The sequence below is a fragment of the Cornus florida genome, unplaced genomic scaffold, assembly GCF_030987335.1.
Source record: "Cornus florida cultivar Cherokee Brave unplaced genomic scaffold, ASM3098733v1 CherokeeBrave_3.0.0_Hap2_Chr02, whole genome shotgun sequence".
In the NCBI taxonomy this organism is placed as follows: domain Eukaryota; kingdom Viridiplantae; phylum Streptophyta; class Magnoliopsida; order Cornales; family Cornaceae; genus Cornus; species Cornus florida.
In genome coordinates this window covers 111382056-111454144 of record NW_026775572.1, presented here as the reverse complement: position 1 = coordinate 111454144, position 72089 = coordinate 111382056, and the positions used below count along the sequence as shown (strand labels likewise).

Here is a 72089-nt window from a genome sequence, read left to right as displayed (position 1 = left end):
AAATGGAGTCTCCTTGGCAAGAAGGTTACACAAGGGTCTAGCAATTTTGCTAAAGTCTTTGATGAATCGGCGATAAAAACCGGCATGTCCTAGAAAGGAGCGGATTTCTCTCACCGTAGTAGGTGGAGACAATTCAGAAATTAGCTCAACTTTCGCTCTATCTACTTCTATTCCTCTTTTAGAGATGACATGTCCAAGCACGATTCCTTCTTGAACCATGAAATGGCTCTTTTCCCAACTTAACACAAGATTAGTCTCACGACATCTTTGAAGCACTTTTTTGAGATTTTGGAGACACGAATCAAATGAGGACCCAAAAACCGAGAAGTCATCCATGAAGACTTCTAAATACTTCTCCACCATGTCCGAAAAAATTGACATCATACACCTTTGGAAAGTGGCAGGAGCATTGCACAATCCGAAAGGCATCCGTCGATAAGCAAATGTACCGAAAGGACATGTGAATGTGGTCTTTTCTTGATCCAATGGATCTAAGGCCACTTGATTGTACCCCGAGTAACCATCTAGGAAGCAATAGTATCGTTGCCCAGCCAATCTTTCCAAGATTTGGTCGATGAAAGGCAATGGAAAATGGTCCTTCCTAGTGGAAGAATTCAGCTTTCGGTAATCTATACAAACACGCCATGAAGTGGCGGTGCGTTTCGAAATAAGATCACCCTTAGCATTTTCAACAACTGTGATTCCCAACTTTTTAGGAACCACTTGAGTTGGACTAACCCATTTGGAATCAGAGATAGGATAAATGATTCCTGCATCTAGAAGTTTCACAACCTCCTTCATGACAACTTCCTTTATATTTGGGTTCAATCTCCTTTGAGCATCCCTAAATGGCTTTTCATCCTCTTCCATGTGTATGCGATGCATACAAATAGAAGGGTCAATGCCTTTTAGGTCAGCCACACTCCATCCAATGGCTTCTTTGTTAGCTTTAAGCACTTCCAAAAGATCATTCTCTTGGTCATTTTCAAGATTGGAAGCAATGATGACCGGAAGAGTCTCTTTTGGGCCTAATAAGGCGTATTTCAGATTTGATGGAAGAGGCTTAAGCTCAAGAATAGGAGGAGAGATGAGAGATGGAACTGGTGGAGTACTAGAGAGTGAAGGAAGAGGTTCCTTCTTGCTTTTCCAAGGTGGGTAATCCAAAGTGGCCACAGAGTCCATCAAAGCATTCACCTCACTTATGGATCCTTCTGTGGCAAAACCACAACTTTCAAACATTTCACAAAGGCACGCCTCAAGAGGGTCCTTAGATAGAATAGAGAGAAGAGTCTCCTCTATGGTTTCATCCAAGACATCCACTAGGAAACACTCGTCTTCATCTGTGGGATGTTGACTCGCATTGAATACATTAAGCTTAACCATCATGTTGCCAAATGAGATATCCATAATGCCAGATCTACAATTAATGGTGGCATTGGCAGTGGCAAGGAATGGCCTTCCTAGGATGACTGGAATGTGATTGGTGAGATTAGGGACTGGCTCAGTATCTAGTACCACAAAATCAACCGGGAAATAAAATTTATCAACCTTAATTAGAATGTCCTCAACAATTCCCCTTGGTTTTTTAATTGATCTATCGGCTAGTTGGATGACTACCGATGTTGGCTTCAAGTCCCCTAATCCTAATTGCAAGTAAACAGAGTATGGAATGAGATTGATACTTGCACCTAAATCAAGGAGAGCTCTACGAACCTCTTGGTTTCCAATAACACAAGAAATAGTCGGAGCACCCGGATCCTTGAACTTAGGAGGAGTGTTAGAAAGAATGATGGAACTCACTTATTCTGTTAAAAGCACTTTCTTAAGGTCCCTTCCCTTGCTCTTCCTCTTTTGTGTGCACAAGTCCTTTAAGAACTTTGCATATGGTGGAATTTGCCTACTTGCATCTAGAAGAGGAAGATTGATTTTTACTTGTTTAAACACTTCCATCATATCATGAATTTTCCCTTCTTGTCTCCCAAATGATGAAGTCTCTCTCAAAGCTTGAGGAAATGGAGCTTTTGGCTCATAAGGCTTCTCTAATTGGGGAGATTGTGATGAAGATGATGGAATGTCCTTTTTGGAACCACTAGCATCTAAGGAAATTGGAATAGAATTTGGAATGGGATGGATGCAACCACTTGGTTGTGCTAATTCATTATCCTCCTTAGGTACCTCTACCTTATTATCCACTTTCCTACCACTCCTCAAGGTAGTAATTGCTTGAACTTGCTCATTTCCAGAAAATTCTGATGAAGGACTTGCTTGCACCATAAATTGCCCTTTAGGATTGGTCTCAGTTTGACTAGGCAACTTACCTTTCTCTCTCACATTTAAAGAATTAGCTAATTGCCCAATTTGAGCTTCAAGCTTTGCAATTGATTGAGAGTGAGAATGAAACAGTTGATTATCTTTTTGAAGATTACCTAAAGCTTGCAAGACTTTGTCCTCAAAAGCTGAACTTTTAGGAGGCGCTTGATTTGGATTAGAGTGAGATTGAGAATTTGATACTTGAGGATGAGAGTAGGACTGAGGATTTGATGCTTGAGGTTGAGAGTATTGATTCACATTCTGAGGATAGAATGAAGGACGGTAACCTTGAGAATTCTGATTTTGATTTTGGAGATGTGGGGGAACATACTTTGCTTGGTAACCTTGATTTTGAGGAGGGTTTGCACCGTCTCCTTGATTTCTCCATGCAAAGTTTGGATGATTTTTCCACCCCGGATTGTATGTATTGGAATAAGGGTTGTTCCCTTGATGAATGAAAGCTGCATTTGCTTGTTCTCGAGACTCACTTGGTATAATTTGTCCAAGAGGGCAATTTGAAGTATGGTGAGTGTAACTAGAACAAGTCATGCACATTTCATTGGAATGGTGAGGATATGATTGAGTTGCCGGACCTTGATTCAAAAGGAATGTATCAAACCTTTGAGTAAGATTTTTGACCTCAGCGGCAATTTCCATGGAAGAGTCTATTTGATTTATAGCTTTCTTTCCTCCCATATGTGCTAAGTGACTACCCCTAGAAGATGAAGATCTATGCATTGAGTTTTCACTCATTTTTTCGAAAAGAAGCCAAATTTCATCTTCATTTCTTTCTATGTAGCTTCCGCCACAAGAAGCATCAACAATGCCCTTATTGGCATCGGATAAACTTGAAAAGAAACATTGAACTAATTGCCACTTAGGAATGTCATGATGTGGACACTTCCGTAGCAAGTCATTCAAACGTTCCCATGCTTCATGAAGGGGTTCTCCTTCTTGTTGTTTAAATTCACGAATGGAAGTTCTTATGGCATCAGTTCGACTTGCGGGGTAATACTTTTTTAAGAACTCTTGTTGCAATTGTGCCCAAGAGGTGATTGTATTCGGCCGCAAGTTATTGAACCAATATTTAGCTTTATCCCAAAGAGTGAAAGGGAAAAGCTTCATTTTTAGGACTTCTTCCGGAACATCCGTGATTTTCACGGTGGAGCAGACTTCCAAAAACTCATCTAAATGTTTATAAGGCTCTTCATTGCTCAACCCATAGAAGAGGGGGCACATGTTAATGGTGGAAGCCTTAATCTCATAATGATGAGCACGGAAATTTGGCAATTGAATGCAAGTGGGTGCATTATATTGATTTGGAGTGTAACGATCCCTAAGGACCATTGGAGGATTGAGAGGATTGAGAGGAGGATATGGCATTTGACCTTGTTGAGGGTATGCCATTTGAACATATTGTTGTTGTTGCTCACCAATTGGGGGAACAACATTTGGCCTTGGCATCCCTAGATTAGGTTGTTGCACTGCATGATTAACTGGTTGTGGCATTCCCAAGGGTGGATGCACACCTTGAGGATCCACAATATGAACTTGTGGTGGGTGGTGCACACCATTATGATCCACATGACCGAGATCTATAATGGGATCTTCAATTGGATCTTCCATTAAAGGTGATGGAAGATCAAAATTTAAAAGATTAAGATGACTATCCCTAATACTACTTCTTAAACGCCGAAGAAAAATTTCGAGATTTTGATTTACAGGAGCAAGAGGACGATTAAGTGATCTACGACCATGCATGCACTAGAACAAGTCAACACACCAACATTTCAAAATTTCAACCTCCACATACGATGTTCCCAAACTCCTCAATAATATCAATGCACTTAAAACAAATAAATGCCTCCACACGGGCCGATGCCTTCTACAAGAAGGTATGCTTGGACTTAAAAATAAAACAATTCAATTTAAGCCTCCACTTGGGCAGTCCAAAGCATGCAAATTGGTATACAATTAAAGTACTAAAATTAAAGAGAACTTACAGATGGTCCTTAAGCAACTTCAAATTTTTTTTTAATTGCTTCTAAGTCCAGCGTTTGCTCCACTTTGCTTCAAGTACCTAATTGACAAATCAAATAAAAAAAAAATTAAAAATTAAAATGACTTAAAAGTAGACAATCAACAAAGAACTAATGTTTAATTCAATTCTTCAAAACCGTTAGATCCCCGGCAACGGCGCCAAAACTATGGTACGACTGAGCGTGTGCACAAAATAATGCACAACACTTTAGGTTTAGAAATAATGTCAAGTGGGCACCATATTTTAAAATTTATAAAACCACTAAACACTTATACTATGGAGTATGAAGTGAGCAGGGATCGTCCCAAGAGATCTAAACAATTATAGGTTTTCCAGAATTGAATTCTACTTTAGTGCTTATGTGATTGCCAAAAGGGTTTTGTTTGTGATTAAAACTAATTTTAAACTAAATGATTGCAATAAAGAAATATAGTTTAAGAGATTGGAAAGAGACTTAGGGTGTAGGATTCACCACTAAGCACATTCCCTAACTTACTCACTTTCAACTAATTGGGGAAATAATACTATGTAATCTATATGTGGCTAACAAGTGCAATGAAAAGTGTAAACCATCAATTTCAAGCATGAATCAACTACCTAATGACAATTAAACTAAGTGTAGTGCAATTCACCCATTCAAAGTATGATTTATCAATCCAAGTTACAAATTTAACACACATTAATCTAGAAGATAATGCAATTGTGACAAAAATTATGGAATTCAAACATAAGTATGGATGGTCTACTTACATAATAATTGAATTGCAATTAAATTAATTAAACTTAAATTAAACTAATTAAACATGAATTTAAAACTAATTAGACAACAAATTAACCTAAACATGTAGTACCATCTATCAAATGGAAGCATTTTTCATCAATTTGAAACACAATTACAACTAAGCAATACCATGCATAGCCATCACAAGAATCAATTAACAAAGAATTCATGTGTAAAATTTGTTTATCAATCAACCACACATAAGACAATATGAGATTAATACAGATAATCAATTGGAAGAATTTAATTCATAATATTCAAGACTATACACTAATTACATAAATTAATCCCCAAAAAGTATGAAAAGAGAGAGAGAATAGGTTACATGCTTAGGGTTTATCCAACCCTAAGTAGAAGAATCAGCCACTCATGGTTGATAGAGTCGAAGACAGGACAATCCCCATCATCTGCTTCATCTTCTCTGAACTTTTCTTCCAAACCCTAGCCTGTTCTTGCTTTTTCCCTTTCTTCGCGTGTTTTTCCAGAGAGAAAATACGATACTACGATACAGGAAAAAAATAAAATAAAACAAAAACTTCCTTCCTTTTTTCTCTAATAATCTTTACTTAAATAAAAACTAAAACTAACCCTAATCTAATGGCTCACTGGGCCTTAAGTAACAATCTCATTAAAGCCCAACAGTTCCCAAAATGAGCCCAAAAATTAAATAAAAACTGTAATGTTGCTAAGTCCTGGGGAATCGATCCCCCACCCTGGGGATCGATCCCCCCAGAGTTGACAAATTCCTTTAAGCCTTATTCAGCTCCATTTTTGTCCCGGGCTATTTGGTTTGCTTCTCCATCTTTGGGAACATCATCAAAGGCCCGAAATTGACCGCTTTGTGCCATTGTCTGAAAATCTTTGCTTAACTCCAAAAAGGCTTAATTGGACCGTTCTTAGCTCATTTTAACTTTATTGCCCTGAAATACACATAAACATAAATTAGGACTAAAACATAAAATTAAGATAGATGCAAAGACTAAAATACCTTAGCTTAGGTGCTGAAATGTGCAACATTTAAGCACTTATCATATGTATTGATGTGTGGTATTAGAAATTCTAATTATACTAAATTGTTATATTTAGTTGTTTTCGTACTTTAGATTTCAAGTTGATAACTCTGAGAATCTATGTTTTGTTGCTTTGTATAGCATGCTTCCATGTTGGTTAAATTGCATAGATATTGGGATTCGTGTTTTGTTATTCAAATGTAGCTTAGGAATGATCCTATAGATTCATTTGGAACATAGACGGTATGCGGCATGACCCACCTTTGTCGTTTTTGTATATTAGATTTCAAGTTGATGACTTTGAAAATCTATATCATGTTACTTTGTATAACATGCTTCTATGTTATTTGAATTGCATGGATGATGTGATTTGTACTAGAAATGATCTAGGGTAGCTTAGGATACTCCCTGAGTCTCATATTAACATAGACGTTAGGTGGCATGAGCCCCTTTGACATGTTTCACCTTAAGGTGATAAAATTGTAAAATGTTAGGTCGATGCATGCTCATTTCCTACGAGTAGCTTTATGTTACTCATCCCAAAGTTACTGGGGCATATTTCAGGTACAGTAATCAAGGTTGATATTCTCATTATGCTCGGATGATTTGTGGACTTGAAGGTTTCATTCTTGTAAAAGTTGGCTTGAAATGCCATCTGTAGCCTTATTTGTCAAATGTGTATATTTGATTCTAAACTTGTAATGTGTGCCTAAGCACATTTTTTTATTCTCATTTTATGTATATGATATAAGGCCAAGGGCCAGATTTTATTTGAAGTCCATGTTTATTCATAATGGTTGTATTTTGCCTTTAATGAGAATATGTGAAAAAATATGCGTTTCAGTATGTTATTTTGCACCGGAGTGTGCTTTATGTATGAAATTCATTATCTAGCATGCATTTAATATGTATAAGGTGTGGCCAAGGGCCAATTACCATTTTGTTTTCATTTTTGCATTGTAGTTTCATACTTTGCATTTTGAGCTAAAATAGTAAAATCCGAGCCTTTAAGGGTTCATTTCCAAATTGGGTGATGCAAAGTGTGCACGAGCACATTCATTAGGACTTACTTAATATGCATGAAGTGTAACCAAGGGCCAAACGGTAATTTGAAATCATTTGATAATTTTGGTTTTTATTTTTCCCATTTCATTTGCATTTTTGCCTTTTTGGCCGTTGGAGGGTTTAATTTTGCATCGGTGGTATTTTTAAGCCATGGACTATTATAGCACGTCCTAATAGGTAAGTTAAGTTTGCGTGCATGGTCGTTTTCGGGCAAACCTTCTTCTTTGGTGAAATGAGCCTCCTATGGACTCATTTTGAAACTTTGTTGCATAATCTGATTTTAGGGCATTCTGGGGTTTTCCTTCGGGAAATAATTCCGGTTTTCACATGGTCACTTAGAAAATGTGATTTTAGGGGGGGGTTTCTTCTTTGTGGTTTTCCAGAAAATGACGTCTTGGTACTAGAAATCCCTCATGAAGTTTCAACTTCCAGTTTTCATTTTAGCTTAGCTCTCTTGACCAGATTTCTTGGGAGGGTGTTTTGGCTATTTTGCAGCGAGTTTTTTTTCATTTTCTCACGTGATTCTAGGTAGAAATTTTAATTTTGGGAAGGGTTTCTTTTTCGTGTTTTTCCAAAAAAATTCATCTTCTAGCCCATTTCTGCTTTCAAATCCTGTAGCAGCTTTTTGCCTCTTGTCCAGTTCTGATCTAGAGGCATTTTGGGGATTTTACAGTGAATTTTTTTGTTTCCGTCCGCTATGTCAGGTAGAAAACTCGATTTTAGATGGGATTTCTTCTTCGTGTTTTTTCAGAAAAACTCGTTTCGACCTCCGTTTCAAGCCTCAGTTCTGGAACTCACATTTTTTTTTCTTCTTATTGGCATGTGCACGCCATTGGGCGCCGGTGGGCTTGTGCATGGGTGCCGTGTGCACCATGTCCTTCGTCGGGTCGCCGCGACGTCACAACTTAAAACCCTTGTTTCTCCCTCGTCCGGACCCCAAATCGAGTGAACTTTTTTTTGAACTTGACTAATTTTTCGCTGTCTTTCCAACGGTGTGCTCAGTTGCACCTGTATCTTCTTGGATAATTACCAGTTTACCCTTTTTGCTTTAAGTGCTCGTTTTTCTTCGTCATGTAGTTTCTCCTTCGTCCGGACTCCGTATCATGCGATTCTTGAATCCATCTTGATTAGTTTTTCGTTTTCCTTCCGGTGGTGTGCTCGGTGGCACCCGACTCCATAATTTCCAGAAATGACTATTTTGCCCCTGGGGGCTTATTTGTCATATTTTTGATCTTTTACTTCCGCATTAGTTCTCATTGAGTTCCACGACCTCATGGAAGATCACTTTGACTTCTTAGAGTCTTGTTTCTTGCTTCCGCATTCGAATCAATCTTCGGCTCATCACAGGACGCACTGGCTTGAAAAACCAAGGCCGTCAAAGGTGGTATCAGAGCTCCTAGTTTTGAATACCTTAGACGACGGGTTTTGGGTGCATATCATGTTTTTGTTGCTATGTTATACGTGTACATATGCTATTTTGTTAACATTTTTCAGTATTATAACATGTTTACGTGCTTCTTGATAACATGCTTGGTTTGATAACCTGTCTGCATGCTTAATTGACAAATTATTTTGAAGCTTACTTAATTCAGTTTAGCATGTTGTATATGCTTATTTGCTTTAGCATGACTATATGTTGCATACATTGCCTTGCTTCTTGTTTCGTGCATTCATAGCGTGAGTTGCATTCGATCATAATAACTCGTGTTATTATTGATTTTGTTTCCTTTTGGGGCATCGTGTTAGGGTTCTGGTAGAATCCTGTAGAGTTTCCACCAAACTCATTGGCATCTTGGTTTGGGGGATGGTTCTTTTCCTCGTAATGAGAGATTGGACTTATCTAGGCTCGGTTGTACGTTTTCTGTGTGGTGTCTTTAGAGAGGCATTCCATTCATTCTTTTGATTTTACGAACTTGCCATTTGTATGATCACTTTTACATGTTTATGAGCCCCATTGTTTTCAGTCATGTATTAGAAACATGTTTAGGATATGTCACTATGTGGTAGTTTGTGTGAGGATGTATATGATACGTTTGCTTATACTGTATTTGTTTACCATGTTTGTGCCATTGGTGGTGTATAGCACGTTGCTATTTATTTAACCTCTATATAATAGGTGGTTTATTTGGTTTACCTTATGTGTACTGTGCGTAGTACTACAATATTATTTGATTTATGTCATTTAAATTTTGCGAGCATATACTATGTGAGTATTTGGTTTATACTGTTTCATCTTTCCTGCACTTATGTTGGGGTTTTGTGACCTTGGATGTCGGGATTGTCATGAGTGAGCTACGTAGTAGACTCGTGTTTTGAGGTTTTGGTTGTCTAGTATAGGGATTTTGACCGAGCGTTTTGTCTTCTGTATGTAGCCTTACAGTAGGTCTACTTCAGATCTGTGCTTAAGATTTTCGTTTTGTGGTTCCAAATCCATTGGCTTGAGGGCACAGACTCGTCAGGCTGTGGATTCAGGACTAGTGTTGTTGTTGTGGTATTTTCAAATGTGGGGGTCTTTAGTTACGCCAGCGTTAGGGATTTAAGGCTTTAAGTGTAACGGTGCCAGTGACATTGTTGTTAGAGTTTTGGGATTAGCTACCCCAACTCTCGCAGATGCCTGGTTCTCGTAGTGCTTTTAGTAATGATCATTTTCGACATTGATGTCATTTGTATCGAAAAGTTTCCTTCTGAGTTGATCTGTTGAGGGCATGTTATGAACTAGTACCTTATAATGTCATGCTACCTTACTAACGAGTAAGTGTGGGCGGGTTCTCGTTTTTGTTCGTACTGCCATATCATTCTTAGCCATCTGTCATGATTTGACTTGCCGTTGTCTTGGGGATTCTTTCGGTGATTGACTTTGAGTTGATGTGCCGATTCGTTCAGGAAGTGTCACCCAGTTCTGGGTTTTTGCATTCTTTCGGGTGACCTTTAGGCTTTTGGAGTTGTCCTTTAGCACCTTATGGTTTATCCTTTGGTTTGATCTTGCTTTGATCTTGTTCGGTTCTCTTTTGTCTGTTCCTAATTTCGGGGACAAAATCCCTTTAAGGAGGGTAGGTTGTAATAACCCGATCATTTTCCTTCCTTTCCTTTTTCTCAGATTTTCACGGATATTTTTTTTTCCGTTGTTCTTTTTCATTCTGAGTTCAGTTTTTCATCACTTAGTGTCGTCTCGAGTGCTCTGGAATGATTTCTGAGACTCTTTTCCTTGAAATGACAACTTCCTTTAAGGACCGAGTCATTTTCACATTTTTCGTTTTTTGACACTATTCACTTTTCATCCTTTTCCCTATTTCGTCTTTTTCCCTATTTTGTCTTTTCCCCATTTGTCATTTTTTCGCACAACCTCACTTTTCGTGCTCGGAGTTAGTTTTTGACTTCACGTGTCTTCATTCTAAGTGGTTTCCACGAAATACGTATCTTTACTTTTGTAGAAAAGCTCTCTAGTTGCTCCTGGTGTCCATAGGGCATGGATGCATAGTTTTTCGGAATCTTTTTCTTTTATTGGGGTGTTTTTCGTAAATATCTTTTGAAGATATTTTATTTTAGGGGTTTTTAAGAAAATATTTTTGAAAGAGATTTTCATTCTGGGTCATTAGTGCAGTTTTCACTTTTTGGAGGGGCTATTGTGCAATTAATGAAAGTTATTGTAAAAATACCTCGTTTTAAGCTTGGGTCCTCATACAGGACTCATTTTCACTTTTCATCGAGTCGTGTACTCTTAGAATTCCCTTCTGGTCATTTTTTTTTCCAGTTTCAGAGTTTTTGGCCCTAGTTACTGCCAAACTTGTTCGGGCCATATCTTTCTGGTCGGAACTTGGTTTTTGACGCCGTTTCTTTTGTTATTCATATTTTCTCATTTTGAATCTTTTTTGTTCACAGATTTTTGCCGTTTGAGTGTGTCTACTCAAATTCCACTTTTTCGAACCTAGCGGGACCCTTTCGGGGCACTTTTTGAGATTTTTTATAAATAAGGGGACTTAAAGTCAAAAAGTGATCTTCTCCCCTCTTCATGCACGACTTGGATCTTCCATGGCAGCCCAAGGGGGGCTGCCACCCTTCGCCTCTCATTTAAACCTCATTCCTTTTGTTATAAAGTCATAGTGCCTTCGCGTTTTGTGTTTGTCTTGACTACGCGCTTCTTTCACCCTTATTAGAACCTTTTTTTGGCCGATTTTTGAGTTCGGGTTTGAGGTCAAGTTAGGATTTTGGTAAGTCCTCTTTGGAGTTTAATGTTCACGGCGTTGTCCCCGACAAAACCCCAAAGTATTGTCAGATTCGGAGCTGTTTCATTTTGGTGGCATTTAAGATTTTCATCTCAAATTGAGGTAGGGGATGTTTTAGGATTATATATGTATTGTATTGAGTGTTTCCCATGATTATACAACTTGTATGCATGCTTTGGTTTAAGTATTTAGAATTTAATTTAATTATTTTCTATGGTTATGATTTAATTCTTACGATGATGTATAGCTTAGAATTGAATTGTGCATGCTAGAAAGCTTGGCTTTGGTATGTTTGTTAACATATATTAAATTGGAAGTATTTGATAAAGAATTGCACTTTTTATTTAATAATTATCTTTTGGGAAAGTTTAATTATCATGAACGTACCTTGCATGGAATTAACTTGTGATTGGCTATTAAATTAAGTCTTGGCATGTTCTTTAATATACTTTAATTTGAGAGCATTTGGATGAGTATGAAAATCTAGAGATTTTAATTAAAATGATTAATTAAAATCTATTTTAAAGGTCCATAGGTTTAATTAAGTTTTTGACTTGATATTGAGATGACTAGGACATGTGTACTAACATGCATAAATTTGGGACCATTTAATGTTGTTTTAGAATCTAGGAATTTAATTATCATGATTAATTAAATTCCATCATATTGTTTCAAGGACCTAATCAAGTTTTGATGTGATATATGTATTGACTATGCTATGTTGTTAACATGTGTTAATTTGGGATCATTTAGTTGATGTTTGAAACTTAGAGAAATTAATTAGGTTATGTGATTAATTTCCGTTTCTATTGCATTATTGATTTAAATCATGTGGTTGACATTGGTAGTATGTTTATAACATTATTTTGGACTTCTATTAGATTCTTCAATTTATGTTTTCAATATTGGATTATATTGTTATAGCGTGTTACGTATCGCACACTGAAGATTCGACATGTGATGTTATTATAGCGCGTAACAAATCGCACTATGAAGATTTGACATTGTCACCCTATAGTAGTTGTGGATTTAGGGCATGTATTGTGTGGTTTCAACCTACTTGTGCATGAAGGTAGTTTCGTGTACTGTTTAATACGTATATAAGTTGTTAACTTATTTATTTTGGAACCACTTGGGACATTGTGTGATGGCTAGGGTTTGGCTCTAGTACTGGGACAAGAGTCCTGTAAGTCAAAAGTACGCACGTTGGGTAGACTGCCCAGGGTTTAGTAGCCCAAAAGAAGTCCTGTGTCGGTCTGATCTGTCTAATATCCAAGTATATCCATTTTTGCTGATTTCACACTTTTAGATTCTAGTTGATAACTTAGAGCATTTATGTTTTGATGTGTGGTATTAGAAATTCTAATTATACTAAATTGCTATATTTAGTTGATTTCACACTTTTAGATTTTAAGTTGATAATTTTGAGAATCTATGTATTGATGTGTGGTATTAGAAATTCTAATTATACTAAATTGTTATATTTAGTTGTTTTCGTACTTTAGATTTCAAGTTGATAACTCTGAGAATCTATGTCTTGTTGCTTTGTATAACATGCTTCCATGTTGATTAAATTGCATAGATATTGGGATTCGTGTTTTGTTGTTCAAATATAGCTTAGGAATGATCCTATAAATTCATTTAGAATATAGACGTTAGGCGGCATGACCCACCTTTGTCGTTTTTGTATATTAGATTTCAAGTTGATGACTTTGAAAATCTATATCATGTTGCTTTGTATAACATGCTTCTATGTTATTTGAATTGCATGGATGATGTGATTTGTACTAGAAATGATCTAGGGTAGGTTAGAATGCTCCCTGAGTCTCATCTTGACATAGACGTTAGGTGGCAGGAGTCCCTTTGACATGTTTCACCTTAAGGTGATAAAATTGTAAAATGCTAGATCGATGCATGCTCATTTCCTACGAGTAGCTTTATGTTACTCACCCCAAAGTTACCGGGGCATATTTCAAGTACAGGAATCAAGGTTGATATTCTCATTATGCTCGGATGATTTGTGGACTTGAAGGTTTCAATTTTGTAAAGGTTGGCTTGAAATGCCATCTGTAGCCTTATTTGTCACATGTGTATATTTGATTCTAAACATGTAATGTGTGCCTAAGCACACTTTTTTATTCTCATTTTATGTATATGATATAAGGCCAAGGGCCAGATTTCATTTGAAGTCCAAGTTTATTCATAATGGTTGTATTTTGCCTTTAAAGAGAATATGTGAAAAAGCATGCGTTTTAGTATGTTATTTTGCGCCGGAGTGTGATTTATGTATGAAATTCATTATCTAGTATTCATTTAATATGTATAAGGTGTGGCCAAGGGCCAATCACCATTTTGTTTTCATTTTTCATTGTAGTTTCATACTTTGCATTTTGAGCTAAAATTGTAAAATCCAAGCCTTTAAGGGTTTATTTCCAAATCAGGTGATGCAAAGTGTGCACGAGTACATTCATTAGGACTTACTTAATACGCATGAAGTGTGACCAAGGGTCAAACGGTAATTTGAAATTATTTGATAATTTTGGTTTTCATTTTTCCCATTTCATTTGTAATTTTGCTTTTTTGGCCGTTGGGGGGTTAAATTTTGCATCGGTGGTATTTTTAAACCATGGACTATTGTAACACTTCCTAATAGGTAAGTTACGTTTGCGTGTATTGTCGTTTCCGGGCAAACCTTCTTCTTTGGTGAAATGAGCCTCCTATAGACTCATTTTTAAACTTTGTTGCATAATCTGATTTGAGGGAATTTTGGGGTTTTCCTTCTGGAAATAAATTCCGGTCTTCACGTAGTCACTTAGAAAAAGTGATTTTAGGGGGGGGTTTCTTCTTCGTGTTTTTCTAGAAAATGACGTCTTAGTACTAGAAATCCCTCGTGAAGTTTCAGCTTCCTGTTTTCATTTTAGCAGTTTTTTAGCTCTCTTGACCAGATTTCTTGGGAGGGCATTTTGGCCATTTTTCAGCGAGCTTTTTTTTCATTTTCTTTCGCTTGGTTGGGTAGAAAATTTGATTTCGGGAGGGGTTTCTTTTTTGTGTTTTTCCAGAAAAATTCATCTTCTAGCCCGTTTCTGCTCTCAGATCCTGTAGCAGCTTTTTGGGTCTTGTCTAGTTCTGATCTAGGGGTATTTTGGGCATTTCATAGTGAATTTTTTCTGTTTCCATCCATGATGTCGGGTAGAAAACTCAATTTTAGGTGGGGTTTCTTCTTCGTGTTTTTCCAGAAAAACTCGTTTCGACCTCCATTTCAAGCCTCAGTTCTGGAACTCACATTTTTTTTTTTCTTGCTGTCAGCATGTGCACGCCATTGGGCGCCGGCATGGGCGCTGGTGGGCTTGTGCATGGGCACCGTGTGCGCCATGGCCTTCGTCGGGCCGCCGCGACGTCATAACTTGAAACCCTCGTTTCTCCCTCGTTCGGACTCCAAATTAAGTGAACTTTTTTTTTAAACTTGTCTAATTTTTCGCTGTCTTTCAAACGGTATGCTCAGTTGCACCCGAATCTTCCTGGATAATTACCAGTTTACCCTTTTTGCTTTAAGTGCTCATTTTTCTTCATCATGCTGTTTCTCCTTCGTCCGGACTCCGAATCATGCAATTTTTGAGTCCATCTTGATTAGTTTTTCGTTGTCCTTCTAGCGGTGTGTTCAGTGGCACCTGAGTCCACAATTTCCAAAAATGACTATTTTACCCCTGGGGGCTTATTTGTCATATTTTTGATCTTTTGCTTCCGCATTAGTTCTCATTGAGTTCCACGACCTCATGGAAGGTCACTGTAACTTCTTAGAGTCTTATTTCTTGCTTCCGCATTCAGATCCGTTGTTGGGTCAATCTTTGGCTCATCACAAGACGCACTGGCTTGAAAAACCAGGGCCGTCACATATGTCATGACACATTTCCAGCTGCCAAATACTCTTTGTTAAGAGCTGATGAAGTATTTTCGATCATTTTGGTGGAGGAAAAAGAAAGATGGAAGGCTTATTCATTGGACGAAATGGGACTTACTATGTTTTAGTAAGAATGAGGGAGGGTTGGGGTTTTGTGATATGGAAGCATATAACCCTGCCCTTCTTTCAAAACATGCTTGGAATTTTCAAGTGCTAAATAAAGGTTTGGCTTTCTCATTGTTCAAGGCTAAATATTTTAAAGATTGTTCCTTCTTGGATGCCGCTTTGGGGAGCAACCCATCATGGGCGTGGCATAGTATTTGGTCAACTAAACAAATCCTAAATAAAGGTTTATGGTGGGTTGTGGGTAATGGAAAATCTATAAATATTTGGGATGATCTTTGGGTGCCGAAGAGGGATTCTACCCTGCCTTGTCCTAGTGAGAATCCTCCAGTTCAATTGGTGGCAGACCTTATTGATGAAGCAACTTCTTCTTGGAATGACACTATCCTTCATCAATTTTTCTCCCCAGAGGTGGTGGCAGCTATAAAATGTATTCCTCTTACCTTGTGTGATAGAGAGGATGTTTCATGCTGGGCTTTTTCCGAATTCGGTGTTTTTTTTAGTGAAATCTGCATATCATGTTGCTTTTAATCTTTTATTTCACTCTTCAAACTCTAATGTATCAACTCTAATAGTGAATTCACATACTGGTTGTTGGAGTCGTCTTTGGATATGTCAAATTCCTGCCAAAATAAAACACTGTCTATGGCAATGTTGCCAAGGTGTTTTGCCTACTCGTGTGACGCTTGCGCAATCGGTTGACCTTTATTTCAACCCAAGGTGATCCCTTATGGCGCCCAGGCTTTATAACACGTAATAAGGGGATCACTGCTTCCTGCACATCACCCTCCTCTTCCATTGCTGTGGAGGTTCCCACTTCCTCCTCCATTGGTGCGGGGATTTCTCCTTCCTCTTCCATGGGATCGTGTTTTGTAAAAGATTGCCAAGGTGAGTTTTCTTGTCTTGTGGAGGTTTCGAATTCCTCCTCCACTGGTATGTGGGATTCATCTTCCTCCTCCATCGAATGGTGTTGTGCAAACAATTGTGAAGGTGGGTTAGGTTGTCGTGTGGATGAACTGGGTTCTGTAGATCTCGACCCCCTGCCTTGGCCTACATTGTGCCGTTGCTTCCATTTCTTAACAACTGTAATAATTTCATATGCCAACTCCTAACAATTTTAAACAAGTTTAATAAATATATATATCAGTTAATATATAAATGTAACCGTAGAGTTCCAAGTAATTATGAATATGCAAATATAACCGTATATTTAGTACCAATTATAAAAAGCCATAATTGACGTGATTACCTTATCGGCATCTTCAGATGTATCAGTTGTAAACTTTACCTCACCGAAGCCGAAACCATTATATTTACGCTTCTCTAAATTCAACCTCTCGCCTATTAATTTGTTGGTCCATCCACGTAGGCATGACATCTCAGGCTTCGGTTTTGGTCCATTGACATCCACACGGTGTAGGTAGAAAATCTACAACATATAAGCCATTATGATAATGACATTATAGCTATTTAAAATAAAATGATAGACACATTACAAATATTATATCTTAGAACATACCATGAGAAAAAACAAGCATCCATGTATGTATGTGCAACCTTCTCTTCCTCCCTTTCCTTTATAGGACGCAATTCCTTTTTTCAACCAATCTAAAACAAACTTCCCCCAATTGTACGATTTAATAGCATCCACATTGTCAACCGTTGCCAATAACCTTTTGCTTGTCTCATTTTTTGATATGGGTGCTAGAAGTGATCTGCAAGCAAAAAGGACAAAAGCCCTCTTGAAGTCATCCCCAACAGGAAGAACTTCTAATTGATGCGCTAAGTTTGGCACTTCTATTGCACCGTCCTTTAAAAAAATGCCATTTTCTAACCAATGCACATTTTGTACAATATAATTTGGCACATCTTCTCCTCTTCCCGAGGGTAGGCCAAGTACCTCTTCAACGTCACTTGGCATAACATGGATCCGAGCGCCAGATTCAAGGGTGAGATGGGATGTTCTAGGGTCAAAGTGTTCTACCAACCATAAGCACAGGTTGCGCTTCAAAATGGTACACTCGATGTCTAAAAGGGACCCAAACCCAATCTCTTGTACGACAACCTTTTTGTCTTCACTTAAATTGCAAACCATTTCCTTGAATTTATTTGGAGAACACCTGGTATTCAACATCTACAAATAAATTACCAACACAGGCACATTAGATACAAAAAGGAAGGATAGAGCACATATATGGACATAATTCAAGTAAATAGAGCAAGGTTACATTGCCTTTTATATTGCTAGTGATGAAACAAGCTCAAATATCACGAGCGTTGGGTGACTCCTTCTGGTGAATTCAACATTAAGAAAAAAGGAGTCAAACAGAGAGTCTTCAAAATCAATTAAGTTAATCCATCACATAACAGTCAAACTTAAATTTACCAATTTGCACTTCTACACATTACATGTTGAAAAGATTCAACCTCAAATCTGCTAGCTTACAAAGGCACTTGGGAGTACTCATATATTCCTAATTCATTAATTCAATACACAGTCTTCGGAATTAATCCAACTAAGCACGTTAATGATAGGTAAAACACACTATAAGAAGCATATATAAAGCATCACTTAACCCAATCGAACAGATAAAAGGAAAAAAAAAAAACACTTATAGTTTTTATTTTTATTTCTTTTATTGAAATTGTTCTAAAGTTCTTTTCCTTGGATGTTAATGGTCGTAGGGTTTACCTAATAAGGGAAGGAGAAAGGATCCAATGTCCTCATACCATTTGTTATGGGAATGAAGGTTCTACCTCGTATTTTGAATTAGAGAATAACTCTAGGGGGTTTCGATTACCATTGGAAATGCTCAGCTCAGAGGATAAGTAATGGATCTTTTTGTTGATGATCTTATGTTAATCGCAGCTGGGATGTTGAATCTGTTAAAATACTGACAGAAGCAATAGCTCAATTTAGTTTTAACTTCTATTTTTAGTTTGATTCCAAATAATGCAAAGAGGTGTCATATTCTGATCTGGTATAGAGACTGTTACTCAAAACCTAATTCTCAAAAAGCTTAATTTCTCTATTAGGACCCTCCCAATTAGATATTTGGGAGTTTCATTATTGTCTAATAGACTGAATAAGCTGCACTGTGATCCTTTAATTGAGGAGTTTTGGACTACCAACTACTCATTTTGTGCTGGAAGGTTACAACTTATAAAGTCTATGCCATTCTCAGTGCAAGTTTATTTGGCTTCCACCTTTGAATCTAGGACATTCAAAATTCAAACACACAATCAATTACCAATTAAGCGCCCAAATTGGCCCACAAATATTAATAACATCAGTTTCTCGAGTCAAATAAATAAGTTAAGAATTATCCTTTTTCTAATAAAGTTTTACGACAACACCATGATAATGATGATTTTTATTTTTGGGAAGCACTGGAAGTGTTTTTGTTGCTTCTACAACTAAATAACTACACAAATCTTCCAACCTTCAAACAAAAAAACACACACACAAAAGAAAATAAAAAAATAAAAAATTGAAAATTTTGTTGTTTATATATTAATAAATTTTGTTACTTTATATTGTACTTTGTTTCATATACAACTGGGTGCCTGTCTTAATTGACAGATTTATGCTTCATGCGGTTAACATCCAATTTATTATTAGCATGAAAAAAAACTAGAATAAAAAATATATATATATTTAAATAATTGAAGATATGACTTACCAGTATGAAGTGATGAAAGCACTCTAAAATATGATAAGACCGTAGGGTGCTGTAATTGTAAAAATTATAATCCACAATAAGGGCCTTCAGCTTGTTCAAGTCTAAAGTTCAACCCAAATTTACCAATTAGTCTTTCAAATCCTGCAAAGGGAGATCCTGTTTCAGTCATTATCTTCACAAATATTTATAACTAAAATTCATAAAATAAAAAAAAAAGTATATAAAAAAGATCATAAAATATTTCACCAAATAAGATTTAGTTTGCAAAACAAGAATTATAGGTACAAATCCCAGAACAAGATAACCATAAACACGATAAGCTAGAATGAACACGAACAGTCGTCTTAAGACATATACACCAACTTATTAACTATTAATAGAAAACCGAACATGACACAAATATTCAAATTTATATGTCCAGTCTTCATTTAAGCTGAGTCTTATGCAGTAGTTATGCTACAAAATAAGAACTACATGCTTTAGCTTTTATGTTACTGTAATTATAAATTAAGGAAGACTATTCTAAGTGTAAAGAAATAAGAAAGTGTGCATCAAAAACAAAGAAATAAAGAAAGAATTAAAGAAAGAAAATAGAGTTAGCATGCTTAGGAATGCAAGGCTCTCTTCAAACTGGCAACTGTATGCTAAACTAAAAACTACTTCAACCCTTGTTTTCTTTGGATATACTCTTGTTGAAACTCAGAATTTGTAATTTGGTGGTTTGACAAATCTCACACATACATGTTACTTTCACAAAAATAAGTGTACACGAGTCCAGTTAACTGATGGGAGATATTCTGATGACGTTTTCTTGAATCTCCGTTTAAGTTTCAAGCTTAAATAATTTATCCTATCATGAATTTATAAATAAGGTCACATCAAATCCAACTTCTAAATATTAATTTTTTTGTCTTTCTTAAAGTGCAATAAGAAAATTGAAGACCCAATCAGGGTCATCTCTCCTTTTTGCATTTCGATCAGCAAAAGGAGAAAAGGTTCTGGAAGTGGAAGGGACAATCACCAACCAGCTGGTTCTTCAACACGTGGGAATTTCTACATGGCCTGGTATATTTTTGTGATAGTTCAACTCTTTAGTATTCAAAATGCTACTTTATATATATATATATATATATATATATATATATATAATTTGATGAAAAAAAGGGGTCAGGTGACATGGTGAAAGCTTAAACTGGCCACTATAAGGAGACATTTTTAAGTATGAGATCATCCATTTCGTAGGCTGTAAAGAAGCTGAGTCAAGCCAACTTTATAGAGCTTATACTCAGCTTGGCTGGTTAGAAGCAGTGTCTGAGCTTAGTTTGAGCTTGGTTAATTTTTGAACAGTTGTGATCAGACTTGACTCACTCAAATAAACCAATTACTCAGCTCGGTTCGCATAAATCAATTGAGTTCTTAAGAAGTTCTGGAGGATGGGAAATTTCGAGCCTTGTTATCATAATTGTTGGTCAAAATAAAATACACGCGTCATGCTTTGCAACTTCTCACCGTTGGAGCAAAAGATAGAGAAAGTGTGTCTGTGTGACTGTAGATTCTTAGTTTTAATTGTTGATTAAATTTGGACCATTGACTTCTTTTTCTGTAAACAAATGAATATCAAATCTAAAAGATAGGTGAAACACTGAAAAACTTAAATTAACAGGATAATCTGCCAAGGAATGCTCTACGATGTCTCTAAATGCTAGTTCAAAGTTTTAAATTATGTATCCACATAAGGTATGAAGGAAAAAACAATCATGAGCTTTGCCACATCAACAATATTTAAACATATATACAATAATAACAACGAAATAGTAAAAAAGGTTCAATAATTGCTGTACTACTTTCACAAGTGATTGAAATTTGCAATAAATTGTATATTATGCATAAAAGGCTTCCTAATAGCTGTTGGAAAATCTGAAAATTTGGATACAAGTCCATTCAACCAATCTTTTCCTAAGTCCTTATACTTTATCCTATGTTTGGTTGCCAAGAAATTGGGAAAACAAGAAGAAATTAGGAGACATGGAATCTTGTAACAATTCTACTCCTTTATAGAAACAAAAACCTTGAAGTTTTTCTTCTTTCCTTATTTTCTCTGCTACCAAATAATGGACAGGTCAAAATTGTTGTGTTCTAGCCTAATTTAAGCTACATCTTAACTTAAAAAGTCCAAGCAATGACTTAAACTTTTATAAAAGATTGGAATGATCAATACCAAAGTCCATGCCTTCTAGCAAACAAATTTAATGACATAGCTAGCCCTTTGTCCTACATTGTTAATTCTCAACAACACAAAGAAACATCATCCACATATGCTACAAAATGAAATTTTGCATATATACCATTATTAGTAAGACAAATCCAACAAAATGAGATTAATTAATGAACAATAATCTACTTATTCTAAATTATTTTTTTAGTCAACTTGTTCATTCTATAGAGAAAAGAGTATCACCCAATGGCCTAATTAATAGAGTGGCCAACTTCCTGTGTTCGAGTCCTTTCTCCTTCTAGTTTGCCAAGGAAAAAAAAATAGAGAGAAAATACCATTTTCATGGCTCCGAATAACATGCACTTTACTGTTACGTTATTAGAAATAATTGTACTTTAGCTTGATGGAATGTCTGGAATAAAATTTTAGCAACTTGAGGTATAAAATCTACAAAAGAAGTACATTATTCGCTTGGAATTCAACATTTTACTAGAAAGAAATCTTTAGTATGCATATGTTTCTAGTAAGGGGGGAAAATTGTGACATTTGAGTAATCAAATAGGCATAATAGGGAATCTAATCCCTAATAATTGAGAAGTAAAGTCAATAGATCAAAGATGCAAAACTAAGACAAAGATGAAATAATTAACACATTTATTGTATAAGATAACTGCAATTGTTGGTAGAATATATCAACTACTTATTCCTATATAAGAGATTATACCTAGTTGATACTTCCAAAATCATTATCTTCACCTTCTGACCAAAATTAAAGCACGTATGTAAAAAGCATGCTATTAACCACCATTAAACTTAACTAGAAAACTTAAAACTAATACTTTTTGAGTAATTATCTAAAAAACAAAAGTGACTAAACAAGATTCTTGAAATTGTACCAAATAATTGAAGAAATATAATGTTAGTATCATTATTGGAGGTAGTGCATACTATGTCCCAGGAGGTAGTTAGTAGCCAATACATATATACTCCATATCTTGTAGTCCTTATTTTGTAGCCGTAGTTCCTTATTTTGTAGCAGATTAAGGTACTACTTCTTTCCGATATTCCCTATGGCAACCACTTAGTTATCGCGTATGTGTCTAACTTCTGGCTATAAAATAGCACTTTTAACTACACAGTCAGACATAACATAGGTACGTAGTCTCTTCTATACATACCAATATTGAAGAGCTTCTTCCTTACATAACTACTAGTATATTAGGAACTACTTGACTGCCTTACCCATTATACATGGATTTATGCTCTATGGTAGATTGAGTTTATAAATTTGTATATAACCTCTCATCACATGGTACTAATCATAGTTGTGTAGTCCTTGGAGAGAGTTCAGGCTTATGGGTTTTTGGTGAAGTAGCTCTGATTGTCTTTTTGGGTTAATATAATTTATAGTGATTTCGATTATATTCTTAAGAGGATTATATAAACTAACCTTCTAAAGTTCACAAGAACAGGAATGACATCAGTTTAAAAAATCTTAATAACAACTTCCACTTTATCTTCACTAGCTGAGAACTTATCCTGTCATTATCTACAAAAAATTGAAGTCAGTGAAGGTTTCCTATCTCAAAACAACAGAAATTTGAGATTTACCACAACTTTATGAAATTCTGCAAGATTAGTTGCAAGTGTTTCCCAATGAGAACTCATTACCATCACAGTTCTTTTTCCCTTAACTTTTAGATTTGACTTATTTACTTCCTTGCATAATATATAACCAATAATTGTATTGCCATCATACCTACCATGAACAGACCTACCATGAACAGAGGAGTTATCAATAGTAATCATAGTCATATTTACAATGAGACTACAAAGAAATTACCAGTATTACTGGTATGCAGTTATTTTGAAAAATCCTCTAATATATATATATATATATATATATATATATATATATATATATATATATTTATAAGTAAAAAAAATCCTCTAATCTTATCTTTGGAGAAACAAGAAAGTTTAGTTTCACTTTTTATTGCAAATTAGTATGCACCCAATTAGAGCAGTAGCACAACCAAAACCAAAAAGGATAAAACTGAATCATTCTCCTATAAATAAAAAAAAATAAATAAAAGAAAATAAAAAAAACCAGCAACTTCATAACACAGAAAGACACAGCTTACAGCATATGAGTCCTCAAATCTAGTGAATATGTAAACAACACATGAATTGAAATCATGTCACCAGAAAGTAACAACAACTTAATTGATTGAAATTATCACCACATAGTAACATTTACAGAGAGACTCTACAACTTTCTAGGGGAAGGCAGAGATGAAAGAGGAAATTGGAAAATAGTACCCGGGTTAGAGAGGGTTAGGGCTTATCCCTATGCTTGAAGAAATAACTTCTGCGATTGAAGAAAAAATTAGAAAATTGATGAGAGTTTAGAGAAGGAAGAAAGCAGAATAATAAAGATCAATAAAAGTTTAGAAAAGGAAGAAAGGAGAACAAGGCCTGTACCTGGGCGATTTTCCTCTGAAGGTGAAACTTGCGAAAGACAAAGCTTCAAACAATCATCTTTTGTGATTTAGGCAAAGTTATGTCAGTGCTTAGAAAGGGTTAGGGTTTCATTGATGGATTCAATAGAGTGAGGGCTAGGTCTCATTTGAGAATGGGAAAGAGAGGGGTCTGCACAAATAGAAATATGAAAGAGCATTAGGGCTCTAATTAGGTCAAAGTAAAATATGGAGAAAGGGTATTTTAGGGAATACAAAAAATAGGGAGAAGGGCATTTTAGTCAGCAGAAACTTTAAACAGTAAAAATTCATGTGCCACCTTAGTAATTTAGTCAAACACATTTTTTTGAAACTATGGTGCTTTGACTCAATGGATCTGTAAATATGGGCCACTAAATATTACATAAAATTACTGCATAAAATTAGTAAAGGTTCATACATTTCATAAAAATACTGCCTAAAATGAAACTCAACTACTGAGTTTTTTTAAGTTTTTTTGAGCAATAACGGGGAGGTGGAATTACAAAGTCATCATCCCCTGACCACAAGCTGACTCCAGATTTGTAATTTGCCCCTTCCTTTTTGCAATTTCAAAACCCTACAACATATATTTGCATAAAAAAAAAACTAGGGTGAGGATCATTAAACCGAAGTGGGTTATATGAATGTCAAATCGAAGATGGGGGTTCTCTGAAAATCGAAGAAAGAGGCATAATCCCTAAAATTTTGAAAAAATAAAAAAATTGTTGTACCTGAAGAGTAAGAGTCGATGTTGGAACGATTGGGTCAATTAGCCTGTGCTGCTGGAAGAGGGTGGAAGAGCCTCAATATTCTTGTTGAGTTTGCTGAAATCCATGTGCCACCTCAGCTTTTGGGTCAAACTCATTTTAGGCAAACTATGGGACTTTGACTCAGCCTCTTAGTAAATATGGTGCCCTAACCCCATTTATATGTAATAATCTATATCATATTTTACTTTGGAGATTCCAAAGACTTTTGTTTTCCCTTCCTAAAAAGCCTGTCAATTTAGTTTTCGAAACATATGTTTTTTTTTTTTTAGTTTAGGATTTTGATTGCTTTTGATGAATTTGCATCAAGTATTCTTATACTTGATGTTTCCCTTTTTATCTTTTTTGGTATATCAAGAAATGGATATATATTATTTCTTGTTTCTGTTTGTTGCTTCTATAATGGAAATTTACTCTTTTGGTTTGGTTCTTAAGAGACGTTTGGACTCATAAACAAAAAAAATCTACTAAAGTGTATCTGGTCTTAAACTAAGGAGATGACATTTGTGTAAATGACTTGAGTAGTTATATGGAACTCACTTTTCCAGTTGGTAAAATTGACAAGAACATTATTCAGAATTATAAAAATAAATTTCCTATACTTTTTTGACATCCATAACAAAGAATATCTCTTGGTTGATTTATTCAAGTGTTTATTACGATTTATGTTTTACAATTGAAGTAGTAAATCATACTTGTACTGCTCGTAGATGTTCATTGGGAATGGAGCAAAACTTGTTCGTGATGCTTTTCAGCTTGCGAAGGAGAAATCTCCTTGTATTATTTTTATAGATGAAATTGATGCTATAGGCACAAAGCGGTTTGCCAGGTATGCCATATCTCTATTTTATGTGTAATTTTCTAATCTGCCTTGGCAATTTTTTGAATCTTGGTGTAATGGATTTTGGATTGAATACTTAAGAAGTTATGTCATAATGTGACTAATTGATTGTAAATTCTTTCTTTCAATGTAGTGAAATCAGTGGGGATAAACCAACTTGGTTCTGTGGTGGATTATATGGATAACAATTTGTATTTTTAACAAACAAAAATTTATAACAATTTTGTGATGTTTAAATGTTAAGTATTGAATTATATTCTATGAATTTCTCAAACAATCAGATCAATTAGGAGAGAGATTCTCTTGGCAACATTTGAAGTCTATCAAAAGGATGTTAGTGGTGTCTTTTATGAATTTTAACAAGTTCATGTCTTCCAATACTTTCTGTGAACTTGATGAGTTTTAATGAGCTTCATAGAAAATACATTGTTTCAAAATGGCTATTTAGGTTTCCTTTCATATAATAAAACCTAATACTATTTGAACATGTTGAAAGAAGGGTTTTAACTATCGTAACGTTGATTATTAGAAAATATATATTTTGTAGGAATTTTTAAATTTTGGGTCAGATTTAGCTTATGACCTCGAGCCTTTTATCTCTTATATTAGACAGCTTGCATCACACTTTTCTCATATTTAATTGGGTTGCCACTTCAAGTACTTAAGTCATTTATAATTAGTATATTGTTCAGAAATTTGCTACCAATTAAAGTTGGATTACACTTATGAATTTTGAAGAAAATATATGAGAGAATGATGGTGTAAATCTTAAGAAATAGGAAGTTGAGAAGGATGGCTTGGAACTATAATAGCAATACTTACTCGTTTTTTTTTTCTTTTTCTTTTTTTACTTGAAACTTGCTTTAAATTTAATGGGAGGGGGGAAATCCTTGCACGTTTTATATATACTTAAAGATATGACAGTTCATATTCGGTTGTGGCATTTTGGAAGATCATTAAATTATTGGAAAGTACCATAACATGTGATTGTTCAGCAAAAGTGTTTCTGATTAAGCTTTGTGTCAATATCCTACATGTTCAAGAAAAATATTGTATACCATATGTTAATTGACATGTGCTTATGTGTAAAGTACTGTTGATGGATGAAATTTAGGGAGAGAATGTGAAATATTAATGTGGAGGAGTGCACTGTAATCAAAAGGATTCTAAATAAGTTGGACGAAAAGCAAAAAAAGTGATCAATGGTTATGGGAGTGATAGCCCTTGAAGGAAGAGGCCAGGACTCAAGTCATACCTTAGGGTGACCAGTTATGGAATCTGTGCCTGACCTTCCTTATAGGGGACAATGTATTAAAACGCTCAACAAGTTATAGATTGGTGATTAGACTTGAAATTCCCCTGGTAATTGTTGTGTGATACACTCTAAACAAACATGTGGGTGATAATGCCTACCATGAGAAAAGCTCTATAAATTTTGAGAAAAGATCAAATCATTGCCAAGCCCAAATAGAAATCTACAAAATAATCTATGGTGTAAGAACATGGGGTATTCCGATTACAAATCTTCAGATGGGTCTAAGAAACTAGATATCAATTGCATTCTTGCTCAAGTTTAAATATTTAAGAGCAATCATCTAACCTCAAATATAACTTGAGTTTACTTCTATATTGATTTTTAAATTCCAGATATATCTTTTACAAATTTTGTGTAATGTTATAAATATTGCACTTATTAAGTTTTAATTTTTCCAATCTCCTAAAGGTGAGGTCCTTGAGATGCCCTTTGCTGCCACTCTTGCAAGTGCCTGTGTCTATATATTATAAACAGATGCTTGATTATACTTGTTTTGTGAATGTATATCTAGAGACTCCAGCCTCTAATTGTAAGGTCACTTGGATGCTGTCTCGATGCTATCAAAGTAGTAGTTTAAAAATATTTGTGTACGTAATTTAGACCAATTTTGTTCAAGTTTGGTTACAGAAATCTAATTTTTCCCCCAAAAAAAAAAAATTGTTAGTCACTTCCAGACATTATGCAGGCTATCATCTTATCATTATGTGGATTTAAGAACTGTAATGGCATCCAGATTCATTATTGCTTTATACTTCTGGGTTTGATCTAGCTTGTTCTTATTTGCTTTCCCTGCACTATTTTCTAAAGAAAGAAGTGCACAAAATTTCTATAATTGTGAGTCCGGGTACGGTATACCCTTGTATAATTGAAAAAAAAGATTTTTATTGTGTGTCCTACATCCATGATTAAAAAACACCACCTAAAATAAAAAGTGAAATAAGCTGTAAAGAATCACTTGACCAACAACTCTAATCATAGTTCGAAGCTCTCCTCCCAATGTTTGATAATTTAATAAACAATATGATAATTAATACTATAATATATCTAATGAGAGTTGGCAATGTCAGTTGCTAGCTCAAGGTGTTAAATTATTAGTAAAGTACCACCTAGATTGAAATATTAGTTAACAAACAAAGGTAAAAATAAGAAGTAAATAAACATAAACTAAACACAATCAAAAAGTAAAAAAAGCTTGTGTAAAGTATATATTCGTGTAGATATATATAATTATACATATACACACAAGTATATACAAGTAAGTACTCTATATTTTACAGTAGCAGAGGCGGTGGTTAATCATCAAGCGCTCTAGTTTTGATGTAGGCGTGGGTATAAATGCAGTACCTTTGTCATTACTCTATATTTTATTTATTTTTTGGAAGTTAATTACTCTTCCTTTTTTCACTTCCTTCAAATGGCGATTTCCTTTCCTCTCTCTCTAGAATACTGTCTTGTTTCTCTCTCTACCGTGCTCCTGATCTGCTGCTGTCTCTCTCTCTAAAGGTCTGTTTTAAAGAGGGTTTCTCTAGGAGCATGAAACATTGCACACAGTAAATGTCAGTTTGGCTGATGAGCTAAAAGCCAAGAGGGTTGTAACAGAGAGCCACCAAATTCAGTTAATACCCTTTGAGTGGAAATTTTCAAAATGCAGGTCAGAGTACCAAAAGTAGCCCACAATTTGAAATCAATTTTTTTCTCCTCCCACTTTTAGTTGGTTCTCTCCTCTCTCTCTCTCTCTCTCTCCAACTGAGAATTACTGTGTCAAACACTTGCTGAATCTATACTGGATTTCACCCATACTATATAATGCAAAATAAAAAGTGAGTGACACTTTTTTTATTATTATTTTATACTTTCTTCACTACTTAAGTCTCTGCAACAAGGATAGGATATTCAGATATAACAAGATTCACCTTCTATGTGTATGGTGCTGTGTGTTTAGCACCTTGTGTTCATGTCAACAATAATATATATCTGGTCTACAAAAATAAATATGTTAAACTAGTAACAAAATTGATCCCAAAAAAATAAAATAATTAACTTACAAAATAGCACAAAACATAGAATAGTTATTTTTCTAACCAAATATCATGAAAAAAAAAAAAAATTTGAGATTACCGTATTAAAGATGCAAGAAATTCATCCTTTCTTTCTCTCTCCAGAATTCTTACATTTTAACCCAAAAAATATCCTCCCTTTTTCTATCCATTACTTCTCCTATTTATAGATACTTACAAATATTGATGGACTGCTAGATCTAGGCCCGTTCCTCTGTGAGTTTTGGTCATCTTTGATGGGCTATTCGCGTTCGACCCATATGGCAGTGTCTTTCTATGGGCTTGACCCATCTGTACGGACCGGATGTCGTGTTTGCAGGTCATATCCGGCCCATGTCACTTCGGGCCTCCTCAACTGCCCCCATAATTACCCCTTGTTTAATAAGGGGGTAATTATTGAAGGCGTCTCATCATGACGTTGACGGCTCGAGAAACCCATATGGGGGAACGGATGGTCAAATCCGGAATCAATGTTCCGGGGCTCGATGAATTTCTCGCCTTCCTGACGCTTCGGCCCTCGGGTCCACCTCGCCTTTATAAGGCTCTAGAATACCACTTCATACCTTTTTACCGTCTCCATCATCAGTCAAATCTCTCGTTCATCTTTTTAGAACAGTGCTAAATTTCTTCCGGTGAAATCCTTCAAGAGTCATTCTTCCAGCGATCTTGCAGTGCTCTTTGTTGCTTTCTACCTCAGAGGTTAGTTTTGTTCCTTTTTACTTTCGGCAGACTTCTTTTTACCCTTTTAGATCCTTCAATCGCTTCCACCATGGTTGTAGATCTATATGTTCTTCGTATGAGACTTAGACTTCCTGACAACATCCAAGTTAGGGTTTGCCCTAAGGATGTTAATATTATGACCGGTGCCGGCCTTCTTCCCGGCGAAGTTTTATTTATAAACCTTCAACTGAATGTCGTTAGGTTCCCTCTGCATCCCTTCTTTAATTATGTCTTCAATAGACTGGGGATATCCCCTCTGTAGGTAAACCCCAATTTCTTTGGAATCATATCCGTTATGCTACTGTTGATTCGTGATAGAAGTCTGGACCTTGACCTCATAGATCTTTTTCTGTGTTATAAGGTCAGTAAGATCCGAACTAACGAGCCATTCTACCACCTCTACCCGATCGACAAGATATCCATATGTACGGATACAATCAAATCTGAAAAGGGTTGGAGGGATAACATTATGGGTGTTAGTGGGGCCTGGTCTTCACCGGCTGCAGAGGATTACCCAATCCCGAGTGCCTTTGGCGTCTGTTCTGTCTCCTCATATAAGAAATTCAAATCTCATAAAAATGATTGTCCCTGCGAAACATGTGTTCCTCGCTTTTGTACTTTCTTATGTCACTCCTTAGGTATACCTTGTGATGACTTGAGCTATAGTGTTTGCAGGGATAGGAGTAATTACTTGAAGAAATACGTTCTGAACGATATTCCTTCTTGCTCAGACCTCCTCACTTCAGACAACCTTCTAGCGCTCTCATCCCTCGGCTATACCATGAGCAGGCTTCAGATTCCATCCTTTGGTAGGAGGAAAAATATTCCCCCAGCCACTTCTGCTGCTGGAGCAACCTCCTCTCCTACATCAGCCTCTTCCTCAGCCACCATCTCTGACACCATCCCGAGTACGGTGGCTATTGATCCTGTTGTCAGCACCCCTGCTGCCAACCCGAGCGCGTCTCCACAAATCACTACTACCTCTGCTACCGCTGGGGGCGCTCGGGACAAAGAACGAGGCAAAAGGCCTCATCCTGACGGTGGAGTCAACCTTGAGGAGGAACCTCTTATAAGAAGGACCCGAGTCTCTGGGCCGAGTGCTCTCTTGCATCGCCCAGTCAGAGCTCCTGCCCCCTTCGGGCCTGTTGCAGCTGGTGCCTCTGCTTCTGCTTCAGCTTCTCCTTCTCTTCCCGTTTTACCACCATGGGCTCCTCGGTACACCCGAATGGATGGGACGTTCGTGAAGCCGAACGAGACCATGTTAAAGGATGGCCAGACCGCCATGGCGTATTATAGGAGTATGTGGACTCTGAAAGACCTTGAGGCGGCGAAAGGTCTGTCCCAAAAGGATGTGTTCAGCCGCTTTCCCCAATCTGCCATGGAGGTGACTTTTATTTTCTAACTCATGAATCCTCTCATACTATTTGGTCTTGCCTTCGTCCAACCAGGCTATCGGTTTAACCAGTATTCATATATATCTATGCAGACTTTGTTCGGTATGATGGCTATGCAGAAGCAGGTGGAAATGGGGAACGCTAGGGCCCGTAAGTTCTCTGATAGCCTGGAGGTGGCTAATAAGGAAAACGACCTTCTCGCCAGCAAGAATACCGAGGTATTGGCTCGGCTTGAAGAAACCGAAAAAGAAAGAGATGTCCTGAAGAAGGAAAACGACTCTCTTCAGGATGAGAAGGATGCCCTCCAGCTTGAGAAGAGTGTCTGGCAGACTGAACGTGATTCAATCAGAGACAAAAAGGCAGAGCTCCAGCGCCTTCTGGCTGATGAACAGTCTGCTCGGATGGCTTTTGAGAAAAGAGCTCTGGACGAGCGCAACGCTCTGATCGATACCATCAGCAGAGTGAATGGTGGAATGCTGGCTCTTCATGCTCGGTTCTCAAGAGTCGGAGCTCTTAGATATGCTCAGGGATTCCGAGATGGTTTCTCCGACCGAGTTCCGGCTGAGGGACAGACCAGCTCAACTCCGGATGAGATTGATAAGGATTTAGGGATTGATCCTCTGGGGGTCTATGTTGACCCAGAACCCACCGAAGCCGAGCACATATTTGATGAATGTCAGGAGATTGCTTCCTCTAGGATCACTACAGCTCCTCCTACCATTCAGCCTCTAACCACTCTTCATTCGTCAACTGTGGTATCTCCCATAGTCACTGCTGACGTTGGCCCCCAGCAGAATGACTCTGTTATTCATCTTGATTCCCCACCTCGTGAGGGTGAGATGGCTGACGGGACCGAGGAGGCGGATCGGCACAACCAGGAGGCTGTCGGTACTGAGGCAGCTAGCTAGGACTCCTCCAGACTCTTCGATTCCATACTTTTTTGTAACAATGTGACTTGAATACTTCATTTTTTGTAACTCCAATGCTTATCATGAATGAGATGACAGAACTCTTTTTTCTCTTTTTTCTTTGTGTTATACTCTGTTCAAACCCATTTTCAATACATATATATATATATATATATATATATATATATATATATATTTTTATATTAACTTTGTCGTGTGCATTTTTTTGGCAAGTACCTGGCGTTCGGCTTATGGTGCCAGCTGCCACTTATCTTACTTAAGTGCTTGGCGCTCGGCTAGAATGCCACTTGCCACTTGGCTTTTCATTTTTTAGCAAGTGCCTGGCATTCGGCTTATGGTGCCAGCTGCCACTTGTCTTGCTTAAGTGCCTGGCGCTCGGCTAGAATGCCACTTGCCACTTGGCTTTTCATTTTTTAGCAAGTGCCTGGCGTTCGGCTTATGGTGCCAGCTGCCACTTATCTTGCTTAAGTGCCTGGCGCTCGGCTAGAATGCCACTTGCCACTTGGCTTTTCATTTTTTAGCAAGTGCCTAGCGTTCGGCTTATGGTGCCAGCTGCCACTTGTCTTGCTTAAGTGCCTGGCGCTCGGCTAGAATGCCACTTGCCACTTGGCTTTTCATTTTTTAGCAAGTGCCTGGCGTTCGGCTTATGGTGCCAGCTGCCACTTGTCTTGCTTAAGTGCCTGGCGCTCGGCTAGAATGCCACTTGCCACTTGGCTTTTCATTTTTTAGAAAGTGCCTGGCGTTCGGCTTATGGTGCCAGCTGCCACTTATCTTGTTTAAGTGCCTGGCGCTCGGCTAGAATGCCACTTGCCACTTGGCTTTTCATTTTTTAGCAAGTGTCTGGCGCTCGGCTTATGGTGCCAGCTGCCACTTGTCTTGCTTAAGTGCCTGGCGCTCGGCTAGAATGCCACTTGCCACTTGGCTTTTCATTTTTTTAAAACCCATTGAAAAGGAAAGTTATTTTTATAAATTTCAGGAATTTGCACATTCATACGTACTTGATTGACAACAAACAACACCCAATAAAGCCGAAACTTAGCTTTTATTGGTAGTACCTCTTCAGAGACGTGGCATTCCAGGGCTTGCTGACCAACCTTCCCGCCATGGTCTCTAACGTATATGCTCCCTTCCCTATGACTTCTGCAATTCTGTATGGGCCTTCCCATGGTGGCATCATTTTGACTATCCCCACCTTTCTTTTCAGAACCAGATTGCCAGGGGCAAAATCCCTGTGTTTCACTCTTTTGTTGTGACTATTCGCCAATACTTGCTGGTATGATGCTAACCTTATTGTTGCAGCGTCCCTCTTTTTGTCTATCATATCGAGGTTCAATCTTAACATTCTGTCGTTCTGATCTCGACTCCATGCTAAGCTTCTGATAGTTGGGACCAAGTGCTCAACCGGTATAACCGCCTCGGTTCCATATGCCATTGCAAACGGGCTCTCCCCAGTCGGCCGCTTTGGGGTGGTTCTGTAAGCCCATAGGACGTTCGGGAGCTCATCCAACCACTTCCCTTTATGGTCCTCCAGCTTCTTCTTAATGCAGGCGAAAATTATTCTGTTTGTAATTTCTGCTTGTCCATTGGCCTGGGGATGACTTACTGCAGCCAACTTCTGATTAATTCCATACTCCTCCAGCAGCTCTCTTACTTGCTTGCTGTCGAGGTTCGTGCCATTATCCATGACTATTGACCTTGGAACGCCGAAACGGCAGATAATATTGCTCCAAATAAATCGTTTCACATGAGTCTGAGTCACGCTTGGATATGGTTCTGCTTCCACCCACTTAGTGAAGTAATCCGTGGCCAGTAGCACATACTTGTTCTGAGCTCTTGCCGTTGGCAGAGGACCGACCACATCCATCCCCCATTGCGCGAAAGGCCATGGCGAGGCCATTACGTGCAATTCCTCAGGTGGTTGGTGGATCAATGGTCCATATCGTTGGCATTTATCGCACCTTCGAGAGAACTCCTCCGCATCTCTTGACATGTTTGGCCAGAAATACCCTTGTGTCATTGCTTTATGCGCTAATGATCTTCCCCCAGAATGATTGCCACATACGCCTTCATGAATAGCTCGCAACACCTACTGCGACTCTGCGGGGGTGACACACTTCAAGTATGGGCCAGAGTAAGACCTTCTGTATAGCTGGTTATGCACGATGGCGTATTTTGCAGCATTCTTTTTTATTTTTCTAGCTTCATCCCTTTGCATAGGCAAAACGCCATCTCGAATATAAGTGATGATGGGGTCAATCCAACTCGGTTCATACGGTATGACATTGACTTGCCAAGGGTCAGAGTCCAAAGGTTCTTCGAAAATAGATGGCTGGGTCAATATTCCTATTGGAATCACCCTCGCCAATGTTTCACCAGAACTCGAAGCACTACATGCTAACCGGTCCGCATCTGCGTTCTGTTCCCTCGGTAACTGTATGAATTCAATCTTTGCAAAGTCCTTGGCTTTATGCAGAACGGCAGAACGATATGCCTCTATCGTGTCATCCTTGGTCGCGTACTCACCATTTACCTGCCGAACAATCAACTGTGAGTCACTATAAACAGTCAAACTTCTGACCTGTAGCTCTCTGGCCAACTTTAACCCATTCAGCAACGCCTCGTATTCCGCTTCATTATTGGTGGCTCGGAACTCAAGTCTGAGTGCTTGACTCAAAGAAGTACCCTCTGGGGTTTGCAGTTTAACCCCAATTCTAGCCCCCATCTGGTTAGAGGAGCCATCCACATAAAGTTTCCAAGAGCCGCACCTAAGGTCTTCTTCCGTATCCTCAGAGTCACATTCTAGCAGGAAATCGGCTACCGCTTGTCCTTTGACAGCTGTTCTCGGCTCATACATTATGTCAAATGAACTTAACTCTATGGCCCACTTTGTCATTCTGCCCGAGAGTTCTGGCTTGTGCATAGGCACTCTGATTGGAAAAGTTGTTAGAACAGCTATAGGGTGGGATTCGAAATAATGCCTCAACTTTCTTTTTGCATTTACAAGTGAAAGTATCACCCATTCGGCCTTCGAGTATCTTCGTTCTGCCTCGGTCATTGTTTTACTGACATAAAATACCGGGTGTTGCACCCCTTCCTTGCAATGAATCAGAACGGCACTTGTCGCAACACTAGATACTCCAAAATATAGAAATAACTTTTCTTCTGGATCCGGGGCTGACAGGACTGGTGGATTCTGCATATATTCCTTCAAATGGGTCAATGCTTGTCATTGCTCATCTCCCCAGACCTGTCTTCCATGACTCCGAATCGTGTCAAAGAACGGCCTGCAGCGATCTGACAACTTAGAGATGAATCAACTTAATGCAGCTATTCGTCCTGTGAGGGCTTGCACCTCTCTGATCGTCTTTGGCTCGGCATTCTTAATCAAAGCCTCTGCTTGAGCGGGGCTAACTTCGATGCCTCTGCGGTTGACCACGTGTCCCAAAAACTGACCGGAACTCACACCAAACGAGCACTTGGTTAGATTGAGCCTCATCCCATATCGCCTCAGCACATCAAATACATTTTGCAGATGTTTTAGATGATCATCCTTCTTCCTACTCTTTACCACCATATCATCAATATAGGCTTCCACAATCTTTCCTATTTGATCCTTGAAAATTTTACTAACAAGTCTTTGATAAGTTGCTCCCGCGTTCTTTAGTCCGAAAGGCATAACTTTGTAGCAGTATGTCCCTCGCTCGGTTACAAAAGAAGTTTTTTCTTCATCTGCCGGGTCCATAGGGATCTGATTATAACCTGAATAAGCGTCCAGAAAGGTTAAACGCTCATACCTGGTGGTGGCATCCACCATTTGATCAATCTTTGGCAGCGGGAAGCTATCCTTCGGACAGGCTTTGTTCAAATTGGTGAAATCAATGCATACTCGCCATTTCCCATTCTTCTTCTGCACGACAACGACGTTGGACAACCAATCAGGGTAGTGTACTTCTCTGATGAATCCCGCATCAAGCAGCCTATCAATTTCCTCGGCTATGATTTGGTTGCGTTCTGGAGCAAATCTTCGTTGCTTTTGTTTTACTGGTTTAAAATTGGGATTGACATTTAAGGAATGACAGGATACGGAGGGATTAATTCTAGGCATGTCTAGGTGACTCCATGCAAATACATCGGCATTATGAGACAAGAAGTCAATTAGCTCTTGCTGCTCTTCCCTGGTTAGTCTTACTTCTACTCTGGTAGTTCACTCTGGCCTGGACTGATCGATCTGCACATCCAGAAGGGGCTCTTCGGTCAAGTCAACTGACTCCTCCACCCTGTTCTGCTTGGGCGGAGGTTCCTGTAATTGCTATCTGGGGCTCGCCGATCGGACGGACACCTTCCCTTTCCCAGCATACTTTAGTGTGACGGAATAACACTCTTTGGCTGCAACCTGATCCCCACGAATGTCTATCACCTTATTTCCATCGGGTCTGAGGCACCTCATGACCTGATGCAGAGTTGAGGGTACACCTTGGACTCTGTGAATCCATCCTCTTCCCATCAGGAGATTGTACGAGGGGTGAATCTCCACAACCACAAAAGTTTCCATAAGAGCTCGTTCTGCCGCTTGAACTTCTACTTCCACCATTCCGACAGGCTCCACCCTCTTGCCATCGAATCCTAACAGGGGATTTCCAGTGGGTTTGAGCCTCTCTGGTTTAATCTCGAACCGATCAAATGTGTCCCTCGGCATGACATTCGCACTGCTCCCGGGATCGATCAGAACTCTGTGCACCAGGCAGTCCGCCACTGTTAAACTGACTACCAATGGGTCTTCATGGGGGACTTGAATACGCTGCAGGTCTGTCCTGTCGAACTTTATCTGTATCGATGTGATCTGTTGGTGTAGAGTATTCACACTGCTGACCCTTTTCTTCATCTACGCCTGCCGTAGGCGCGCTCGGAGTAGCTCATCTGAATCTTCGCTGGGCTCGGGTCGACCGTGGATAGCATTGATTATACGAACTGGTTGTGAATTATGGGAGCTTTGTTTATGACTCCTTTTTATTTGTTCCATCGGTCGATTCTGCTCTGTCGCCGAGCCTTGAACATAACTCGCGAACTCCCCTCTAGCTATCAACATCTCCATTTGCCTTCTCAAATTCCTGCATTCATTAGTCTGATGACCGAAATCGGAATGGAAAGCACAATGTTTAGTCTGATCCCTCTGTTCGAGGGGTTGCCTAATTGGCAGTGGTGGATGAAACTTATCTTTGTTCTCCTGATATAGCCTCGCCAGAGTGACCTTCAGCGGAGTGATCAGCTCTTCCTCCCTGGACCTCTTTTCTGCCTTCCAGGAGGTCTGACGTTGCGGCTGAGCCTGCTTCTGCCTGATCTTTACCTTGGACTTTTCCTCGGTCGACACGAGCGACGCTGTCCGAGCATTGGCTGCCTCCTCTTCTTCTAGGCGCACAAAGCCATCGGCTCTTTCATTGAGTTCATCCATAGTCGTCGGCGTGTTCACTACCAGACTGGTGTGGAACGGAATGCCACGTGTCATGGCTAACTTGAAGGCTTGAACCGCTGTAGAAGGGTGGCATTCGATCACCATACTCTTAGTGAGATTAAACCTGGTGAGAAAAGCGTGGAGACGTTCATCTTTGTGCTGTCTCATTGTGAATAGGCTCGAGATGTCCTTCAGCGGACGCTTGTTCCCATAGTACTGGCTTATGAACCGATCGCACAAGTTTCGGAAGCTTCCAATGGAGCTCCTAGGCAAGTTCTTGAACCAGCTGAGTGTCGGTCCAGCTAGGCTTGTAGGGAAACATTTGCACATTAAAGCGTCGTTTTCCGTATTCAGGGCCATCTTCAACTGGATATGGTACACATGATCGATCGGATCGGTTGTTCCGTCAAACAGGATAAAGACTGGCATAGCAAACTTCCTTGGATGCGGGGCATTCAGGATCTCGTCAGTGAATGGTGAATCAACCGTCCGAGCCGCGGATCGAAGTGCTTCATTCTCTCTTTGGCGCCCAGTGGTAGCTCTGTGAGCTACGGTTCTGCTCTCCGAACCGCGGTGAGTGATTGTAGCCATGGAGGGCCGGTAAGACGGATCGAACGACCGTTCCTCTATGAGCTCTCTTTGCCAAGGCGACACAACTTGGCGGCGATCAACCTCTATCACTTCCTCTCGGTTGAACCTTTCCCGATGCGGATCGAAGGTCATGGCTTCGTTCTGTCTGATCTGCTCATGTCGCGGATCAACGTGAGTCGATCCCTCATGATCCTCAACTCGACGAGCATTTGGCGGCAAATCATCCATCCTCCTTTCATCACGGTGGAGAGTTGACTGATTGTTCTCGTCCTGTTCGCCTTGATGCGCGATATTAGATTGAACACCTCCTTCACCGGCCGGAAGTGGACGCAAAACCGCGGGTATTTGCTGATGTTGCATTCCAGTTTTTAATTCTGCATTCTCTTTTTTGAGAGCCTCGATCAAGTTCATCAACTCCTCAAGCTTCGTTTGCTGGACAGCCTCCATCAGATTGGAGCTTTCACCTATCATTATTCCTGAATGGAGTAAAGGCATTAATCTCAAGTTCGTGAGTAGATCTGAGCTTCGTGAGTGGGAATTTTTCAGATTTGGTTTCGAATTCTCCGAATTATGCTCACGGTTGATGAGATATGAATTGTCCGAATTCCAAATCCGTCAGATCCTGCCACAATTGAACAACTCATTGTTGCGTAGATCTGAAGCCACTTCCGCCAAAGCAACAGGAACTAAAATTCCTCCAGAGTAGGTCACAATCGCTCAGATCTGGATCCAACTCCCAAAGATCGAGTTTCGTTCCCACGAATTGGTCTGAATCCATGCGATATTGATCAATGATCAATCAATCTTCCACGATTCCCACAGACGGCGCCAATTGAAGATGCAAGAAATTCATCCTTTCTTTCTCTCTCCAGAATTCTTACATTTTAACCCAAAAAATATCCTCCCTTTTTCTATCCATTACTTCTCCTATTTATAGATACTTACATATATTGATGGACTGCTAGATCTAGGCCCGTTCCTCTATGAGTTTTGGTCATCTTTGATGGGCTATTCGCGTTCGGCCCATATGGCAGTGTCTTTCTATGGGCTTGACCCATCTGTACGGACCGGATGTCGTGTTTGCAGGTCATATCCGGCCCATGTCACTTCGGGCCTCCTCACGTATAAATTTAATCTTGCATCAATATTTCAAATTTTAATTGAGATTAACAATAAAAATAAATAAAAAACACAACCACAAAAGAACCAAAACATAACTCAATAATGTTAAATACGAACTTAAATAGCATGCATAAAACATTAACAGTGACCAGATTCAATTGCACAAATTATCGGGGGAGATCCACCCAAAACGGGTGTGTATGTGTGTGTGTGTGTGTGAGAGAGAGAGAGAGAGAGAGAGAGAAATTACCTCAAACCCTAGATTCGTCCTTGAATTAAATTGTGAAGGAGAGAGAGATATAACCTAGGTTTGGCTTCATTTCACACTAAATAGAATCGGTCATCAGAGAGAAACAAAGTGGAGAAGACCTCCGTGTTCGCTGATGTTGTGTGCTGAGATGTGTGGTTTGCCTTGACATGTTACAGAGAGGGGGAGAGAGAGAGAGAGCACTTGAGCTTCATGAAGTGAGGGTTAGGGCAGAGAGAGAGAACACTTGAGCTTCACGAGGCCGGCACGAATGGAATGTAAAAAGAGGCGTTAGGGCTTGAAAATAGATAGAGGGGTTTGTTGATCGCTGTTGTTTACAGAGAAGGGGGGAGAGATAGGCCGGCATGAATGGAATGTGACGAGGAATTAGGGCTTGAAAATAGCCAAGTGTACAAAAGGGTATTTTAGGCAACACATAAAATAGGAAGAAGGGTATATTAGGCAACAGAAATATGAAACAGTATTTTTCCATGTGCCACTTCAGCTTTTGGGTCAAACACATTTTAGAGAAACTTTGGGACTTTGACTCAGCCTCTAAGTAAATATAGTGCCCTAACCCCATTTATATGTAATAATCCCTATTTTTTACTTACAGAAAACACCAAATTAAGTCAATAATAATAAAAAAAAAACCAGACATGGCTGGTTTGTGCACATTCAGATGGACCCCTTTAGAGTTGACCTGAAATGGAAGTCACCTATGCTAATGTACTTAGCACTCCAAAAGCTGATCTGAAATGGCCACTAGAGTTTCATGGGCGGTGTTCAGTTTATTGACATAATCTTAATCTCATGCCATTGGAATTCCCTTTGGAGTACGTTTACCTGAAATGGGCACCATACACACATGGGTAGTTTTCTATCTTCTAGGTTTCTGCTTTCTTGTACAATTTACTACTTCTTTCAATCCAACATGCAATTCTGATGACTTAAGAGCATTGCGCGGTTTCTTGGATGGCTTGGAATCATAGATTGATGGTTGGGGCTGCAAATCTTCCAACTGTTGCACTTGGGAAGGAGTCATTTGTGAGTCATTTGATTCGCCTGTGAATGATTTGTTGGGATTTATATGCCCTGGCATAGCAATTTCCTGTTTGGATTAAAGTGACATCTGTTCCTGACGTTTATGAAATATTTATGTTTTCTACAATTGGTGAATTCAATGTATTATATTTCGATTCATTATAGAATTGATAGTGTCCATTTGATTACAAGAGATATTTATATATATGTTTGTGATGGCAATCAATGCATGATACATAAATAGTAATCATAAATGATTCATAGTCGGTAATTATGAATGGACTCATAATTAATTAAGATTTGAACTGGATCCGCGTTAGGTTAAGATATATTGCGAGAGCCGTCATATGCAATTGCTCCCTATCACCGTCATGGCATTTGACTCTTAAGTATGAGAAAATTATAGACTCTTTTATTAATTAATAATTACTTTGATTTGTTCGGCGGATTCTTCGGGATCCTTAGACCGACACTTTGGGTAGTTATGTAATTAATAATTAGAGGGTTATATTTTCAATATTTGCATCATTGCTACTTGTATTTATTTTGTATTGATTATGGTTGATCACAAAGTAAATTCGAAGGCTTTCGTGTATTTTTAGACAAAATGATTTATTATATATTTATTTATTTAAATTATTATTTTTGTCAAACAAATGTTTTATTGTGATCGAGCCAGAAATAATCAATGTTACCAAAATAAATATATTAATTAAGTAGTCGGATTGATGGCTTTATTTATCCGATAACTAATTATGCATAGAGGGGTCAAAGTGCAATATTGACTTAGAGGTTATTTATTATTTAATTGGAGTTTAATTAATTTCTTTTAGTGGAGTAGAAATTAATTTATGAATTAATTGAGTTGGGTCCATGAACCGGGCCAATTATTAATTCATTGTAGCCAATAAAATAATAGGCCTTCTCACTCATAGCCCAACTTGATATTGGAATCATAATAGATTTGAGATATATGAATTAGAGATTGAGAAGGATTTGTTGTTTCCTTTTCTTTATTTTTATGTTGCCTATAAATATACATGGCCTATGTATATTTTAGGGGTGATTTTTATGAGAAGGAAAAAGGAATAAATTTTCTCTCCCTAGAAAATTAAGGTCAGTGTTCTCATCTAATGGAGGCTCCCACAAGCCTAGTTTTTCAAGGTCATTCATGGAGGCTTATGAGTGATTCCTAAAGGCAAGACCATTACCAAGAAGATGGAGATCCATGGAAAAGGTGTCTAGCAAAAGGGATCTACAATAAGTGAAAAAATTCACTTTAGAGGAGAGATCTAAAGTTTATTCAAACCTTGATGTAAGTATTCAATCTTTTAATTGAATGATACATCATGTTTTATTTTTGCATAAAACTTGTCTCTATGTAATGAATCAAGATCTATGAATTAAAATCCCTCGAAAAGTTTTTAAAATTAACACATTTCCCAACAGTGGTATCAGAGCATGGTTTGATTCATTACTAGAGATCATGTTTTTATCAAAATCATCATCATGGATCCAAATTATATATATATATTGATGTATGATTTAATATATTGATACATGATGATATATGTATAATTGTGAATGGATGATGATGTGTGTTTGGGCCATGGATGAAGCTTATAGGTTAATTGAATGTAATTTTATCTTTGGATGAATGTAATTAAGGCTTTGATTTAGCCGTTTGAAAGTTCAATGATGTAATTTAATTTTTTCCATTGTATTTCAAATTATAAATATTTTTAAAGCCATGTAATCTTCGTCAAAGGATGCTATGAAGCTTCAAGAGGGTTAAATTAGGCTTCAGGAATTTTCTGGGATTTTTTAGAAATTTTTCAGAAATTTTCTGGAATTTTTTAAGGCCTAATTTAATTTCTGGAATTTTCCGGCGACCGGAGAGTTGTCGGTGGCAAGGTTTTGGCCGGAGATTAAGAGGGATTGATGGGAAATAATCCCATGTGACGCGGCTAATGATAAACCCTCGCGCATTACTTAGAGCATATAAATGTTAAAAGCTGAATCCAATGGTCATTTAAATTGCTTCTGTCTGTTATTTATTTATTTAACTGATGCATGGAATAATTAATTGTTTATTATTATTATTCATGCATTGGATCCATGATATTTAATTAAATGACTTGATTTATATTAATTAAATTATGAAAATTAATTGGATTTGATTACTAATTAATTTGAGAGCACTTATTGGGAAACGAAAAATTATTTTTGTAAATTATTTTTAAAGTGTGCCTCAAATTAAATATTAGTGAATCGTTTAAAGTCCAAATATTTTCTAAATTTAATTGGATTAAAATCAAGACGTTTTGCATGCATTATATCATGTAAATGAATAAAATGAAAACCCTAATTATGAATGATTAAAAATTAAGTGGGAGCGGGGATTTTTATACATTGCCCCATGGCCTTTGTTATTAACACCATTGTAATTAGATCTTCAAAAATAAGGCCCCACGCATGATTTGAAGAGTCTTAATATTATAAGAATGGTTATCTCATGAAAATAATAATATTAAATATTCATTGTAATTAAATCTTTAAAAATAAGGCCCTACGCATGATTTAAAGAGTCTAGATTATAATGACAAGATATTTAATATTTTATTTTTCATTAGAGCTTTAATAACGTTATACACTCAATCTAAAATCAATAGTGTTAGCTCCCCAACGGAGTGGTCTACACTAGGTGATTTTAGAAAGGCTAAACATAATCGGGAATCATTTCATATAGATAGACAAGACATTGTCTTAAGAAATATGGAGATGATGGGATTTGCCTGCCAATAACAATAATGAACTTCGCCAACCGAATAAGTTATTGGTGTATTGGTTATCCGATTTTTCATGTAGTGGTTAAGGGACCCACATATTATTTTAATGGAAGTGCTCACCTAATAGCAAATGAATCTCTACAATAGTAATAATGAACTCCTCCAACAGAATAAGTTATTGACATATTGATTGGTTGATTTATTATGCTACAGAGTTGAGGGACCCACATTAATTAAAAGGGATTGTTCACCAATAATGATAATGATCTCTTGTTCGATTGAGATTTATTATATTATGTGGTAAACAAACTCATTTTAATTTTAAATATGCATGACAGTATTAATAATTGACCTTGCATATTGTATGAATGCATTTATATTCAGACTAATTATATCTAATCCATTTTATCTGCTTGCTAATTTCAATGTATGTGGACTTCATTTATAATGACTAGAAAAGGAATTTAGATATTTTATTCACAACATGGTGGTACAAATGTATTTACTACTCCTAAAACATAATCCTTTTACTTTAAGATACCCAAGAGAATATTAATGCTTTGAATAAGTGAAATAAGGCAAATGAGATGAATTGGTGCAATATTCTAGAGTTTACCTCGAATACGCTCCAAAGCTAACATTTACATTATTTTATTTTTTTCAAGCATCATGTTAAATGTTAATAAGATGTTTTGGTGAGATTAGATAGAGAGTATGCTAAAGTACTATATCAGACTTGAATAGCATCAAGATAGCCTAAAGAACTCCAGTATGAAATCGAATTTTGGAAAATGATTGTTTATTATTTAAAATTAGCTGGAGATCAATAGGGCTGACTTGGGTGGTAAGTTTCAAGTTGACATGATTATTGCCTTGTTACCAAACTCGTTCGACTCTGTTAGAGTGAACTAAATAAGGAATCAGTTTGAGTTCACACTTGCTGATATTCTTATAGAATTGGTAACAGATGAAGGGATAATCAAGAGTTTGGGCATTCCTATCAATCTAACCTAGTCTATACCATCTTCTTCTAGGCCCAAGTGAACGGGCAAAGTAAAGAAGAAGGATGATAATAGGACTAGGTTAGTACAAAACATAGGTATCTAAAAGGTTAAAGGGAATAAGGCAGTGTATGTTGAGGGCGAATGAAATTGTTTCTTTTGCCGTTAACTAAAACACTATAGCATGAATTGTCTAAGCAATGACCTGGCATAGGAAAATATATATTTAATCATTGAGCCATGTTATGTGGTTGCATCTATTAATTCCTGATGGATAGATTCTGGAGCCACTAAACATGTTTGCAATTCATCGTAAGGATTTCAGGAATCCAGAAGCCTTGATGATATGGATATATATTTATCTTTTGACCTGATGCCAAGGTTGTAGTTAGGTCAGTGGAAGTATTACATCTGAAATTAGAGAGTATGAGGATATTAGTATTTGAGAACTATCTTTATGCACAGAAGTTAGACGCAATCTAATTTTTGTTTCACTTGTGGTTTATAAAAACTGTGTTGTTATTTTGTAAAACTGGTTTTATAAAATTGAATAGATATGCTATTGCTTCTGGTGCATTGAAAGATGATTAATATACTATAATCACAAACTCTTAAGATTTGCAGGATGTAAAAACTAATGTTGCATCTTCTAGATTGAATGTTAAGAGAAAAATTGTTATTCCTGACTCATTGTATTTTTAATGTCTATTTTTGGGTTGTTATCAATCAAAATAAGATTCAAAGATTGGTCAAAGAAGGTTAATTACCTAGTGAGGCAGGGAAGCCTAAACCAAACTTGTGAACCCTGTTTTGAAGGATAGATAACTCTTAGGGCTTAATCAGCCAGATGAAATAGACATAAAGGACAATTGGAGTCGGTACACACTGACACGTGTGGTCTTATGAACATCCAAGCAAGATTACTCACGTTTTGGATAAGTTTATCTGATGCAACACAAGTCTTAAACTCTTGGTATATTCTGAGAAGGTTAAGACTGATGTGGAGTACATATTAGGTAAACTTATCAAGGCACTTCGATCTGATCGAGGATATGAGTATTTCTTGGGATAGTGCAAAGACTATATGGTCAATGAGGGTATTATGTACCAGTTTTCCGCAATTGACACTAAATGTATTTAGGTGTCAAATAGGAATAACAGAATTCCACTTAACATGGTTAGATCTATGATTAGTTATACCACATTATCTCTTTCATTTAAGAGTTTAGCGTTAATGACATCGATGCGCATTATGAACTGCATTCCATCTTAGTCTGTCTCAAGGATACCGTTGAGCTGTGTTTTTGACTAAATCTTAGTTTAAATCACATGCACGTATGGGGTAGTCTTGCACATGTGCGTTTAATATGGATAAGTAAGTTGGAAGCAGATCATAGGCATGCTAGATTTGATAGTTACTCTTAAGTCACTAGGATGGATTATTTTATGATCTCAAAGATAAAAGTTGATTGTTTACACTCACTGTTTATCTATAGGAGAATCATATTATGAATCACACACTTAGTAACATAATGTTAGAGAATATGGTATGAGTACCAGATGTACCACATGTGAACACACTTATTATAGAGATTGAGAATAATATATGAATTCTCTATTGATGCGTCAGCATCATCTAGTACACAGATTCCTGCATCGGTACATTAATGTAGTGGGAGGATTATCATCCAACCGACAGAATTATGTTTTTAGGTGAGACCATTATAGACATCCCTGTTAAACATGAGTTGGACCCAGTAAGCTACACGGAAGCATGAACCGATATGGATACAGATCGTTTTGGTGAGTTACTATGAAATCAGAGTTGGAATCTATGTATTCTAATAAATTCTGGGATCTTGTAGAACTTTCTAGTAGGGTGATACCTATGGAAGGCAAGTTAATCTACAAAAAGATACTAGAAGATTTCTTAGTGAATAAATCATGAGTGTACAAGGGAAGGTCATTATTTTTCTTAATTCTATATATTGATGACATCCTACTCATTTATAATGACGTGGAAGTTTTGTCATCAATAAAAAGGTAGTTGTTCAATTACTTTTAAATGAAGGATTTTCAAGATGTAAGCTATATTCCTAGGATCAAGCTTTTGCAAGATCAGGTTAAAAGGAAAATAGGCTTATCTTAATAATCCTACATTGATAAAGTTTTGACCAGGTTTGGTATGCATAACTCAAAGAATGAGTTCTTGCTTTATTGATATGGATTGCTCTCTCTAGTAAGTAGTTTTTCAAGACTATCAAAGGAGATTGAGCACATGAGACTGGAACAATATGCTTCGGCATATGAGAGTCTCATATATGCCATGGTCTATACCAAACAAGACATCCGCTACATAGTAGGGATAGTCAGTAAAGATCAGTCCAATACTGGACTTGACAACTAGTCTGTTGTGAAAAATATCATTAAGTACCTAAGGAGAATCAATGATATCATACTCATTTATGGATGTGATAACATGGTCCTAGTCAGGTATGCTAGTTCTGATTTTCAATCAGAAGTAGATACTATGAGGTTCATGACTTAGTGTATGTTCACTTAATGGAAGGAAATCAGTTGGTAGATTGTTAAGCAGATTTTAACTGCTGACTCAAACCTGCAGGTGGAATATATTGCAGCCTTAAAGGCGGCAAAAGAAGCCTATTGGTTTGATCTCACTGATTTAGAGGTTGTGGAGCATACTAGCCTGCCTAGCGAGCTATATTGCGACAATAGTGCAGAAGTAGTCCAAACCAATGACCCAAGGTTCCATAGATGAACAAAATACACTGATAGGAAGTATCATGTTCTACATGATATTGTCCGGCAAGAAAATGTACTTGTGGCTAGAACATTGCATTGGAACATAACTTTGTTGATCCCTTAACAAAGGTGTCGTCGATCAATAGTTTTGATCAACACCTGGATAACATTGGAGTTAGATGCAATTTGAATTGGCTATGAGGAAAATGTACTTGTGGCTAGAACATTGTATTGGAACACAACTTTGTTGATCCATTATCGAAGGTGTTATTGATCAATAATTTTGATCATCATCTGGATAACATTGGAGTTAGGTGCAATTTGAATTGGCTATGAGGGCAAGTGGGAGCTGTTGGGATTTTATATGCCCTGGCATAGCAAATTCCTGTTTGGATTAAAGTGACATATGTTCCTGACGTTTATGAAATATTTATGTTTTATACAATTGGTGAATTCAATGTATTATATTTCGATTCATTATAGAATTGATAGTGTCCATTTGATTACAAGAGATATTTATATATATGTTTGTGATGGCAATCCATGCATGATATATAAATAGTAATCATAAATGGTTCATAGTCGGTAATTATGGATGGACTCATAATTAATTAAGATTTGAACTGGATCCGCGTTAGGTTGAGATATATTGCGAGAGCCGTCGTATGCAATTGCTCCCTATCACCGTTATGGCATTTGTCTCTTAAGTATGAGAAAATTATAGACTCTTTTATTAATTAATAATTACTTTGATTTGTTCGGCGAATTCTTCGGGATCCTTAGACCAACACTTTGGTTAGTTATGTAATTAATAGTTAGAGGGTTATATTTTCAATGTTTGCATCTTTGCTACTTGTATTTATTTTGTATTGATTATGGTTGATCACAAAGTAAATTCGAAGGCTTTTGTGTATTTTTAGACAAAATGATTTATTATATATTTATTTATTTAAATTATTATTTTTGTCAAACAAATGTTTTATTGTGATCGAGCCAGAAATAATCAATGGTACAAAAATAAATATATTAATTAAGTAGTCGGATGATGAGCACTGAAAAGTGCGTATCTAAACCCGTTAAGCTTAAGCATTCTAGTACCTTTATCTATCTTACTTTGCTGTTTTAGACTTATTACGTGTTATTTATATTTTCAGGCACTAATCCCAAAATTGAGCTAACTCAGCCAAATAAGAGCTTAATTGAAGCAATCCTGAGATAAACCAAAGGAGGGAGCAAAGTGGAGAAAGAAAGGAGCAAAAAGGAATCAAAGTTGTGCAGCTGAAAAGTTCGATCGATCCAACTTAAAGTTCGATCGATCGAACATCTATGATCGATCACAGTACTTCTCGATAGATCCAAACTTGGCCTTTGCTGAAATTCCAAGTTCGATCAATCCAACATCAACTTCGATCGATCGAACCCTATTTTGTCCTATTCAAATGATTTATCTTATCCACAGCTGTATGCCTACCAACCACTTTTGTCCTTTTCCCCATAAATATCTTCGAAATATCTCAGTCTTGTCCTTATCCGGAGGAGTCAGACCACTTCGATCGATCCAAGATGCAGTTCGATCGATCAAACCCATCTTCGATTGATCCAAGTTAAGGTTCGATCGATCGAACTTCCTCCAGCGAGAAAAAGTTAAAGTCCAGCTCATTTATTTCGTCCTTCACCCAATCATTAGAGAATATGCCTTGCACGACCACAGCTCATCATAGGGTGTATTTGACCTACCTATATAAGGAATATGATACACTTTTTGGAGAGAGTCTAGAGTCTCTTGTCACACATTGAAAATCATTTTTTTGGAGGCTCTTCTTGGAGAGGAGGAAAGAGGGAAGCTAGAGCACCATTGGAGGAGATCTTCACCAACAAGGAGCAGCCATGGAGTTAGCACTTGAGGGTTGGATCATCACTACCATGAGTGTCTAGACATCCTCTTGGGGCTAGAGTTAGCCCTAAGCATGCTTTCTATACTCTAATCTTGTGTATTATTGAGAGATTAGTGTTGTATGATACATCTTGATATTCATGTATATATAAATCTTGATTATTTCATGGTTTGTATGGTTTAATGCTTCCAATTGACTATTCTATTCTATCCATATGTCTATGTATGCTAGAGTAGGATATTCATGTGCTTATCTCTAGATTTAGTGTTTTTGATGCATGTCTATGTGTATTGATGCTATAGATCTAGAGATTATCAAGATGATATGCTTAATGAATGCTATTTTGGTTCATTTGATGGTTTATGCCTATTCTTGATGGTTTGTGCCTCTCCCCTAGTCTAGATAGCTTTATTTTCATGCTAGTAGTGTAGATTTAGTGTAGTGGTAGTATAATGTTAGATGGGAGGACAATCTAGTCTTGATGTTTGATGTTCCATGCTTGTGAGTCCAAATGGCATATTCCTCTAATATTGTGTTGCATGTGGATTGTGAGCTTAATGAAGGATTAATAACTAGTTATGATAGGTTGTATCTTTCACATGTGTTTAGACAAATTATTCCTCTCCCAATAGATATTTTGTACCTCTCACATGATGTTTAGATAATGTATGTTTAACTAAGTCGTCCTTATGGATTGCTTGGACTATGAGCTTAATGAAAGGTTCAATGATTTGATTTGATATTTTGTTCTCTTCACATGATGTCTAGACAATATATTCCTCTACCAATAGATGTATTGTGGCCTCACACATGTTGATTGAGACAATTTGCACTTGTTGAGTCACCCTTACCAATTGAATGTCTTTTACACACACAACATTGTTGCAACACATTCATTTCCCTCATTAGTCACTTGATTATGGTTTGGAATAGTATTGTTTGGTGGTGATCTCTACACCCCAAGACCTTTCCTTCTTACTTACTCTTTATCTTATTGCATTTTAATTAATTCTTTTCTAGAAGTAATCAACCAACCCAATTCTCTTTTGCAATCATTTGGTACGCTAGAGTCGAAGTTGAAATTCCAACACGTATAATCCTTTGGGACGATCCCTACTCACCCTATCTATATTTTATATAGAGAAAGGTAGTAGTGGCTTTCTATAAATGTAAAACTTGGCCACCTCCTAAATTCTCACACAACTCTTTAAGCTTTGTTGGTTGTGGCGACTCCATCAAGGAAACCAACAAGTTTTTGGCGCCGTTGCCGGGGATTAACGGTTTTGTTGGAATTAAACTAGACAATAGTGTTCATTAGATTGCTTCTATTTTTATTTTATTTTCCATTGTATATTCTTTTCTCTTGATTCTCATTATTATTTGTTCAATTAGGTACTTGACTACAAGGAAGGCGAACTTTGGAACTTAAAGCAATCATTGGAGCTTAAAAGCTAAATTTGGAGTTGAAGTGCTAAAGGACCGTTGTGAGCAATTCTTGGAACTCTTGTATTTTAATTGTTTCACTTCTTTGTATGCTTGTGATAGCCCTTGTTGAGGCTCATTTTATTGCTAAATTTTTGTCCAAGCATAGGCCCTTGTTGAGGCCAATTTTTTCTTGCATTTAGGTTTTAATTGTGAATGGAGGAATTGTTTGATCCAAGTTTGGGGGGGAATTACATCCCTTCACCTTATGCTCCTCCATCACATTTTAATCCTTATGATATTGAGTCCAATTCATTTCATGCATCATCTTATTATGGACTTGATCACTCATTTAATCCTTCTTATGACTATTGCCCTCCACCACCATTTTATGATGAATCAATTCCACCACCTTCCAAGTACTCACCCGGATTTGAAGAAAAAGTGTTAGCTTTACTTGATGTGCATATTTCACACACTTCACTTATTAATTCTCATTCTCAAACTTTAGCCAACTTAGAAGCTCAAGTTGAGCAAATTGTAAGTACTCTTTCTCATCAAGAGGAGGAGGAAGAGGCAAATGAAAAAATGGCAAGAACTTCAATGAATATAGATGAGGATGATGATAGTGAGGAGAATGAAATAAGTGAGTTAATGCCTAGCACTCTATCTTGTATAGAGGAGGAAGTGGCAAGTGAGTTAGTGGCTAATCCAATAGAACATAACATGATTAATGAGGACTTTCCTTGTTTTGATTATGATTTTATCTCGGAGATGGCTACTCTAGAGAGTGAGGAGATGTTGACCACACTTGAGGTAGGAGAGAAGGAGGAGGAACTTGTTGAAGAGAGCCTTCCTTCTATTATCTCTAATGACCCTCTTGAGGAATGTCTTTTGGAAATGTATGAAAATTGTGGTTTTGACTTTAAAAGCTCTAAAAATGAAATAAACTCTCTAATGGACTCCTTAGCTTACTTAGAAGGTGAGAAAATGGTAATTTATGAGGAGGAGAAGAGGGATGAAGGGAGGGTGTTTCTTATTAATCCAAATGAGTCTTTGAAAGACAATGCCTCACCAATTATCAATGTGGATGATCATTTGAATGTGTTTCAAGAACACAACAAAGAGGCAAGCCTAACCATGATTGATTTTGTTTTCAAGACCGTGGATGAAAGGAACAATATCATCTCTTTTATTTCTTTTCAAGTCATTCTTTTGGAGGATGATTTTATTGTCATAAGTGGGACATTAAATGAGAAAAGTGAAAAGAGTGTCAATAAGGATGTTTCATATCCAGTTTTTGATTCATTTGATTAGTGAGTTGACCTAACGTCTTGCTAGAGACGTTAAACACTAGTATTCGTAGAGTTTCATCACTCTATTCCTCCCTCATTTCTATCTTGCATTTTGATTCTTGCGAAGTCTAGATACTATTTTTGTGGTTCATATACATTGGAAGGAACTGAGTAAGGGATTGCATGAGCATTCAAGTCATTTTGAGCATTTAGGCATAATTTCGATTGATCCAAGTTTTGGTTCGATCGATCGAACTTTGGTTCGATCGATCCAACTATGGACTCGATCGATCCAGCTCTCATTTTGCACCCAACACTTAGAAAAATTTTGGACCTGCATCCAAATTCCAAAATGCATGCTCTCGGGATCTCCAAATTTTCAAAAGTTCGATCTATCGTAAACCATTTCGATCGATCGAACTACCTTTCGATCGATCCAACATGTGGTTCGATCGATCATGAGTCCCAACACTTAGAAAAATTTTGGACATGCATCCAAATTCCAAAATGCATGCTCACGGGACTTTTCAAAATTTTACATGTTCGATCGATCGAATTCCAAGTTCGATCGATCCAAGGTTCCAACACGTGTCAACTCTTGAACCCTTAAACTTGTACATTCTTTATCCTCTTCGATCGATCGAAATCTTTCTTCGATCGATCAAAATTTGTATCTCATTAATTTAATTTCCTTTGATTATTTCAAAAAAAAAAAAAAAAAATGAAAAACAAAAAGTAAGAAAATTTTGTATATACTTGCATTGTACATATTCTTTCCATTTTTTTGCATTGTACATGTCCCTTTTCATTTCTTGCATTGCACATATTGTTTTTCATTTCTTATATTGAACATATTCTTTCATTACATTTTGCTTTATTTAATTTTCTTTTTATATTTTGTTCATGCATTTTATTCTTTGTTTTTCTTGCATTTTGTATATACTTGCTTTCATTAAATGAAAAATATAAAAAGATTCATCATTGTGCCCTTATGTGTAGTCATGCATACTTTATGCTTTAGTTAGGGCTTGATCTTATATCTCTCTTGATCATGTGTTACATTGCCTTAGAATGCTTGATTTGATTATTCTTATCCCATTTGATATTTGATGTGAGTTTGCTAGCGTGGTTATTCAAGTAGGTTGTTGATTCCAAGTTTGGGGGAGACGTCTTTCGAATTAGATCATGACCGGGCTTCATGTCTACACCACCACGGTATACTCTTTCCACTTTTTTTTTTTTTCCATTGTTCTCATTGCACATTGAGGACAATGTGCGATTTAAGTTTGGGGGTAAGGTGTCTTGTTGCATTCTACTTAAGATTTTAGCTTTAAATGCATGATTGAGATTTGAGATTGATGTTAGCTATGATTTTGATCTTTTGAGGACTATATTGCTTAAAAGTTAAAAATTGCTTGACTTGAGAGTCCAATACTCCTTGTATGCCTTGAGGATGCCATTTAGGAGTAAATTTTTCAAAAGATTGATATCTTGCTTGCATTTGTGGTCCACATCATCCTGAGTTTGTGATTGTTTTGAGATTCATTCTAGGATTCTACACTAGCACCGGCGCACGCTAACATTCAATTGTGGGGTACATGCTTTGTTGATTATTGAATTGGTTATATCCCAATTGGGCTAGTAGTACATTGAAAGCTTTCATTCTTGATAAAGGTGGATAACAACCCCTTTTCATTGAGTAGCTGGGATTCTTGCCTCATTAAGCAGTGAACTTCTCGCGCCGAAAGGTGGAGGGCCCAAACTCTAGGTTAATAATTGAAAAAAAAAAAGAAAAAAAAAAAGAAAGAAAGTTGCAAAAGCAATAAAAGTGAGGACTTCTCCCAAAAGGTGAGAAGTAGGAAATGATTAGATGGTTGTTGTCTTGATTTGTAGCCTAGTTGATTTGAGTTTGTAAGTCCGTTGGGGTGTCTTAACACCTAATGCCCTAAAGCCATCTGGTTTGGGAGTCATTGACCTAAAGCTCGCTACATGAATCTTTTAGAAAGCTTAAGAGATCAACATATTGCATAATATTTCCATCTTTGATCCTCAATAATAATAATAATAATAAAAAATGAGTGAAAAGAATAAGTGCACCTAGAATAATAAAGCTTTAATAAAATGTCCACTCTCTTATCTTGATGATCGGTACTAGATTTGTGTGCTAGTTTGAGGGTAAGGATGTGATTACTTCTCTAGTTGGCTAAGATAGCAACACACTTGATGCCGGACCTCTCACAAGGATTCTAGACTTGTTTCGATTTTCATGATCATTTTCTTGATGTGTGGAGGACCATGCTTGCTTGTTTGATGTTGAGATTTTGGGAGATTGCTTAGAAACGGTTGAAAAATTGCATACTTGAGGTAGTTTTCTCCCAATGCTTATTTGCAATATTGGTGCCTCTTTTGAAAGAATGAGCTTAATGTTTGTGGGTATCATTTCTGGAAACCCTCACGAGACTTCACTCGTCCACTAGGCGTAACTTAGGGGTTTAAAAGACTTGTTGCATATGTTAAATGCAATCGTGTTCCCTACGAAAATGGTGTTATCATTTTACTTGCTTTCCAGTTTATACTTGTTTAGTTGTTCATTTCATTCCTTTACTTCTTAGTTCATTGCTAGGGACTAGCAATATTTAAGTTTGGGGGTGTGATGAGCACTGAAAAGTGCGCATTTAAACCCGTTAAGCTTAAGCATTCTAGTACCTTTATCTATCTTACTTTGCCGTTTTAGACTTATTACGTGTTATTTATATTTTCAGGCACTAATCCCAAAATTGAGCTAACTCAGCCAAATAAGAGCTTAATTGAAGCAATCCTAAGATAAACCAAAGGAGGGAGCAAAGTGGAGAAAGAAAGGAGCAAAAAGGAATCAAAGTTGTGCAGCTGAAAAGTTCAATCGATCCAACTTAAAGTTCGATCGATCGAACATCTATGATCGATCACAGTACTTCTCGATAGATCCAACCTTGGCCTTTGCTGAAATTCCAAGTTCGATCGATCCAATATCAACTTCGATCGATCGAACCCTATTTTGTCCTATTCAAATGATTGATCTTATCCACAGCTGTATGCCTACCAACCACTTTTGTCCTTTTCCCCATAAATATCTTCGAAATATCTCAGCCTTGTCCTTATCCGGAGGAGTCAGACCACTTCGATCGATCCAAGATGCAGTTCGATCGATCGAACCCATCTTCGATCGATCCAAGTTAAGGTTCGATCGATCGAACTTCCTCCAGCGAGAAAAAGTTAAAGTCCAGCTCATTTATTCCGTCCTTTACCCAATCATTGGAGAATATGCCTTGCACGACCACAGCTCATCATAGGGTGTATTTGACCTACCTATATAAGGAATATGATACACTTTTTGGAGAGAGTCTAGAGTCTCTTGTCACACATTGAAAATCATTTTTTTGGAGGCTCTTCTTGGAGAGGAGGAAAGAGGGAAGCTAGAGCACCATTGGAGGAGATCTTCACCAATAAGGGAGCAGCCATGGAGTTAGCACTTGAGGGTTGGATCATCACTACCATGAGTGTCTAGACATCCTCTTGGGGCTAGAGTTAGCCCTAAGCATGCTTTCTATACTCTAATCTTGTGTATTATTGAGAGATTAGTGTTGTATGATACATCTTGATATTCATGTATATATAAATCTTGATTATTTCATGGTTTGTATGGTTTAATGCTTCCAATTGACTATTCTATTCTATCCATATGTCTATGTATGCTAGAGTAGGATATTCATGTGCTTATCTCTAGATTTAGTGTTTTTGATGCATGTCTATGTGTATTGATGCTATAGATCTAGAGATTATCAAGATGATATGCTTAATGAATGCTATTTTGGTTCATTTGATGGTTTATGCCTATTCTTGATGGTTTGTGCCTCTCCCCTAGTCTAGATAGCTTTATTTTCATGCTAGTAGTGTAGATTTAGTGTAGTGGTAGTATAATGTTAGATGGGAGGACAATTTAGTCTTGATGTTTGATGTTCCATGCTTGTGAGTCCAAATGGCATATTCCTCTAATATTGTGTTGCATGTGGATTGTAAGCTTAATGAAGGATTAATAACTAGTTATGATATGTTGTATCTTTCACATGTGTTTAGACAATTTATTCCTCTCCCAATAGATATTTTGTACCTCTCACATGATGTTTAGATAATGCATGTTTAACTAAGTCATCCTTATGGATTGCTTGGACTATGAGCTTAATGAAAGGTTCAATGACTTGATTTGATATTTTGTTCTCTTCACATGATGTCTAGACAATATATTCCTCTACCAATAGATGTATTGTGGCCTCACACATGTTGATTGAGACAATTTGCACTTGTTGAGTCACCCTTACCAATTGAATATCTTTTACACACACAACATTGTTGCAACACATTCATTTCCCTCATTAGTCACTTGATTATGGTTTGGAATAGTATTGTTTGGTGGTGATCTCTACACCCCAAGACCTTTCCTTCTTACTAACTCTCTATCTTATTGCATTTTAATTAATTCTTTTCTAGAAGTAATCAACCAACCCAATTCTCTTTTGCAATCATTTGGTACGCTAGAGTCGAAGTTGAAATTCCAACACGTATAATCCCTTGGGACGATCCCTACTCACCCTATCTATATTTTATATAGAGAAAGGTAGTAGTGGCTTTCTATAAATGTAAAACTTGGCCACCTCCTAAATTCTCACACAACTCTTCAAGCTTTGTTGGTTGTGGCGACTCCATCAAGGAAACCAACATCGGATTGATGACTTTATTTATCCGATAACTAATTATGTATAGAGGGGTCAAAGTGCAATATTGACTTAGAGGTTATTTATTATTTAATTGGAGTTCAATTATTTTCTTTTAGTGGAGTAGAAATTAATTTATGAATTAATTGAATTGGGTCCATGGACTGGGCCAATTATTAATTCATTGTAGCCAATAAAATAATAGGCCTTCTCACTCATAGCCCAACTTGATATTGGAATCATATTAGATTTGAGACATATGAATTTGAGATTGAGAAAGATTTGCTGTTTCCTTTTCTTTATTTTTATGTTGCCTATAAATATACATGGCCTATGTATATTTTAAGGGTGATTTTTATGAGAAGGAAAAAGAAATAAATTTTCTCTCCCTAGAAAATTAGGGTCAGTGTTCTCATCTAATGGAGGCTCCCACAAGCCTAATTTTTCAAGGTCATTCATGGAGGCTTATGAGTGATTCCTATAGGCAAGACCATTACCAAGAAGATGGAGATCCATGAAAAAGGTGTCTAGCAAAAGGGATCTACAATAAGTGAGAACATTAACATTAGAGGAGAGATCTAAGGTTTACTCAAACCTTGATGTAAGTATTCAATTTTTTAATTGAATGATACATCATGTTTTATTTTTGCATAAAACTTGTCTCTATGTAATGAATCAAGATCTATGAATTAAAATCCCTCGAATTTTTTTTAAAATTAACACGTTTCCCAACAGTGGTATCAGAGCATGGTTTGATTCATTACTAGAGATCATGTTTTTATCAAAATCATCATCATGGATCCAAATTATATATATATATATATATATTGATGTATGATTTAATATATTGATACATGATGATGTATGTATAATTGTGAATGGATGATGATGTGTGTTTGGGGCATGGATGAAGTTTATAGATTAATTGAATGTAATTTTATCTTTGGATGAATGTAATTAAGGCTTTGATTTAGCCATTTGAAAGTTCAATGATGTAATTTAATTTTTTCCATTGTATTTCAAATTGTAAATATTTTTAAAGCCATGTAATCTTCATCAAAGGATGCTATGAAGCTTCAAGAATGTCCAAGTGGGTTAAATTAGGCTTCAGGAATTTTCTGGGATTTTTTAGAAATTTTTCAGAAATTTTCTGGAATTTTTTAAGGCCTAATTTAATTTCTGGAATTTTTCGGCGATTTTCCGGCGACCGGAGAGTTGTCGGCGGCAAGGTTTTGGCCGGAGATCAAGAGGGATTGATGGGAAATAATCCCATGTGACGCGGCTAATGATAAACCCTCGCGCATTACTTAGAGCATATAAATGTTAAAAGCTGAATCCATTGGTCATTTAAATTGCTTCTGTCTGTTATTTATTTATTTAACTGATGCATGGAATAATTAATTGTTTATTATTATTATTCATGCATTGGATCCATGATATTTAATTAAATGACTTGATTTATATTAATTAAATTATGAAAATTAATTGGATTTGATTACTAATTAATTTGAGAGCACTTATTGGGAAACGAAAAATTATTTTTGTAAATTATTTTTAAAGTGTGCCTCAAATTAAATATTAGTGAATCGTTTAAAGTCCAAATATTTTCTAAATTTAATTGGATTAAAATCAAGACGTTTTGCATGCATTATATCATGTAAATGAATAAAATGAAAACCCTAATTATGAATGATTAAAAATTAAGTGGGAGCGGGGATTTTTATACATTGCCCCATGGCCTTTGTTATTAATACCATTGTAATTAGATCTTCAAAAATAAGGCCCCACGCATGATTTGAAGAGTCTTAATATTATAAGAATGGTTATCTCATGAAAATAATAATATTAAATGTTCATTGTAATTAAATCTTTAAAAATAAGGCCCTACGCATGATTTAAAGAGTCTAGATTATAATGACAAGATATTTAATATTTTATTTTTCATTAGAGCTTTAATAACGTTATACACTCAATCTAAAATCAATAGTGTTAGCTCCCCAACGGAGTGGTCTACACTAGGTGATTTTAGAAAGGCTAAACATAATCGGGAATCATTTCATATAGATAGACAAGACATTGTCTTAAGAAATATGGAGATGATGGGATTTGCCTGCCAATAACAATAATGAACTTCGCCAACTGAATAAGTTATTGGTGTATTGGTTATCCGATTTTTCATGCAGTGGTTAAGGGACCCACATATTATTTTAATGGAAGTGCTCACCTAATAGCAAATGAATCTCTACAATAGTAATAATGAACTCCTCCAACAGGATAAGTTATTGACATATTGATTGGTTGATTTATTATGCTACAGAGTTGAGGGACCCACATTAATTAAAAGGGATTGTTCACCAATAATGATAATGATCTCTTGTTCGATTGAGATTTATTATATTATGTGGTAAACAAACTCATTTTAATTTTAAATATGCATGACAGTATTAATAATTCACCTTGCATATTGTATGAATGCATTTATATTCAGACTAATTATGTCTAATCCATTTTATCTGCTTGCTAATTTCAATGTATGTGGACTTCATTTATAATGACTAGAAAGGAATTTAGATATTTTATTCACAACATGGTGGTACAAATGTATTTACTACTCCTAAAACCTAATCATTTTACTTTAAGATACCCAAGAGAACATTAATGCTTTGAATAAGTGAAATAAGGCAAATGAGATGAATTGGTGCAATATTCTCGAGTTTACCTCGAATACGCTCCAAAGCTAACATTTACATTATTTTATTTTTTTCAAGCATCATGTTAAATGTTAATAAGATGTTTTGGTGAGATTAGATAGAGAGTATGCTAAAGTACTATATCAGACTTGAATAGCATCAAGATAGCCTAAGGAACTCCAGTATGAAATCGAATTTTGGAAAATGATTGTTTATTATTTAAAATTAGCTGGAGATTAATAGGGCTGACTTGGGTGGTAAGTTTCAAGTTGACATGATTATTGCCTTGTTACCAAACTCGTTCGACTCTGTTAGAGTGAACTAAATAAGGAATCAGTTTGAGTTCACACTTGCTGATATTCTTATAGAATTGGTAACAGATGAAGGGATAATCAAGAGTTTGGGCGTTCCTATCAATCTAACCTAGTCTATACCATCTTCTTCTAGGCCCAAGTGGATGGGCAAAGTAAAGAAGAAGGATGATAAATAGGACTAGGCTAGCACAAAACATAGGTATCTAAAAGGTTAAAGGGAATAAGGCAGTGTATGTTGAGGGCGAATGAAACTGTTTCTTTTGCCGTTAACTAAAACACTATAGGACGAAATGTCTAAGCAATGACGTGGCATAGGAAAATATATATTTAATCATTGAGCCATGTTATGTGGTTGCATCTATTAATTCCAGATGGATAGATTCTAGAGCCACTAAACATGTTTGCAATTCATCGTAAGGATTTCAGGAATCCAGAAGCCTTGATGATATGGATATATATTTATCTTTTGACCTGATGCCAAGGTTGTAGTTAGGTCAGTGGAAGTATTACATCTGAAATTAGAGAGTATGAGGATATTAGTATTAGAGAACTATCTTTATGCACAGAAGTTAGACGCAATCTAATTTTTGTTTCACTTGTGGTTTATAAAAACTGTGTTGTTATTTTGTAAAACTGGTTTTATAAAATTGAATAGATATGCTATTGCTTCTGGTGCATTGAAAGATGGTTAATATACTATAATCACAAACTCTTAAGATTTGCAGGATGTAAAAACTAATGTTGCATCTTCTAGATTGAATGTTAAGAGAAAAATTGTTATTCCTGACTCATTGTATTTTTAATGTCTATTTTTGGGTTGTTATCAATCAAAATAAATTCAAAGATTGGTCAAAGAAGGTTAATTACCTAGTGAGGCAGGGGAGCCTAAACCAAACTTGTGAACCCTGTTTTGAAGGATAGATAACTCTTAGGGCTTAATCAGCCAGATGAAATAGACATAAAGGACAATTGGAGTCGGTACACACTGACACGCGTGGTCTTATGAACATCCAAGCAAGATTACTCACGTTTTGGATAAGTTTATCTGATGCAACACAAGTCTTAAACTCTTGGTATATTCTGAGAAGGTTAAGACTGATGTGGAGCACATATTAGGTAAACTTATCAAGACACTTCGATCTGATCGAGGATATGAGTATTTCTTGGGATAGTGCAAAGACTATATAGTCAATGAGGGTATTATGTACCAGTTTTTCGCAATTGACGCTAAATGCATTTAGGTGTCAAATAGGAATAACAGAATTCCACTTAACATGGTTAGATCTATGATTAGTTATGCCACATTATCTCTTTCATTTAAGAGTTTAGCGTTAATGACATCGATGCGCATTATGAACTGCATTCCATCTTAGTCTGTCTCAAGGATACCATTGAGCTGTGTTTTTGACTAAATCTTAGTTTGAATCACATGCACGTATGGGGTAGTCTTGCACATGTGCGTTTGATATGGACAAGTAAGTTGGAAGCAAATCATAGGCATGCTAGATTTGATAGCTACTCTTAAGTCACTAGGATGGATTATTTTATGATCTCAAAGATAAAAGTTGATTGTTTACACTCACTGTTTATCTATAGGAGAATCATATTATGAATCACACACTTAGTAACATAATGTTAGAGAATATGGTATGAGTACCAGATGTACCACATGTGAACACACTTATTATAGAGATTGAGAATAATATATGAATTCTCTATTGATGCGTCAGCATCATCTAGTACACAGATTTCTGCATCGGTACATTAATGTAGTGGGAGGATTATCATCCAACCGACAGAATCATGTTTTTAGGTGAGACCATTATGGACATCCCTGTTAAACATGAGTTGGGCCCAGTAAGCTACACGGAAGTGTGAGCCGATATGGATACAGATCGTTTTGGCGAGTTACTATGAAATCAGAGTTGGAATCTATGTATTCTAATAAATTCTGGGATCTTGTAGAACTTTCTAGTAGGGTGATACCTATGGAAGGTAAGTTAATCTACAAAAAGATACCAGAAGATTTCTTAGTGAATAAATCATGAGTGTACAAGGGAATGTCATTATTTTTCTTAATTCTATATATTGATGACATCCTACTCATTTATAATGACGTGGAAGTTTTGTCATCAATAAAAAGGTAGTTGTTCAATTACTTTTAAATGAAGGATTTTCAAGATGTAAGCTATATTCCTAGGATCAAGCTTTTGCAAGATCAGGTTAAAAGGAAAATAGGCTTATCTTAATAATCCTACATTGATAAAGTTTTGACCAGGTTTGGTATGCATAACTCAAAGAATGAGTTCTTGCTTTATTGATATGGATTGCTCTCTCTAGTAAGTAGTTTTTTAAGACTATCAAAGGAGATTGAGCAAATGAGACTGGAACAATATGCTTCGGCATATGAGAGTCTCATATATGCCATGGTCTATACCAAACGGGACATCCGCTACATAGTAGGGATAGTCAGTAGAGATCAGTCCAATACTGGACTTGACAACTAGTCTGTTGTGAAAAATATCATTAAGTACCTAAGGAGAATCAATGATATCATACTCATTTATGGATGTGATGATATGGTCCTAGTCAGGTATGCTAGTTCTGATTTTCAATCAGAAGTAGATACTATGAGGTTCATGACTTAGTGTATGTTCACTTAATGGAAGGGAAATCAGTTGGTAGATTGTTAAGCAGATTTCAACTGCTGACTCAAACCTGCAGGTGGAATATATTGCAGCCTTAAAGGCGGCAAAAGAAGCCTATTGGTTTGATCTCACTGATTTAGAGGTTGTGGAGCATACTAGCCTGCCTATCGAGCTATATTGCGACAATAGTGCAGAAGTAGTCCAAACCAATGACCCAAGGTTCCATATATGAACAAAATACACTGATAGGAAGTATCATGTTCTACATGATATTGTCCGGCAAGAAAATGTACTTGTGGCTAGAACATTGCATTGGAACATAACTTTGTTGATCCCTTAACAAAGGTGTCGTCGATCAATAGTTTTGATCAACACCTGGATAACATTGGAGTTAGGTGCAATTTGAATTGCCTATGAGGGCAAGTGGGAGCTGTTGGGATTTTATATGCCCTGGCATAGCAAATTCCTGTTTGGATTAAAGTGACATATGTTCCTGACGTTTATGAAATATTTATGTTTTATACAATTGGTGAATTCAATGTATTATATTTCGATTCATTATAGAATTGATAGTGTCCATTTGATTACAAGAGATATTTATATATATGTTTGTGATGGCAATCAATGCATGATATATAAATAGTAATCATAAATGGTTCATAGTCGGTAATTATGGATGGACTCATAATTAATTAAGATTTGAACTGGATCCGCGTTAGGTTGAGATATATTGCGAGAGCCGTCGTATGCAATTGCTCCCTATCACCGTCATGGCATTTGCCTCTTAAGTATGAGAAAATTATAGACTCTTTTATTAATTAATAATTACTTTGATTTGTTCGGCGAATTCTTCGGGATCCTTAGACCAACACTTTGGTTAGTTATGTAATTAATAGTTAGAGGGTTATATTTTCAATGTTTGCATCTTTGCTACTTGTATTTATTTTGTATTGATTATGGTTAATCACAAAGTAAATTCGAAGGCTTTTGTGTATTTTTAGACAAAATGATTTATTATATATTTATTTATTTAAATTATTATTTTTGTCAAACAAATGTTTTATTGTGATCGAGCCAGAAATAATTAGTGGTACCAAAATAAATATATTAATTAAGTAGTCGGATTGATGGCTTTATTTATCCGATAACTAATTATGCATAGAGGGGTCAAAATGTAATATTGACTTAGATGTTATTTATTATTTAATTGGAGTTCAATTAATTTCTTTTAGTAGAGTAGAAATTAATTTATGAATTAATTAAATTGGGTCCATGGACCGGGCCAATTATTAATTCATTGTAGCCAATAAAATAATAGGCCCAATGGATTCTCACTCATAGCCCAACTTGATATTGGAATCATATTAGATTTGAGACATATGAATTAGAGATTGAGAAGGATTTGTTATTTCCTTTTCTTTATTTTTATGTTGCCTATAAATATACATGGCCTATGTATATTTTAGGGGTGATTTTTATGAAAAGGAAAAAGGAATAAATTTTCTCTCTCTAGAAAATTAGGGTCAGTGTTCTCATCTAATGGAGGCTCCCACAAGCCTAATTTTTCAAGGTCATTCATGGAGGCTTATGAGTGATTCTTAAAGGCAAGACCATTACCAAGAAGATGGAGATCCATGGAAAAGGTGTCTAGCAAAAGAAATTTACAATAAGTGAGAATATTCACTTTAGAGGAGAGATCTAAGGTTTACTCAAACCTTGATGTAAGTATTTAATTTTTTAATTGAATGATACATCATGTTTTATTTTTGCATAAAACTTGTCTCTATGTAATGAATCAAGATTTATGAATTAAAATCCCTCGAAAAGTTTTTAAAATTAACACGTTTCCCAACATGATTCTAATGCGTCGCTGAGGATAGTGAGTATAGAGCTTGGAAGTAAAAGATTAAAAGGCAGGCTTTCTAAAGACTTGGTTGGTTTATTACACTTGAGAACTCTCAATCTTTCACAGAACTTTTTTAGCTATTCTCTTCCGGTAGAACTGTTCCAATTAGAGAATTTAGAGATCCTTGACTTGAGTTCTAATTGACTTAAAGTTCTAATTGGTTCTCTGGATCCTTACCAAAGAATATTAATCTACCTTCACTTAGATTCCTTGATATATCAAAAAACTCATTAGTTGGTACAATCAATGAGGGCATTTGTAAATCAGCAAAAGGACTGCAAGTTCTTGATCTCTCCTTGAACTATTACTACGGAGAAATTCCAGTGAATTTAGGGAATTGTAGTCACTTAAGAGCTTCTGTCTCTCAGTTCAAACTTTCTTGTAGGAAACTTCCCAGAAGATCTCATGCGTCTACCAAAGTTGAGTTTAATACATCTTCAGGATAACAAGCTTTCTGGAAGTTTGAGTTCTGGTTTCGGAAACTTCTCAAATCTTATTAAATTGGATCTCTCTTTCAATGGGTTTTCAGGAACTATCCCAAATGCTTTCCAGAACCTTGTAAATCTGAAACAATTTTCTGCCATCTCCAATGGATTTATTGGTCATCTACCACCCTCATTAACCCATTCTCCCAGCATTTCATCACTTAATCTTAACAATAATTCTCTCACTGGCCCAATTGTTATCAACTGCTCAGCTATGGTTTGTTTAACCTTCCTTGATATGGGCTCTAATCAATTTGATGGACCTATTCCTGATAATCTCCATTCTTGTCAGCAGTTGAGTAGATTGAATCTTGCCTGAAATAATCTTGGCGGCCAGTTACCTGACAGCTTCAAGAAGTTCGAGTCCCTCACTGGCTTGCCACTTTCTAAAACTGGCCTTCACAATTTATCAGCAGCTCTAGCGATTCTACAACATTGCAGAAACTTGACCACTTTAGTTCTTACCTCTTAACTTTCATGATGGAAGTGATTCCTGCTGATTTTGACCCACAATTCAACAACTTGAGGACTCTTACAATCGCAAATTGTCAGCTCACTGGATCGGTTCCAACCTGGTTGAGTGGCTGCAACAATCTTGCCTGAGTTTGTGAATTTGAAAGTAGTCCATGTGTTGGATCTAAAGAACAACAATCTATCAGGACATATTCCAGCTACTTTATCAGAGATGAAAAACTTGGAGACTTAGGAAGCATATCATCTTCACTAGTGAATCTCAGCTTTCTTTCAAAATTCAGCATTGCTCACAATTAACTCACTGGAATAGTCCCTTCTGGAGGTCAATTTCATACATTTCCAGATTCAAGTTTTGAGGGGAATTACGGTCAGTGTAGATCATTCTCTTCTTCTTGTTCCGCTGAGACCCCAAAAGGTCCTCAAAAAATTGCATCTAAATCACCAGAAGAATCAAAAGATTCTATTGTTGCAGGCTTTGTCATCACCGTCGCCATCTGCTTGTGTTTTTGTTTGAAGTGATGAGAAAGCACATTCGCATATCCAAGCCTAGTTTAACCCGTTAATAATATATGACAAGTCATATAAGACAGATTTGCTACTCTTCTTACTTTAAGAGCTGAAATCTAAATATCAAGTTTGTTGCTGAATAAATAAAATCTTGGGTATTTTATGTTCTGTTTTTTTTCATAATTGGTATGTGTTTCTTCAGATGCTATAAAAGCAAAATTTTCTTATCATCCAAAGGTTAACAAGGCTGCTAGAAATTATAGTCTTCAAGAAACATTTCATATTTCCTTTCCTCTTTTAGCAGCTCCTTTAAATTCTTACTAGGGAAATTCTAGTCATAAAGTAATATTGTGGATGTAACTTAGACCCTAAAACCTCAATAATAGATTTTCTTGGCTCTAATTGTCTTCACCACCATTCTGCTTTATGTCTAGTTCCCAACCATAATTAAGCAATGGAGGTAACCACCACTTGTATTCAGCAGGCTTCTTGGACCACCAATTATTATTATTATTTTTTCTTTTGAAATTCTGACTTAACAAGCAAAATTATAAAGCTAAAATTATGTTAATACAAATTGTAATTACACACTGTGAGAAAAATAAAATAAAATAAAATAAGCTACAAAGAAGAAGAAGCAGTGGCAATAAATAAATACATAGAAATATCAAACTCTCACACTCCACTTTAATCAAACAAAAGGGAAGACCACCACTCGGTCAAACACTAAGATCGTCTCCCTTAAAGCCTTATTGTTCCTACTACCTTTTATTAAAATAATTTTAAGTATTTTTCCTTATTATGCTTGACACTCATAATATTAATTTTCTTCAGTTTTAATTGAATCGGTTTGTTCTTACTCAAAATTATTCTTTTCATGCAATTATGTTACAATATGAAATGTGTAGTTGAATGACCTTTCATTTTTAGTCCAGCATATATACATCTCACATTCACAACTTATTTTTCAATATGAATTTATATATTTCTATTTTAAAGACCGAAAAGATGAGTAAAATTTTACAATAAAGGTTCAACTCACCAAATTATTGTTGGGATATGTTTCAAAATATTTTTATAATAATTATATATATATATAAATATAATATAATATTTTTTATCTCTAATATATATATTTTTAATTAGTTTATCTTAAAGTAATAATTAGTTTTACCTAAGGAAATATTACGAAGCCTTATTCTAAATATAAATAATAAAAATAAATATAAACAATTATATATTTAAATTTAATAATCCATCATTTTATTTCACAACAGTAGTTTTGATATTTATAATCACTTTCTTTTCACTTTCATACTATTCAAACTAACAAACTAATATAACAAATTAATATTTTTCTATAATTTTCTTAGACAAATTTTTATGTAACCAAATGCATGGATTGATAATTTTACTGGTCCAGTGAAGCCCAAGCAGCTTGGACCTATATAATACCCAGCCCAGAAGAGTCCCAATTGAAAGCAGTGCAGTGTGAAGTCAGCCCAAAGTAGAATTGAATCTGCAGTTAGCGAACGACGAAACAGCCGTTATGCATACTGTACAAATCAGTTTCGGTGGTTAGGGTTTGGAGCAATTGATTAATCAACGAATAAAGGGATGAATCATTGTGGATGAAATGACTGACCTTGTTATTCTGAAAGCATATGAGTTAATGGACCATTTGCAAGCCAGGAAGCACTCCAAAATCTTGTGGATGATCCATCACCAATAATGTGCTTGATAAACTTCTTTGCAAGTGGCCTGAGTTGCAACATTTTCCATGACTCAGGAATTTTCAGCTCCCAGAAGATGGTATTGTTGATCAGGTACAGGTGAGACCATTGACCCCATAGCCATATTCTTTGTTGATCTCCACAAAATAATTCCCATATGTGTTTCATATTTAAATGCTTTGTTTAGAGCTGCCAAATTTGGAAGCCCAAGCCCACCTGCTCTTTTAGGCCTACACATCAAGCTGCAAGCCACCTTTGCCCCTGATTGTTTTAGGACAGTTCCAGACCAGAAGGACCTTCTTACTTCTTAGGATGAAGTCGGGCTCAATGATGACATTTTGACCAATATAGGCGTATGGATTTTAGGACAGACCTAATAAGCTGCAACCTGCCATCTAAGTTGGTAAATATTCTGATCGATTCGTGACACAACATTATAGTTATTAGAGTAACTTGAAGCTAGTTTCATGAAAAATCCATTAGCATAGTTATTATGAGAATTATTCTTCCTATTGGGAGCCCCACCAAACTTACTGTTGGTGACCCTATTCGCGGCACACAGTGTCCCTCCCAAAAGCCCTCTTTGCTTGCACAGAGAAGGGCTTTTCTATCTCCATTAATATCTTCCAAGATCCAAGAACTCAAAAAAATTGTTGGAAAAATCAAAGAAAACCCAGAAATGGGTTCCAACCATAGACGTAAAACCGGGATTAATCTCCCAGCTGCAATGTTCCAGTCCTCATTATGCCTCGAACCCTCTTCAGGTCCTTTGATTCAGAGCATATCGAATCTCCAATCACCCAGGATGATATAACCCTTATCTCATGTCATTGGTTTTATTGTGCAAAATTGGACCTCCATGACATTTTTCTTGAACTCTAATGGTAATTTGGGTTGGTAAAATTGAATAAAAATATTCCATAAATCTGTGTGTTAATTCCATTATTTTTACCCAGTGGAAAAGAGACAAGGGGCGAGTTTTGACAAAGCTTACCATATTGATTTAACGTTTTAATTGTTCAAGAAAAAGAGGGTGTGACATCGAATTGTTAATGTGGTTCCTTAAATAGAAAAGAGGTACGTGGTAAGTTCCAATGGAACTTGCCATGTTAGACTACAATATTAATAAATATTCCACCTTGGAATATTTAAATTATGGAAATTAAAAGATAAGTGGCGAGTCCCTTTAGGACTTACCAAATTTAGGATATAATGTCTTAAAAGGAAAAGAAAACGGCGTGGAGTTATTATCATAAGAAGGTTAAAGTTAGTCAATTAATAATTTATAGACACATGGCGAGCTTTATTAAACTTGCCACGATGGATTAATTTTGTTAAAGTTGAATTTGTCCGGAAGATCCTATTTTAGTAGGATACCAATTAAATAAAAGTTGACTAAGTCATTGGGACGTGGAGGCAACCTTCTCCTTATTTTTAGGAGATTTCAACAACGGTTCAGTTAAGTCAACTTCTGTTTAGCGAAACGTGGGATTTAATTTATACATATATATATTAGGCTTAAACCCACGATAAAGGAATCACCGTGAGAAGGGAGTCCATGAAGCCATGAAGTCTAAATCCAGAGGAAGTTAAGGTTGAAGAGAAGTTACTAAAATTAAGGAAGAGAGCAATAACCATAACCCACGATGTAAACTCGGTGACCATGACGCCATGAAAGGTTCAGCCTAAAATCAAGGAAACCGTGGTCTATGAAAGGAAAAGAAGTGGGTTGGATATTAATCCACGATGGAGGAGTTCCTAAAATCTAGGAGGCCATGGCCCATGAACTCTAAACTTCAGAAGGAAAGTCTCAAGATGGAAGTTATGCACGATGACGAGTTTTATCAGAAGTTGGAAACCATGACGCCATGTAAGGAAGGTTCTAGCATAAGTGAAGGATTACTAGAAATCATGGGACACTTGGTTAAACAGGAATATATTGGTTGAAAGTGGTGGAAACCTATAAGGAAACTACCATTAACCAAGGGAAGTTATCAAGGGTCATGGGTAATAGGGCAGCAGTTGATGAAATCATGTCTGAAGTTAAGGAAAGGAGTTGACAACGTGAGGAAGAAGAATAAAATCATGGGACACTTGCCAAGTCATGAAGAGAACACGTGGAAATCATTTTGAAACTACCCATGACGCAAATTCATTGAAGACTAGAGAGTACGTGGTTGAAGTCTATAATAGAAGATGGTTAAGATGGGAGAAGTTACAACCGTTGAGGAATCATGGGACATGTGGCAGTCCGGAACTATTCCACGTGGAAGCTGCTGAAGCTGTCACACCAAGTTGCTGCATACATGGAGAATTCTATAAATAGAACACTTAAGCTTCACTTGCAAACCCTGTACAAATCACACAGCAAAACAACACTTCAATTCCTTACATTCATGTATTTTTACATTCATGTAATGCAATTTCATTATGTTTAATTCAAGTCCTGCACTTATCTTTCTTACTTTCCAAGTCCTGCACTTCAATTCCTTTACTTTGAAGTCCTGCACTTTCGAAACTGCTTTCCTTTCCACTAGCCATAGTTCAGTCCGAAAATCCTTTTTCAAGGCAAAAAGAACCCTTGAAGGTGGTAATTCTAGTCCTTCATTCAATCGCCTGATCCTTGCAATTTCCTACTGGATAGTTGTTCGGATACTCACTTTAGAACGACAGCAGTTCCTGGCATGCCCGACATCCACTCCTACTTTCCACTCACCTGGAAAGTGGAACTAGCGCTTTTCCGCGAGCCGAATATTCTTGGCACGCCCGGCGGGACATCTTAACAGATTGTTCAATGGCCGGTGGAAGAAGGCAAGACAAGTTTGTCCAAGACCTTGCCGAACTAGAAGAGATGCAAATTAGTGAACTTCTAGTGGAAAGTTCACGATTCGCACCTGATGAAAATGATATGGTGGAAAAATTTGCTCAAACAATGGCAAATGGACCCATCATGGACAACATTCGCATGATGGCAATGCAGCAAGATAGGTTTGCGTAAGACCAAGCTAAAGTCGCTCAAGACTTAGCCAGAGTTGCTTAAGACCAATCTAAAGCTGTTCTTTCTCAAGACCGGAAGTTAGAAGAAATGGTAGACCGAATCTCTCAAAGGTTCGAGTCTATGTTGGAAAGGTCTTTTGGAGGTCTGTCTCAAATTTTGGCCCCTCGGCCAAGCAACTCTGAAGGGTCTCAACAGTCGGCCTTCCAAGCTAGTAGGCCGGCCACATTTGTTGAAGGGAGTTCCTCTCAACAACATGCAGGGCCACTCCCTCCAAATAAGCAGCAGGTCTGCCTCCCTTCCAATGGCACAGACTTACATTCCAGTTGTACCTGTGACTGCTCTAGTGGTACAGATGACTGTTCCACAAGTTGCGCCCATGCCAACCATTCAACAAGTTCAGAATCCTCCACCTGTGGCATTTCCACAGCAGACTTGGCATGATCAGCCTGGCCAACCATGGCCATACCACAATCCTCAAGCACAACAGAATGTTTTACCTGTGAACATTCAACCAGCCGTACCTGTTCCAGCAAGGCCACCACCTATGGTCATTCCAATGGCGGTTGGGGGGTAACTTTTTCCAAGGGCACCACTTCTTAACCGATGAGGAAGGAACCGTGGTAGGAACAACTATGCAGATGCCAACCCCTTGCTTATGGCGGGTGGGGGGCATCAAGTGGCCAATCAACCTCAAAGTTGGCCAAACAACAACCCTCCACCACCTATGGCACTTGACAGAGGCCAATTTGCAGAATTCCTTCAACAGGAATTTAGCCTAACTCGGAGGGGTGGAAGGCCAACTTACAGAAAGCCCTATCCAGAGTTCATTGATGAAGTTGAATTTCCAAGGAATTTCAGAATTCCAGAGTTTACAACATTCAATGGAGAGGGCGAACAGTCTACCTTGGAACATATCAGTCGGTTCACTGTCCATTGTGGAGAAGCAGTAGCCAATCCATGGCTGAAGGTACGCTTGTTTCCAAATATACTAACTGGGTATGCTTTCAGGTGGTATTGCAACTTGCCAACCAACTCTATTCAAAGTTGGCAGCAATTTGAGGATTTATTCCATACTCAGTTCTATAGAGCTGAGCTTGAAGTGTCAATGGCAGACCTTTCTAGACTTCATCAACTACCTGGAGAGTCTGTGATGAGCTTCCTTTCAAGATTCAGGCAGGCCAAGTTCAAATGTAATTTGTCTTTGCCGCCAGAAGAATACGTGAAGATGGCTGTGAACGGCCTAGAATTTGAACTTCGCAAGAAGTTTGAAGGTGTATAGTTCTATGACTTGTTCAACTTGGCTAGCAAAGTGGCTAAGTATGAAGAGCTCCTTCGTGAGGAGCAAGATAGGAAGAACTCTTCCAAGGGCACCTACTATCGTGATCCTAACTATGAGGTGTATACCACTGAAACTGAAGGAGACTTTGAAGTCAACGTAGCCGAGCTCAACATAAAGAAGGCTTACACTTGTGAGGCCTTGACAAAACTGAAATCAACCACGGCCAACTTGCAAGCCGCCTCTGGTTCCAAATGGAAGGGGGCAGATTCTTCTAGAAGTTACTTTTTTGACATTTCTAAAGCCGAGATTTGCTCGTGGCTGACAAGCAATTGATTTTCACAGCGGGCTATAAGATGCCGTCGGCTTCAGAAATGGCCGAGAAGGAGTATTGCAAGTTCCACAATTCGTGTAAGCATTCCACTAATAATTGTGTTATCTTCCGCAACATTGTGCAAAAGGCAATCGAAGATGGCCGTTTGAAGTTTCCAGAAAAATCAGAAGTCATGGGTGTTGATGGAAATCCTTTCCCCAAGGTTGTTGCAACAAACGTTGCTTCCATGGTTCCGGAGCATTCCAAAAAGGAGGTGGACTTGGTAAATCCAGCGACCAGTGGAATGCTGGAAATTCCAAAAGCGGCAACATCCATGGAGAAAAGCAGTGGCCGAGTTGGAAAGGCAACTACGCGAGGCTCAGATAGCCTTAATCCAACAAGGTTGTTGTCCTAAATGTAAAGTTCAGAATGAAGTTTGCCGTAAAGATTTTCCAAAAGAGAAGCAGAATGAAAAGCCCTCCAATAGTGACCGGGGTCAGAAAAGG

General features: G+C 36.9%; 2 protein-coding genes and 1 non-coding gene across 3 annotated transcripts; all 3 read left to right on the top strand.

Annotated features, from left to right (window-relative positions):
- The first annotated feature begins 3193 nt into the window (after positions 1 to 3193).
- LOC132297868 (small nucleolar RNA R71) lies at positions 3194 to 3300 on the top strand. Its single transcript, XR_009479436.1, has one exon. It is a non-coding gene; the product is annotated as a small nucleolar RNA R71 (small nucleolar RNA).
- Positions 3301 to 30331: 27031 nt separating this feature from the next.
- On the top strand, positions 30332 to 64601 carry LOC132296614 (MDIS1-interacting receptor like kinase 2-like). The gene is made up of 3 exons (XM_059794798.1): positions 30332 to 30765; positions 31642 to 31832; positions 64183 to 64601. Exons 1-3 carry the CDS (start codon positions 30332 to 30334, stop codon positions 64599 to 64601), a joined length of 1044 nt encoding a protein of 347 aa, XP_059650781.1.
- Positions 64602 to 70649: 6048 nt separating this feature from the next.
- Positions 70650 to 71606, top strand: LOC132296613 (uncharacterized). Its single transcript, XM_059794797.1, has 2 exons — positions 70650 to 71257; positions 71300 to 71606. Exons 1-2 carry the CDS (start codon positions 70650 to 70652, stop codon positions 71604 to 71606), a joined length of 915 nt encoding a protein of 304 aa, XP_059650780.1.
- The last annotated feature ends 483 nt before the right edge of the window (positions 71607 to 72089 follow it).

Excerpts from the sequence above, each read along its gene's own strand:
- LOC132296614 (XM_059794798.1), top strand. The coding sequence starts at position 30,332 with ATGAGCAGGCTTCAGATTCCATCCTTTGGTAGGAGGAAAAATATTCCC. Across the intron at positions 30,766-31,641 it reads TTACCACCATGGGCTCCTCG|GATCACTACAGCTCCTCCTA; the intron begins GTACACCCGAAT and ends TGCTTCCTCTAG. Across the intron at positions 31,833-64,182 it reads GCACAACCAGGAGGCTGTCG|GAAACTTCCCAGAAGATCTC; the intron begins GTACTGAGGCAG and ends ACTTTCTTGTAG.
- LOC132296613 (XM_059794797.1), top strand. The coding sequence starts at position 70,650 with ATGGCGGGTGGGGGGCATCAAGTGGCCAATCAACCTCAAAGTTGGCCA. Across the intron at positions 71,258-71,299 it reads GAATTTGAACTTCGCAAGAA|CAAAGTGGCTAAGTATGAAG; the intron begins GTTTGAAGGTGT and ends CAACTTGGCTAG.